Here is a 66080-nt window from a genome sequence, read left to right on the forward strand (position 1 = left end):
CATGACTAAAGCTGGGAATCGTGAGTCGGAGATTAAATAAATTATGAAGCTCTGGCAAGCAGCTGATGTCACACTCTGCTGGCTGCAGATTGGTCCACAGGCAGCAGGTGATTAGCAGGTGTGCTGACACCTGAAACCTTCATCCATCAGCAGCTTCACTTTGTGTCTTCAGCAGCAGATGCTTGGGTTTCAACTGGGACAGAGTGAACGGAGGTGAGTCTGTGTCTACTTAGACTCTACTGTCTCTGTCTGTGTCTTTGTTTCTATGGTTCTCACTGACAAACTCTCTTCCTCCTCCTCCTCCTCCTCATGGACGAGACAAGAGTCCACCACAGTCCAGAGTATCTGTGCTGATCCAGGAGCAGGGTTAGCCTAGAAAACAAAGAACGCTAAAGTCTGACTCAGTTACCATGGTCACTGACCTGCTTCCTGTCTACTCCTCCTGCTGAGCCCAAAGTCTGATCCTCGGTTTATTCTGGTGCTGAAATCATGAGAGGATTTCAGATCTGCGCTCGTTCCTTGATGAGTTCCTGACCGAGAGTCACTGTTTTTGTTTCATAATCTATAACTAATGTGAGCATCACTATGACCTCACATCTCCATAAACACCACGACACAGCAGAGCAGCGTGAACTCTGTGCTTTCTATTCACAGCGTGTGCAGTACAGTTTGGTAGTATTAGCAGCATGTGCAGTACAGTTTTGCAGTATTAGCAGCGTGTGCAGTACAGTTTTGCAGTATTAGCAGCGTGTGCAGTACAGTTTTGCAGTATTAGCAGCGTGTGCAGTACAGTTTGGTAGTATTAGCAGCGTGTGCAGTACAGTTTGGTAGTATTAGCAGCGTGTGCAGTACAGTTTGGCAGTATTAGCAGCGTGTGCAGTACAGTTTGGCAGTATTAGCAGCGTGTGCAGTACAGTTTGGTAGTATTAGCAGCGTGTGCAGTACAGTTTGGTAGTATTAGCAGCGTGTGCAGTACAGTTTGGTAGTATTAGCAGCGTGTGCAGTACAGTTTGGTAGTATTAGCAGCGTGTGCAGTACAGTTTGGTAGTATTAGCAGCGTGTGCAGTACAGTTTGGTAGTATTAGCAGCGTGTGCAGTACAGTTTGGTAGTATTAGCAGCGTGTGCAGTAGTTTTGCAGTAATCCAGTGAAGATGATCAGAGAGGAAACGTGGAAGACAGCAGTGTTAGAACTCATCTGTTTAAGTATTGTGATGATATTTGAATGATCAAAACTTTAGTAGTTTGAGTTCTGCAGAGTTTCCTTGCCTGCTCGGTGCCACTGATGATTCTCACATCTCCACCCATCTGAAACACAAGTTTGTTTGCTCTGTTTTTATTTATTTATTTCTATCCCCAGTGCGCAAATATAACTGAACCTCTGTAACACGGTAACCACATGCCTGTAATCTGATTACTGATGGATGTAATGTGAATACTTTGGAACAGCCTTTTAGTTAGAGGTTAGTAAGTCTGAGTCTCTGTGAACTTCATAAAACATAAATTCATACATGAATGACTTAAAGTATTATTCATGAAACTAAACAAACAGTCAGCACTTTGAAACAAACTGAAGTTACTAAAGTTTCTTTTCTCTGTTGAATTAAACTGTAACTTTAATCGTGATCAATCATTAATCATGTTCTGAATGAAACACTGAGCAACAACAGCAGCAACAATGAGCTTATTCTGTGTTTCAGACTCATCATGGATCCAGACTCCATCGGTAAGATCGCCTCACTGTTCAGTGAAACCTGAAACCCGCTGAGCTCAGGTTCAACTACATGTTTAAAAAACAAAAGCCTGTGTGTGAGGAGGTGACAGCAAACAGAAAGCAAATAGAGACAGAATAGAAATATGTCTGTTCTTTGTTCTGTTCGTTAAGATGTCTGTGAAGGTTCTCAGTCATCCAGGTCATCGTAGTCAAAGGAGCTTGCAAAGAAAAGCGTCTGGACTTCTTTAAGTTGCTTGAAGATGTTTCACCTTCATCCGAGAGGCTTCTTCAGTTCTAAGGTCAAATGGTGGAGAGTCCCAGATATAACCCTAGTGGGAGTGTCCCCCCACAGAGGGACAAAAGGACCCCCTGATGATCCTCTAATCGCCTGAGTCAAGGTGTGGAACTGGGTGTGGGTCACAATCAGCCAGAGTTTCGGGTGAGTTCATTGTGAAACCTGGCCCCACCTTATCATGCGAATTCCTGAGGTCAGATGGCCCAGGGTGTGAGTGGGCGTTAAGGCATCTGGGGAGGGATCTCAAAACTGGATTATAGATGGCAGAGAGTTGGTGTCGTAAACCACCGCCTCTGTTCAAAGATGGTCGCTCACAGTGGACATAGATGCTTCTTTCACTCCTCTTTCAAACCATCTGTCCTCTCTGTCCAAAATGTGAACATTGCGCTTTTAAATGTGAACATTTACAAGCGCATGGCAAAACATAGAAGAGCCACCTCCACAGGACAAGATTCAGCAGTCCATCTGCATCTAAAGGTCAAAGGTCACTCTTTCGAGGATGCCAATGTTCACATTTTGGACAGAGAGGACAGATGGTTTGAAAGAGGAGTGAAAGAAGCTGCTATGTCCACTGTGAGCGACCATCTTTGAACAGAGGCGGTGGTTTACGACACCAACTCTCTGCCATCTATAATCCAGTTTTGAGTTCCCTCCCCAGACGCCTTAAGGCCCACTCACACCCTGGGCCATCTGACCTCAGGAATTCGCATGATAAGGTGGGGCCAGGTTTCACAATGAACTCACCCGAAACTCTGGCTGATTGGGACCCACACCCAGTTCCACACCTTGACTCAGGCGATTAGAGGATCATCAGGGGGTCCTTTTGTCCCTCTGTGGGGGGACACTCCCACCAGGGTTATATCTGGGACTCTCCACCATTTGACCTTAGAACTGAAGAAGCCTCTCGGATGAAGGTGAAACGTCTTCAAGCAACTTAAAGAAGTCCAGACGCTTTTCTTTGCAAGCTCCTTTGACTGTTCGTTAAGATCAACATCCTGAAAGTAAAGTGTCCCACTGTCTTCAATTACATATTCAGAGCAGGGTGTTTGTGTAAGATGATCGCTGAGTGCTGCCTGACAGGTGAGTTTGAGCCTGAGTTCAGTGAGGATGGAGGAGCTCTGAGAGCAGTCTGAATGACAGTGCTGATGGTCATCATAAGACTCAAACATCTTCACTACAAACAGCTTACTTTCATGTATTTGTACACACAAACAATACATATGTGTACAAAGAGTAAGAACAAAATGAAGCCTGATGTACATGAACCTGAGCACTGACACAGAGGCGATGAAGTTCACACAAATGTTTATGCTCACCAGTGTCTCCAGATGTTTATGCTCACCAGTGTCTCCAGATGTTTATGCTCACCAGTGTCTCCAGATGTTTATGCTCACCAGGGTTTCCAGATGTTTATGCTCACCAGGGTTTCCAGATGTTTATGCTCACCAGTGTCTCCAGATGTTTATGCTCACCAGTGTCTCCAGATGTTTATGCTCACCAGTGTCTCCAGATGTTTATGCTCACCAGTGTCTCCAGATGTTTATGCTCACCAGGGTTTCCAGATGTTTATGCTCACCAGTGTTTACAGATGTTTGCTTCCTGTTCATCAGAGAGTTTCAATCAAATCTGTCCATCGGGCTACAGAACTGCCATGAAGCTCCAGGCTCTGCAGAGACGCTGTTGCCGTGGGTAACAGTACACTGAGTGTATTCTCTTTACCACATGTACTGCAGTACACTTAATGTACTCTGTGTAGTAAATGTACTGCAGTACACTTAATGTACTCTCTGTAGTAAATGTACTGCAGTACACTTAATGTACTCTGTGTAGCACATGTACTGCAGTACTTGTACTATACTCTGTGTAGCACATGTACTGCACTACATACACTGTACTCTGTGTAGTAAATGTACTGCAGTACATTTGGTACACAGAGTATAGTACATGTACTACAGTACACTGAATGTAGTCTGTGTAGCACTGCGTGTACTCTTGTACAGTCAGATGTTCAGCTCTACACTGACCCTGAGACATACTTGCCAACCTTGAGACCTGAGAATTAGGGAGACATTCAATAAGGGGGGAGGTTAGGTATACATATACAGAAAACTTGAATTTCACAGTGCTTATTTATTTAAAATTATATTTAAAGTAAGTTACTACTGTCCCCCAGCCGGGGCTGTCCAAATTCAGAGGCTGCATCCACCTGAGAACCCGGCCTTCGTGGTCTAAGTGGGCCGGGTCCTCTGAAAGCCGGGTAGGCCAGAAGTGAGCGACTGTGACGGTCTAGCCCTCAAAATGATGTCACGAGCTTCCTCAGTGGAGTGAAACTCTGCCTTCTGCTCCTTGCTATCTAAATATAACCGGACGCTGACATAACTTCTCGACCATCTCACGCTTCTTTTCATCAGTTTTCTGTTTGACGTTTATTCAGCTGTGTGAAAACCCTGAGAGAAACCCTCCCGAGGGATTAATAAAGTTTTATTTAATCTAATCTAATAACTTTAATCTCAGCCAAACCGATTTACTCAGGAACAAATAAAACACTGAAAAAAGTCAAACAATAACATTTTTAGGTTATCTGTGTGCCTTATATATCACGTTTAACCTGAGTAGCGAAAGACCGCTGGGGTTTGAAAACGATCTGCCGGGAGTTTGCTGTTCTCGCCGGCTTAGATATTTGAAATTTACACAGCTACATTCTCGCCTGAAAATATGCTAAAAGTTTATTTTGCAACCCAGAAAGAATAATAAGAGTACTGTTAAAACCAAGTAGCTGCCGCCATTGACGGGGTGGCTGTAGCTGAGGTGGTGGAGCAGGTCATCCACTGATCAGAAGGTTGGTGGTTCGATTCCTGGCTTCCCCCAGTCTGCATGCCAAATATCCTTGGGCAAGATACTAACCCCAAATAGCTCTCCGATGCATCCATCGGAGTATGAATGTGTGTGAATGTTAGCTATGAAGCACTTAGAAAGATGTGCTGGTGTGAATGGGTGAATGCACTAGTTGTGTAAAGCGCTTTGAGTGCTCAGAAGAGTAGAAAAGCGCTGCATAAGAACCATTTACCATTTTACCATTGTTGGAAACTGGAATTGGCTGGGCCGCGCTATGAATTCAGGGATGTGGGTTTTCATTTTGTTTTGGTGGAAAATCAGGAGAAATTTGGGAGACTGGTGGCTCCGGGAGATTTTCGGGAGGGGCACTGAAATTCGGGATTCTCCCAGTAAAATCGGGAGGGTTGGCACGTATGCCCTGAGAGTCAGCTGACCTCTGACCTGTACATGTTCAGATGTTACGGTGACATCGCTGTCTGTTTCTAGTGGACACCGTGTTGGTGCAACACGTCACAGCGGCTCTCCACTCGGGGGGTGGAGCTCAGCGTGACGTCGCAATGAGCAGACAGGAAGTGACCTGCGCTCTGAACAGGATGTTCCACAGCGCATCACAGGACGTGCCAGTTCATGTGACTGCAGCAGCTACTGAGGAGACATGCAGTCTGATGTTCAGGTTGTTTGACCGGTCAGTGTACTCACAGTATCACATTACTTGTAGTGCTCATAGTACTAACAGGACTGCACCCAGTCAGAGTAACAGTGTGTGTGTGTGTGTGTGTGTGTGTGTGTGTGCGTGCGTGCGCGTGTGTGTGTGTGTGTGTGTGTGTGTGCGCGCTGCAGCAGTCAGTCCGATGAAGTTTCAGCTCGCTCTCTTCAAACCGCTCTGATCGCTCTGTCCTCAGATAACCTGCTGCTAAAGTACAGAGGTGAGGACAATACACTGCTCTATAGCAGCCCTTCACAATAAAATGCACAGCCCTTCACAATAAAATGCCCTGTAGAATAAAGCTCGGGTGTTTTCAGGTCTGCTGCAGGTCTCGACAACCCCTTCAGGATCCATCAGCAAGCCTGGACTCAGGTGTTTGCTGACGGACCTCATCCAGGTAAAAAGCTCACACTACATTTCCCAACATGCCTCTGCTGCTGCTCTCTGTAACGTGTGTTTTCAGGTTCCTGCGGCAGTTCAGGAGGAAGTCGTGTTGGACGATTTGGAGGCGGCGGTTCAGTCGTGTTTTAAAGGGGTGAGAACACAAACGCACACCTGGCTGTGATTGGCCATCGTCATGGTTAACATGTTATGTGTGTTTATAGGTGTTGACCCCAACGGTGAGCAAGCATCATCTGTTGTCATGGCTGCAGAGTGAGCCATGCCTGTTGCTATGGTTATCCACTCTGTACCGGCTGTCAGCCAGTCAGAGCGTCCAGCACAACGTTCGCTGTCACATCTGTAAGACCCGCCCCTTCACTGGGCTCAGGTGATGTACATTTTAAACTGGAAACTGGGTAAACACGGTCCAGATGTGTGACGAAGATTTACCTGTGTATTCAGGTATCGATGTATGAAGTGTGTGAACGTCCATGTGTGTCAGAGCTGCTTCCTGACTGACCGCCAGACCAGGAAACACAAAACCCACCATCCAGTGCTCGAGTTCTGCAAGCAGGTAAGAACACACGTGACTGGAAGCACAGGGAACAGAACAGGTATCAGGGGTAAGAACTCATTTAACAGTACAGGTAAGAGGAACAGGTGACAGGAAACAAAGGTAACAGGAGTAATAGGTGAAAGCCTGACAGGTAAGAGGACGCAGAGAGGAAGCGAGGGGTAAATCCCCACAGGTGCACATGGAAGTAATAACCTGTTCAGTTGTCATTCTACACCAGCCCACCTGGAGAGAGTCTCTAACCTCGTTGGTGCGCAGTGCTCATCACACCTTGCTGCCACGGCGACACACTCAGAGAGAAGCTAATTGGAAGAGGGTCCTAATGTGGGAGGAGCCAAGCGAGACGGAGAACAGGTGTGAAAATAACCCTTTCATAATACGACCCCCCTCGTTAGGTATCTTATTATAATTACATTTCTTTTCCCCTCAGAGCACCACCTGTTTCTGATGCCTCAACACGATTGGCTGGCTCGTCTCACAGCCCCTCCTCTGAGAGGGGTGTTTCACACGGCGCCTCAGAGGCTCCTCCTCCTCACTGCTCTTCTTCGTGTAAATCTCTGCAGACGAATGAGGACACGTCCAGTCAGCAGGTGACGTGATGAACTCACTGTGTACTGTGAGGTCATAAAAATGATGTAATAGCAACAGTCATGTGACTGTGTGTGTTTGGCGTTGAAGACAGTGGCGTTGCTGACAGACGTGAAGAACCTACAGAGGGACCGATGGTGAGAACAAAGAAAAACAGCCAGATGGTTTATCAGCCTCGTGTTTATGTTTGTTTGTTTTAGTTTGCTACCTTATGTTGTTTGTTTCCCCATCAGGCTGTTGGAGCAGGAGCTCCGAACGTTTCGGCTCACTGTCCAATCCGAGCAGGGCATCCTGGAGGAAAGGTGCTCTGAGATGGAAGTTACCGTGGAAACATTGACGCGGTACAATGCCCAACTGCAGGGCATGCTCACACAGGTGAGTGGATGTGGGCGGAGTGATTGGCTGATGACTGCTGAGGTGCCTCCTAGGAGTTGTAGCTGAAAATGTTGTTCTTCAGGCTCTGAACAAGATGGAGGCTCAACAACACGCCAGCAACATGCCAAACAGTGCCAACACGGAGAACACAGAAAGAGGAGCCATCACGCCAACTTCTGACACTCTGAAAAGCACAGAAGAAGAAACAGAGGAGGAAGAGGAGATAGAGGATGAGTGGAGCCAGGAAGAACTTCAAACTCAAACATCTCCCACAATCCACCAGGGCTCACCTCCCTCACCTGATGGAGACTGTGAGGAGGAGTCTGCAGGTCGCATGTCTCCACATCATCCAGTAGAGCTACAGCATGGCCCTGAGGAGGCGGAGCTACAAGGAGAACGAAACAGTCTGTCTGAAGAAGAGGAGGAACATGGGCCACGTGGTTCAGAGACGCTGCTGCAGGGGACTGTAGAACGACTGAAGGCTGCGCTGGAGACACACAGGTGGACTCAGACAGGTGAGGCACAGACAGGTGAGGCACAGACAGGTGAGGCACAGACAGGTGAGGCACAGACAGGTGGACTCAGACAGGTGACTGAGACTGCAGAAGGAAACGGAAATGACTGCCTGAGGTCAGACTCACCTGTCAGGTGAGCACACACCTGACAGTCAGTACCTGTAACAGTCAGTGCATCATTTACAGCTGCTGCAGATCCTTTCCAGCTCAGTCTCTTTGTCCTTTCTTCTTCATCTCTTTGATAACTTTGTCCTTCAAACACTAAAATTAATGTTACATCATGTTTCTAACTCTGTGTCCAGGTGAGAGGACGAGGGCGGAGCTTCTGCAGGCTGCAGAGCAGGTGGGAGACTCGATGCTCCACCTGGTCGACGCTATGGAAACAAACTCACCAGCTGATTCGTCCAGCTTAGAAAACTTTATTTAAACATTAAATAAATGCACAGATACAAAAAGTATCAAAGTTCACCTGTAGAAAAGTTACCAAAACATAACGTGTTTCTATGGAGACGTGAAGCTGCCAGGATCATCATCAAGTCGTCATGTTTCATGTGATGTTTTACAAACATGAATTTAAATAAAACATGAAATTTCTTTTGTCATATTTTTTAACAATTCATCCGAATTTTGTTGACACACAATAAATAAAATCCATTCATAATTTTTACTCAAATGCTTCCCAAATAAAACTTTAAAATAATTAAATTAAAACAATAAAAGCTCTTCAAAATGGACAGATTAAACTTTATATTTAGATTTTTAACTTTAAAAATTAACATTTTAAAACAATCAGATTTGAAAACATCATTATGGCCAAAACAAACCTGGCATTTAAAACACACCTGGACAGGTGAGTGACAGGCAAGTCGTACTACAAACACAGTAAAAATGATAAATGGATTCAGTTTCCATTTTAAAATTGGCACCAGCAGGCTTCCATACACTAACAGCCTAATTAAAGGCTACATTATCCCAGAATAACTGATCAATAACCCATCAATAACCAGCACCATCAGGTTTCATGAAAAATAAGACTTTCATTTTGAAAATCAGCTATCGCCGCGACCTGCGGCCCCTCCTCCGGCGTGATGACAGTAAGGGGGCGGGGCCTGCAGAGATTGGGGGTTTCCTGCCGGGTCCAGCCCGACGCAGCCCCTCCCTCCTTGGGTGAAGGGGTGTGGCCTGACCCCTGGTTTGTATCTGGGAGGGTGGGGGGAGTGCCCTCTCCCTTCTAGCCCCTCTTCTGCTCTCTGACAGCCTGTTGAGGGGCGGAGCCTGAGTTATGTCGGACTGAGCAGAGTCCCTGCTTAGCGTGCTTAGCAAAAGGCTGCTGCTGTGACCTTTGACCTCTGTGGGCGTTCTATCGGTGTTCAGGTCCGGGCTCAGACTCCTGAACAGCTGACGAACACAGGGAGGCGGCGGCCCAGAGGGGGTGGAGCCTCTGCGCCACAGGAGGCCTCTGGGTGGGTTCTTGAGGATACGGTTGGAGGCGGGGTCGTAGAACCTGACAGGAAGTCGTTTGTATTTGACCTTTAACCCCTGCTGCTCCAGCGGGCGGCGTTTCTTTCTGCAGCGTTTGTGGGTGGAGCCTAACGCAGACACGCGGGTGGGGGCGGAGGCTGATGGGGAGGAGAGTAGGTAGACCAGCGAAGTGCGTGGCTGTACAGGTGTGATGATGCTGGAGTACGACGAAGGGAGAGACCGCCACGTCGGCACAGGTGTCCTCTCAGCTGCCTCTGGATTGGCTTGTGGGTAGTCGATGGGTGTGGCCTCAGGGGATAGCTGATGCACGGCGGGAACGACCAATCGGACTGTCTGAGTGCTGTGACTGACCTTCACCACCTGCAGGAACAGTGCAGGTGAGACCTTGTTCTTTTGCAGGGACTGACAGCGCTCTAAGTCACACGACTCACCTGACACCTTGATGCCAGTCTGAAGCTCCGCCTCCTTCCCCTCCTTTTCCTCATATACACATAGTCCCCCTCGTCTGGGTCCAGCAGGGGTAGCATACCTGCATCTGGCTCCACCTCCTCGGGTTCAGCATCCCCCTTCATTTTCTGGCTCCGCCTACCATACCTGAGTTTGATGACATCAGCAGAGAGAGTCATGGGTGTGATTTACGACCTGAACATGGATTACCCGCAGAGTAAAACCTCGTTTTAGTGGAAAGGTTGCGTGACAGCGACCACTTCAGTTCTTATACCTGAAGTATCTTAATCCAGGATATCTTTAACCAGGATGTTATTGATGTTATTGATATTATTATTTACCATTTACTTTTACTACCTCAGACTGCAAACGTAAGGAGACTCGGGTCTCTAGACTAACGTTTTGCCATGGCTGCACTGGTGCACCTAACAACAAAAGTAACAAAAGTTACGTGCACACAAATTTTTCAACCACATCGCTTAACGCCGCAGCTTTACATGTTCACTTTGTTTTTAATACTGTCCATACAGACAACATTGATTTATAAGTGATTAACTAACAATCTTGTTCTTTATTTGGAGCACATTTCTACAAGAAAGATAAGTTACCGTATTTTTCAGACCATAAGGTGCACGGGTTTATAAGAAACCAAACAGACAGATAAGTCTTTAATAAACTCAACTCATTCGTCTTGCTTCCTCTACTTCTGTATCATTGATTCATTAATGTTAAATCCTCTCTCAGCTGCTCTATTCCTGCGTGACTGATAAGAGTTTGAAATCCACGTCGTAAGCATGGATAACAGGAGCCATTTTGGGGTCCTTATACACACACAATACGGTAATATTATGCTGAAGCACAGTACGTATTACTACACGAGGCTGCTGACTGTGGTAGCAGCTGTGCTCCAACAATCTATCAAGCGGTGCGGCTTCATAGCTTACCAAAGATACTGAACCATTTTGACAGATTTTTGAGCGCCGTGCACATAAAATCGTTTTGTGGTCAGTAAGCACAACCAGAGTTCATACATGGCACACTTTTGAGGAAATTAAAGGATTTTAAGTGTGCTTTAGTGCTTTGGTGTAGAAACGTTCTTGTGCTTAAAGTGCTTCACTGAGCTGAAATTTAAACTTAAAATATCTTAAGATATATAAAATTAAAAGAAAGTCAAAATTAAGTGCCTCAAAGGTTTTGAACTGAACATCTCAATATCTGAACATCTGACCTTGTGCATGGGCACCTGAGAGGTCCCGACCTTGACTATCTCTGGTTTAGACCATGATATGGGCATAATGCTGTCTGTTGTTGGCCACACAGAGACTTTTTTTTTTTACTAGAACCTAGGATTTTTTTTTGTCGCTCCATTGAGAAATTAGGTCGTATTTGCAACCAAACTGGTCGCACTCTAGAGCCTTATCAGGTCAGCTCAACTAGCTTTAAGTGAGCTCAGCTGATTCTTGTTTCCTCTGGATTGTAATATTGGCAGGTTCTGGCTCACCTGGCGAGGGACTCTGTGTCGAAGTAGCAGATGAAGCGCCCGCGCCTGAACTGTCTCACCAGCCTCTCCACCTTCTGCTCGTCCTCCTGCTGGATCTGGGTCCAGGTCTTGCCCCTGAAGGATTCTGGGATACGCTCCGTGGTGGGCCTCACCTCCTCGATGGGTAGGGTCCAGAACCCCTCCTCCGTCCTGTCACCAGGACCGTGGAGGGCAAAGTGCAGCTGCTGTGAGTACACTCTATCTTCCACGTCCACCTGCGCGTCCATCAGATGGCAGAGGTCCCGCCCCTCCGCCTGACTCACCTGCGCAGGTGTGTCACTGAGAGTTTGCGCTCGTTGCAAAACCACCTGCAAGGTGACATCAGTGATCAGTGTCTGCGCTTGTCAGGACACGCCCAATTCTTCCCTGGACCCACAGGTACCTGCACAGGCGAGTCCCAGTCTTCACTCTGTGTTTCCATGGAAACAGGGAGGCTTAGCTGGAAGCTGTCTGTATCATCTTGGCAGGAAATGGCGCCATAACAGCACCTTTGAATCACCTGCGGGTGGAACAGAGACACTGGTTGACAGGAAGTCCACCTGGGAACCATCAGAGTACTGGAACAGGAACTAACCTCCTCGATGGTCTGGTCCAGAGGGTCCGTGTGGCCTGAGGAGAAGGCATCCTCTCTGTGGGCCTCCCTCCTCTCCCTCTGCCAGGTGAGCCAGGGCCTCTCACCTGGACCAGGCCTGTGGTCTGTGGGGGCCAGGTGGGGTCGAGGGCCATGGCCTGGACCTCCAGGGCGCTGCGAGGAGGACGAGGACTCACTGGTTTTCCTCCTGTTCGTCTTCCTATGGGCTTTCCTATGGACAGGGGGCGGAGTCTCCAACTGAGAGGCCGGCGCTCTGCGGTAAGGAGAGTGGGTGTGATCAATGACGCCTTCGTCCTGCTCTCTTATAGGTACAGACAGCCTCTCCTGGCCCACTCTGTCGCCTGACTGGCTGCAGGCATCATCTTCTTCCATCGGACGGGCTGGGTGACAGGAAGCGTCATCAGAGCTGGGCAGGCATTCCCGGGTACCTTGAGACCGGCTGTCATCGGACAAACGGACTTCATCGAGCTCCGCTTTTGGCAATGGGGGGGTGGAAACTGATGGGAGGTCAGTGTGAGACGGCCTGAGGGGGGCAAACAATTGGACAGGTAAATAAACAGGTTTGTTTGAGTTGTCAGAGGTCTATGAAACCCTGAAGCTACCTGTCCTATCCAGGTAACTTCAGGGGTAACTGTGGATTTACTATGAAGGTAGTTCACTTATTACTGGGGTGTCTACCTCCTGAGTCTTGCGTCATTAGCTGTCTCTGGATGCAGACTGTTGTAAACTTCCAGGGATCCATAAGAAACAGGATTTATGAAGTTTCATGTAGCTAGAGGTTAGCAGGGAGTTAAAGGAAGTCCCGTGAATGAAGACAGAAAACTAAACAGCAGTGACGTTTGTAGGGTGACTGAAGGTGGACCACCTTCAGTCACCCTAGGTCAGGGGCCCCCAACTCCCGGCCTCGAGGGCCGGTGTCCTCCAGTTTTTAGATGTGTCCGTGATCCAACACAGCTGATTCAAATGGCTGAATGACCTCCCCAACATGTCAGCAGTTCTCCAGAGGCCTGGTAATGAACTAATCATGTGATTCAGCTGTGTAGACCCAGGGTGGGATCTAAAACCTGCAGGACACTGGCCCTCGAGGTATAATGGTGTTCTACCTACAGAGCTATAGTAATATAAACACATTAGCACAGCGAAGCTGGACGACACAGCTAACTTTGCCCCCTCAATAAAAGTTTATGTGAGAGTTCCTGATGGGCAAATGCAAATGAAAAGATACTGAGAACAGCCCCAACTTCATCTGAGATCATCCATCAGCAACATGAGGTTAGTGTGGTCTGTCCCGATCCTCAGCTTCATGTACACGTTCAAATCTTTGTTAGCCTCAGAGTGACTCGAACAGGGGTCGGCAACCCTAGGCACGAAGGGTTAACTGATGGCACGGCCATAGCTGGACTGGCCATCGGTGGCCCGATGTTCGGCCGCCGGTGTTCCAGATCAACTGTCGTTTAGATCAACTGGCGTTTAGATCAACTGGCGTTTAGATCAACTGGCGTTTAGATTAACTGGCGTTGGTCGAACAGATGTGTGGCAGACTTGAGTTTCAGGAGCTGCAACCGAAAAACCAGCAAAAAAAACGCCAAATGTGTGATCTGTGACACCTGTGAGGTTATCTCAAACACACTCCGTCAGTCTTGATGCTGTTGAACAACAAAATGTTTAAAAATGTGGCGAGTTTACCTGGTGATATCCTCATGTGCGACCCGATCGCGAAAACAGCAAACAATTAACACCACGCCGATGTTGTTCACAGGACAGCAAGAGTAAACGATCAGGAGACTCTTGTTGTCGTTATCGTTCCCCTCGCACGTTTTATTTCTCCGGTTTCAGCGTTTTTGCTGCTCAACTAAAGCGAGCAGTTTACTGTGTGCACTAACATGGACTCGAGTCAACCAGCGCCACCTCTGGCCACGTGCCACAGCCTACAGCCAGATCAACCTGTGACACACATCTGCAGCACGTTTGAATTCATTTCATGCACATTTGTACCTTTCAATTGTGTCTGTTTGTGCGTCATGCAAATAAACCTTTGAAATGACTGAAATGATATCATGTTTGTACTATCAGCATACATTTGTACAAAATGCCAAATTATATACACAAAGTCATAAGAATCACCACCCTTGTTCATCATGATATCAATACTTTTGCCCATAAGAAAAATGTCGTGAACAAATACATGACACACTAATATTTCACCAGCGTCAGGTGAACTGAACTTCAGGTAAGAAGTTATGACCTGCAGTCTATAAACCAGATATAAACCAAGTTCAGGTGGAGTTTATTTTGTTTATTCGTGTTGAGCTGAGAGGGGACGCAGTTTGTCCCGGACTTCAGCTAGAATGAAAAAAGACACAAAGGTGGAGTTATTCTGTCTTTGCTGCACAGCTGCCTCTTCGGCTGTGTCCCAGTTCAGGGTCTGCAGCCTTAAAGGCCGCATTTTAAGGCCGATTACGTCACCGCGACGCGACGAAGGCTGTCCCAATTCAAAGGCTGCTCGAAATGCGGCCCTCAAATGTGTCCTTCATGTCCCTGAATTTTAAGGACGTGGCGGTGTAGACCTCGTGGCCCAACATATCCCAGAATGCATAGCGCGGCGGTGGGTGTGGATAATTTTGCCGAAAAAAAAACGGCGGATGAGGGGCGCCCGAAGAGTAAACTTTAAGTACTGAATATCATTTCACTTATTTATGTGCAAATGTTTAATAACGAAGAACATTAAAACATTACTGTTGGCCACATGTCGGCACAGTCATGTGACATTAGTGACGTTTGTACTAACTTGGTTTTAAAGCCTTTACTTTAAAATATACGCCGTTCAATAGCTGAGCTTAATCAGAAAATGATCAAAGCTCATGTAGAAACAAACAAACAAAAGATTTTCTCCTTCATTTCTGTCAAACAAAGCTGTATGAAACGTTTCCAGCTGTTAGTATCATGGTTGCTAGGCAACCTGGGCAGCGCGACGGAGGCTAGACGTCCCATTTCACAAGCCTCGCACTTCCGGCCTTAGCGGTCTTTGAGTACGCGGCCCTTGTGGACCGTTAAGGCTGCAAACCCTGAATTGGGATACAGCCTTCTTCTCTCATTCTCTCCCCTCCCTCTCCTGTTTCTACTTCAATCATGAAACTGATCAATGATCAGCTGATCGGCTTTTCTCTCTTCTTTGTTTTTCGCCCACTTTGCGCCAGAAAGAAGAAACCAGTGGATGTCGCGCTAAACAACAGCAGCACGTTTAAGCTTGATCAGCTGTTGTTAGAATTTATCTAATATTACTTTCTAGTATCAGCTGATGTTTGCTGGAGCCACAGCTGTAAAGCTGCTAGTCATGATGGTTTGGATATGTGGTGAGAGGGAAACATGAAGATGAAACCAGGAGACGTCCTTACTGAATCATCAGAGCTGAACAGGTGATGGAGAAACAGGTTTACCTTTTAGGTGACATGGATGAGTTGAAGTTATGAACTGTTTCTGAGAGACAAATAACACCAGGATCCTTTTCTACGCAGCTGACAGCTGGTAACTGTGCAGGGGCGGGTCTAGCACAGTGTTGCCAGGGGGGCAGGTAGGGCATTAACAGGGAAAGGGGGGCACAAAGACATACTTTTCTTTCTTATTCTCATTTAAAATGTCTCACTTTTAATAAATAATTATCTGAATCTTACAACCAAAGTTTTTATCTGATGTAAAATGTATAGAAATCCTACATATACCAACAAGACACATCACTGTCACAACAGCGTCTGTTTTCATTCAAAGGCTTTATGGCTTTAATACCTGGGGGGCCGGTCTTTAGTCAAAATACCCGGGCTGCTTAAAATAACTTAGCCTGCTGGTGAGAGGGACGTTGTTAGCTTTCCACATCCCGACACTTCAAAAGCTTCAGGAGCTTTCTGCTCAGCACAGCATCAGCACCACGGAGATACACGGATACATCCGTAGACTCGAGACACAATGCATTTTTGGGACTTTCAGGTGTTTGGACCAATGTTTTCTTTTCTGATCAAACCAGAAATCTTTAATGAGCAGCTGGTTTGTCTCGCATTAACTGGCTGAGTTAATGCCAGTTAATGCAACATCGAAGCAGCTGGAATCCACAGCTGTGCATGTTCATGGAGCTGCATGTTCACCTGCTGGACATCACTACCTGACAAGTTTAACTGTCTTCAGAACATTGCAGAGGCCTTATTGACAGTATTTGGCTCTACATATCTGTGTGAGCAGATTTTCTCTCACATGAGTCCTCAGGTAGCCTCTGAATGCTGGACACTGGGAGACCTGTGTCTGGGAGACCAGAGATCACACTAACATGTGTGTCTCTGTATTAACAGACATGTCATATTGGCTTTTCTTATCATTCTTGTGAGGAGACCATATATAGCATTTGTATTTTCTGTTGTACAGTCCATTTGCTGTTATGGAGTTCTTGTTATGGATAAAAAGTCTTTTTTTGTTTCAAAATAGCTGATAACTATTCGCTGATAGCTGCCAACATCTGGAACAAATATGATTCTATAAAGTGGTTCTACAGGGTGGGCCATTTATACGGATACACCGTAATAACATGGGAATGGTTGGTGATATTAAAGTCCTGTTTGTGGCACATTAGTATATGTGAGGGGGCAAACTCCTCAAGATGGGTGGTGACCATGGTGGCCATTTAGAAGTCGGCCATCTTGGATACAACCTTTGTTTTTTTTCAATAGGAAGAGGGTCATGTGACACATCAAACTTGTTGGTAATGTCACTAGAGAAACAATGGCATGCTTGGATGGCATGCAGGACTTTAATATCACCAACCATTCCCATGTTATTACAGTGTATCCATATAAATGGCCCACCCTGTATATAGTGTGTAACTGTTAATATAGAGTGTTATTAAATTGATTGCTAATGCAATCATATGGCACAGTGACCTCTGAGGAAATTTTAAATGGCACTCGCCATCAGAAAGGTTGCCTACCCCTGCGCTAGAATATTTGGTGTCTGGCAAACCAGTCACAAAGCTCTGGCCACCGTTACCAGGGTAACAGCGGACAGATGATAAAAGGAGAGCAGAGGGAAGGTGGTGAGACTGAAAATACAGAAAAACAAACATATTTCAGTCATCCATTTCCTATTTATGTACTTTATCTTTTAGCTATATCTGTTCTTAGTAACTTTGTTCTTATATTCCCTTTTATTGCTGTATAATTAGTGCCCTTAACCTGATGACATATGTGGTACTTTGTTAATAGTCTTTTAGTTATTGTCTTAATTTTCCTGTTTTTATTGTAAAGCACTTTGGTGTACCACTGGTCTTTTAAATGTGCTATACAAATAAAGTTGTATTGTATCCAAGAGAGATCCCATATACCCCATAATAGCCACAGTGAGTTTCTACTACTGGAGCCACTGTGGAGTTTTCCCTCCGTTTACCTCAGCTATCTATGTGAGAAGCCCCCACCTTTATTTACTCTGGAAGAGGCTGAAAACGATGTGAGTCAGAGAAGCTCACTGCTGACAGCAATACTGAGGCTATCCTGAAATTTTCCGTGGGTAGGTGTTCTGCTCACTTAATCCTGTTAGCTGTTTTTAGTTTGCATTAATGAATTTGTCTTTGAAGTAGATCTAAGTTTGTTGGACATGTAGTGAAGTTGTAGGATGTGAGGAAGTAATCAAACTGAGGGAAAGCGTAATTTTTAGGACACTCGAGCCTAACAGGAGCTGGCCTAATGTTAGCTTATAACAGCTGTTTTTGTTTAGCCGGCTCGCTGTCACGGAGACAGGTTGGTCACATGTCTAACATAGTACAGCTGACAGCGACAGTACTGGTGTGCAATCACAGACATTAATTCTCAGAATATTTCACTGGTAGGGTTTTAATCCTCTGATAGTGTCATGTTTGTAGCAGGTGACACTCGCGGGGATTGTGTTCTGTCACATGAGCTGTGAAATGTCCCTTTCAGATTGGTCACATGGTGCCAGCTCCGCCCCTTTCATGTGAACACACAGGTTGAGACTGTCACAGGTGCATCTATGTGGGTTACCTGGGGTCGTCGTAGCGATGTGGGTGGTGCTGCAGAACGTCCTGGAGGAAGCGCTCCAGCAGCGTCAGTCTGTTTCTGCCGCTTGCTGAGGAGGTGGACCCTGAGCCTCTGGAGGACGCCCGGACTGAATCCAGGTGTCTGAGACTGGACAGGTGCTGGAAAAGACACACGACGTGATCAGAGAGTCACATGACCTAAGGGCACGTTCAGGTTCTCCTGTGACGTGTGTGCATACCTGGTCCAGGTTCCTGTACAGGACTCTGCAGTAACCACAGTAACCCTGTCTGCTGGGCTGACACCTGGACGGGCCAGGCTGAGGCTCCGCCCACATCCTGTCACACAAACAACACATGTGACCACAGAGCTCACCTATCTCTGAAACAGAAGCTGAACGCTCCTGCACAGGTACACTCACCTGCTGGTAGGCTCAGCCTTCCTCTGGTCATCTGAAAGAAACACACAGTGTGAGACAGATATCACCTGTGTGTGTGTGTGTGTGTGTGTGTGTGTGTGTGTGTGTGTGTGTGTGTTCTACCTTCATCAGAGGAGTCGGACATCCTGACTGGAGATCTGAAAACAAACAGGTGAGAGTCAGCACACACGCAGGTAGATAGATAGATGGCGGCGTGTACGGGCGCCGCGGCGTCAGAGTGGAAGTTGTGTGTGTTTGTGAGGGACTATGTGATACGTCTGGTGTCAGTACTCACCTGGAGGACGTGCAGTCAGTGACCTCTCTCTCCAGTCACAGTGCTCCATGCTGTAACCAGTGGTAAGGTGAGTGTGTCCATGAGCCTGGAGCTACAAACGGGAAGTGATTGATTATGGGTCAGAAGTCAGCGAAACACACTGGCCTGTCTGATCATGAGACAGGAAGCCTCTGATTGGTCCAGGTAAACCTGCAGCACAGACAGTCCATTATGCAGCCAGGTTGGAAACACCTGAGGGTGCTTATTTATCACATCATACACACTCACAGCTCAGTAATGTGACTGGCTGTGTGAGGACGGGGCTTGTACAGCCCTAGTGAGGGTTTGTGATGTCACAGCTCACAGGTAATAGGCTGTTGAGTTGGAATTATTAAGTTAAAGGTCACAGAGCCTGAAACAGGCGTTTCTTAACTGTGAACACTTCTAACAGCTGCCAACAGGACAGCCCACCTGAGCTTCAGGGGCCAATTAGAACACTTTTAAACCCGCCCCCTTGCAGAATGAGGTACTCCCATTGGCTGTTATTCTCACTTTGGTCAGTCTGGCGTGGGCGGGACCAGCAGCTGTTTGAGTTAAAGTTAAAGAAGCAGACCGTTGGCACGGGAACCATCTGACTGCACATATACAGTCAGACACACACACCAACACAGCATCAGCACCAGGGACTTACCTGGCTGCGTCACCACGGTAAATGATCAGAACACCTGGTTGGGATCAGGTGATGTTCAGATTACGATCGCCTGCTGAGTCACAGCTGATCCCTGATAACTGATCATTAACGTTTACAGACGTCTTTCAGTAGAACGTCGGAGGCTCTTCACGAAGCTCTATTCATCTGCTCAGAGACGTACCTGAGGAGGCCTTTGACTCCTGCCTCGTGGTCACATGACCTGTTACACACCATGTCAGCGGGGAGGAGTCCCATACATGAGCGTATATGAGTGCAGTACAGGCGATGCTGTGCTGTGATTGGTGTTTGAGTGCAGGTGTATCTGCTACTAAAATGATTCATATGTAAATTAAACAGCCTCCTGTGTGACCTCCACGTACACAGAGCTGCTTTACTGACTGAAGGACCGCTGCTTCAGGTTAACCCAGTGTTGAACCTGCATGCTTACATTCAATTCAATTTTATTTATATAGCGCCAAATCACAACCAAAGTCGCCTCAAGGCGCTTCATAGAGAAAGGGGCGGGGCTACATCTTCTGACCAATCTAATTGTGATGTTCAGAGTTTCAGGTCAGCTGACCTTGTCACTGATTCTTTGATTTCCAGATGTTTTCAATAAGACTTACTGATTTCATATGAACCACTGACTGAAGCTTAGACTGAGCGTCTCACTGTCACACCGCTGTGTTACTGAAACCGTTTATTATGTTGTGTGTAGATCTTTATCACCATCTGATGAAATCTCTGGTGTCTCTCATCTGTGGAAGGTTCACATGACCCATGAAACACCTGTGATTGGTTCAACACTGCCAGCTCCACTGCTATTATGTGACCGGCGGTTAACGCAGTGTGTTTATAATCAGCTCCCGTTTCCATGGTAACTCTGAATAAACAAGCAATTATGTCAGTTATTTGTGTGTAAACAAAAACCCTTTCTGTTGTTTACACGGCGCCTTCGACTAACCAGTCACAGCCCTGCTCTCCCTGCGCTCTGATTGGCTACTGTCGCCTGAACCGAGCTCTAATTGGTTGATTCTGACTGAAACTAACTAGCCGCGTGCTAACCTCCCCTCTTAAGCCTGACTGGTTAAACTCACGCTGACCCCGACTTAAACCGGACTCGCGGTAACCATGGCGACGCCGCTCGTCATGCTGCCGGTGACGTGGCTTTACCCTCACGGCAGCTGTTAGCATTAGCACCTGGCTATGAGGTAGCATGGTTAGCCCGCTAGGTCAGGCCGAAAGAGCAGCTGAGTGGCTGTCTGCGGGCTCGGTGCATTCACATCAGGGCGGACAGAAACCGTTTACCTTCCGCTGTTTGTTCTTCTTCTTGCTTTTGTTCAGTTTCCACAGATTTAAAAGTCCTCCGCCGTCGCGCGTTGCTACCCCCCTCTGTTTAAGTTCCGGTCCGACTCTTCTTCCACGGCTCCATTCGCTGCAACACAACGGGGGCGTGCCGCCGCCAGCAGGCCGCACGGAGAAGTGCAGCCTCTACAGCCCGGGTTCCAGGGTTTTAAAAAAAAAAAAAAAAAAAAAAAAAAAAGTTGTTTCTGTCCTCCAATCACAGCCCAAGTTTCACATTACATCATGAGCTTGGGATGAACATTATCACTCTGCACAGACTAATACAATGATTAATGAACTAGCTCAGGTGATGAAGCGACTTTAATTTGAATCCACTGAAGAGGATGCGTCAACTGAGTGTGCCCTAAATAAAGTTTGAGCTGACTTAGTGGTTTAATCTTAGGCTTACTTGCACCTGAGTTTAGGATCACCTCTGAGTTTACCTGAAAGCACCCCTGAGCTCCACCTGCTCAGTGCTACAGGTCCCTTAACCACAGGTGTGAGTGTGTGTACAGGTGAGACAGACACAGTGTATGGTGCAGAGTTTTTTTTATTTCAGATTTTATTGAATGCAGCGACGTCCATCGACTGTACGAAGTCCTCGAACTCAGTGATCTTCTCCTCCAGGATGTCAGTGCCCACCTGAGACAGGTGACATCACACAGGTGAGCTTACACACAGGTAACAGCATTTACTGCTGCATGTGTGTCACAGGTGATCTAATCAACCTGACAGGCACCTGATCAACAAGCAGTAACAGGCCACTCACCTTGTCATCCTCCACCACACAGTTGATCTGCAACTTCTTGATGCCGTAACCCACGGGAACCAGTTTGGCTGCAGGACAGATTAATCACAGTTATTGATCAGTGACTCCAAGCTGCAGCCATCGGGTTATTGGTCAGTGATCAGAAGCTCTCAGATCAATATGAGTCCATCAGTGATCAGTCGAAAGATGGCGAGTTAGATCATCAGTGAGCCTGATCAATATTCTACACACAACTCGATAATCATGTGTCTACAGGAATCACACCCACTCTGATCAATAACCTATTATCAATAAACAGTTCAGAACATCAAAATGAGCCTGTACTCGACCAAAAATATTTATCACGATATACATATACATTCGAAAATTTGCGATAACAATATAACTGACGATATAATTGACACAAAATACTTTACAACTCTACAACTTTATTAGTGCAAAACAAATAAAAATAAAAAATTTAAAAAAGTATTTTCACTTAAACAAGCAGCCGGTTTTTATGTGCATCAAAGTTATATAAACATTTAACAGTGGAAATGCAAACTCCTCACTGACAGTTTAACCAAAAGGCATTTCTAGTGGAAACTGGCCGACATATCCTCAGCATAACCATGTATAACATCCACAAAACTTAAGAGGTTAAACACACACAATACGGTAATATTATGTTGAAGCACAGTACGTATCACTCCGCGAGGCTCCGCCTACAATAGCCGTAATGCTCCAACAATCCATCAAGCGGTGCGGCTTCGTAGCTTAGCAAAGTCGTACTGAAACATTTAACCGATTTTGGAGCTCCGTGTACATAAAATCGTTTCGAGGTCAGTAAACACAACCAGAGTTCATACATAAGGCACACGGGATTATAAGGGGCTCTGTCGATTTCCAGAAAAATCAAAGGATTGATTTTAAGTGCGCCGTATTTTCCAAACAACACGGTAATAACGACGGCCCGCTAGCATGCTCTACCAAAAATAGTGCTTTGTTGTGTATCTGACGGACGAAAGCTAAACCAGTTCCACCACTGAAGCTGCAGCATTTTTACAAACCAACTTTCGCCCTTCTTATTCTCCGTCATGCTTTTTCCGCCATGTGCGTATGAAAACAAAGGCGCTGTGCATGCGCGTTTTACCCATATTCTATCGCAAAATTTCATTTTCTTTTTGTTGCCCAACATTATAACGGCATTACTGTGAACGCCTGTAATGATATATAATCATTACTTCAGGTGTCACATATTATTTATTGGGTGATCCACCCAATAACTGATCAGCTCCATTGATCCATCAGTACTCATCTATAGTCAATGATCACAGCGTTATCAATAACTGAACTGACAGAGTACTGATCAGTACCTCAGTACTACTGCGAGTGTTAGACACTACTACTACCACATCATCTGGTACAATGATTACTGTAATGCTACCAGTAGTATTACTCTGTGCAGTACCCACACCAGCCCATCTATCCAAATACTGACTCCAACCCTGTGTGTAATACTTTGACCCCACAGTGGTGGGTGTAGTAGTGTATGCAGTATTTGCAGTAGTACTCACACTGGCCCCACACCAGCCCGTCCATCTGGATACTGCGTACGCACTCCTCGAGCTTCGCCATGTCAGTCTCATCGTCCCACGGCTTCACGTCCAATAGAATCGAAGACTTGGCAATGACTGCGGGCTCTGCAGGACAAGGGAGGGGTTAGTTACTGTGGAAACTGAGCGAGCCACGAGCCGTGCGAGGGCGGGACTCGTCAGGCAGAAAAGGCGTCCATCAGGCGTCAGCCGAAAGATGGTGATTGGTTGATCATCACAGAGTCTGTATGATGCATTGGCTGCGAGGGGGGCGGACCTACTTTTAGACTTCTTGGCAGCGTAGGCGGCGAGACGTTCCTCCTTCAGCCGGGTCGCCTCAGCATCTTCCTGTCAAACAAAACTCAGGTTAGAGTGACCATGACACTGTAGCGTCATGGTGACATCACCACCTCCTCACCTCCTCATCTGAACCAAACAGGTCGATGTCATCATCGTCCTCGTCTTTGGCTGTGGTGGGGGCGGAGCCTGAGGTGGTGTCGGCCACTCCGACGGGGCCGTACTGACCCAGGGGCTTCTTCACACCTGGAAGACTAAAACAGGAGGCGGGGCTTAGTTGCTGCTGCCAGCACACCGGTATTCACCCCGTGATGTCAGCAGCGCTCACCTGCTCTTCTCGCTCTGGTAGGACCGGATGTGGTTGTACCAGCGGACTGCGTGGTACAGGTCAGCAGGGGGCGGAGCCGAAATAGCTTCGAAGACCGCCACGTCAGCCTGGGAGGGTACGTACCTGAGGAGAGAACACGTGACCATGGTTAGGGGTACTCCAAGAGCAGGTGCAGGACTTCACTCCGTCCACGTGAGTCAGCGCGCAGACTCGCGGCGCGCAGCCGTTAGCAGCATGCGGCTAACGGACTAACAAGCTAACAGCTTGTCACGTCAAACGGAAGTGAATAAAAACGGCATCGGCACGGATCCTACCCCTCCTTCCAAAACCGGTGCACCTCTCGCGCCAGATTACCGTCCCGTTTCCGGTTTCCCTTCTTTAGCGCTTTAATCAACGCAGCTAACTGTTAGCTCAGCATGGACCCAACATGGCGGCTATGTTGGGTCGCAGTTTCTCCCGCTTTACGGCGGTTCCCGGCACTCACCCTTCGATGTAGCTGCGGTCGGACAGGAAGTCATTGAGCACTTTGAGGCCGGAGGCTGACTTCAGGTCACCGAAACCCATGATGAAGAGGAACCACGAGGACGCGCGAAGATCCACCGGAGGAGGAAGAAGAGGTAGGAGGAGGAGCGGAGATCCTCTTTATAGGAGGAGACAGACTCCTCCTCAGAGTGCTGCCGCTCCGCCCCGAGGAGGAGGGGGAGGAGGAGGAGGAGGAAAGTGTTCCCAGTCCAACTTTATTTAAAAACATCTGCTGACAAGAGCCGGAGAGCGCGGGTTCGAGTCCAGCTCAGGACACGTGACAAACGTTAAAGAGCGACCAATGAGGAGGCAGCACGCTCTGTAGCCTTATTTAGTGAATCATTATAGCGGACCGAGGAGACCGTGGCTTTGGAGCTGTGTAAATAAAGTAATTATTACCTGTATGTATCTACGGTTACTTCATCAGCAGCAGCAGCAACGATCCAGCTCAGCTCCTCCTGAATAATCGATGGTCCGTTTCATGATGGCTGTGTCTCAGTCCTCCTCAGTAACCTGATAAAGTAACTCCTCCTGCAGGTGTTGGGGTGCTTCAGTGTTTCTGCATCTCACCGTGTACCTGAGCTCAGCTAGTCCTGGATCAGCATCAGTATCACATCACCCACAGCTCCCCCACAACAGTCAGACCTTCATCTTACATAAACTTCATCCTGCTGTCTGATGTCACAGATAATGTCACTGATGTTGTATATCATCATCTCCATCATCTCCAGCCTGATCTCCACAGAGAGTAAGATGGACGCTGCTGTCACTGACCATCACATCATCTTCACCAGCAGCAGCGGCATTCACTCAGAGTATTGTTATAAAGTCATGAAGATCAGTCTTCACTGTCGCACTTTGATGACATCACACAGCCTGAGACAGGCTATGATAGGAAGGTGAGAGGGGGCAGGTGGTCAGAGTCAGTGACAGGTATGAAGCTGAGGTATCGAAATCAGCAGGTCATCAGACTGATGTGACCTCAGTAGAGTGCAGACCATCAACTGGCCAGTCAGGGCTAGAAGAACTGCAGGTCTGTTTTGCTCAGACCTGCAGTTCTTCTAGTTCTTCTTCTGAAGAACAGCAAACACTAGCCTTGCTGCAGTCACGCAATAAGAGCACACTCAGTGAAGATCATCAGAGTTTTATCCTGCTCAGACATCACACTCCTCTGTAACCGCAGCCATTTTTATTTCAGTTCTACTTGAACTGATCGTAGTACAGTATTTAACCACTGTAAAGTACTACACAATACAATTCTGGTAACAGTAACCCGTTCTCCGCTCACTTCCTGTTTCTGAGCCTCTAGTCAGACTCACCTGAAGCGCGGCTCAGGACACAACAGGAAATGGTCGCTGCTACACTTTGTACCTGAACAGATGTGCGCACAGCTGGTTTAAACCTCTGATCAGATCACACCTTCTGTTGCTCTAAATGATGAGCTCTTTATAATGACATCACTGACACTAACAAACAACTACAGCGTTTATGTAAAAGCACTGCATTAGTTTCCTGTCTCTAAGATAGCTGTGAGTCCTCAAACCGACATATGAAAGCAGATGTTTCTGTCACCTGTCCCAGGGTTACCCACAGGTGTGACTCACACCTGTCCAGCTTCACTTTCGTTGGCTGTCTGTGTGGTTCAAACTCAGTGTTTCCATTCAAAGTAAGATCAGCAGCTGCTCGCAGTTTGTTCACAGGTCCAGGAGAGGGCACTCTCATTCCACTCTACATATTGACCAACCTGCTAAAACAAACTTCTATTTATTTCATTAATTTAATTCTGACTGACTCTCTTTCCCATGATGCACCACTACTACCAGTTCTGTGGTTCTTCCATCTGCCAAACCCCGCGGTACACTCTCGTTTACCTGTCCAAGTGTGGAGGCAGCAGTAAATACAGATGCTCAGTCAGACCCTCAGTTTAAATAAAGTTTGTGTTACCCTATTCTGATATGAGTATCACCTGAAACGTACAGCTACTGGTTTTGTACTCTAAGTACTTTTGCCCCTTTACTCAAGTAAAGTTGTACTTGTCCCTTAAATACCGTAGTGTGTACCTGTGCCACCTCAGGCTGTAACACAGACATGATGTATTTAACTGGTTTGTGTTTGATGTGTGTGACGTTCACGGGTTGACTCACAGCAAATAAACAAGGACGACTGTGCCACAGGGAAATTTATATTGAAAACTTTATAAAGCAGTGCTGTCACCGAGGAAGCGTCCTTTTATGGATCACAGAGGAAGTCTGGCTTTGATCACATCACGCATACATACTGCCACATCGCTACTGCGGTTTATGGGGAAAATCTTCATGAGAAAAATCACATTAGGAAGTTCTCTACATGGACAATCATCAGCCTTCAGTTCACTCTCCTGATTTTGTGTTCTCCACAGGAAATCAAAGTGTTCTTGGTGGATTAGTGACTAGATTAGACCTCAGGGTGAAGTCAGAGTTACTCTTTTCCAAAGATACAATAAAAACTACTCAAATCTTCAACGAAGAACACATTCCTCTGACAATTCTTTTGGCAGATTAGATTTATAGTTCGTATTTTTACGTTAGTTTTAGTCGGTTTCTAGGACAGGCTTCTGTTTACCAATCACGCCGTGTTTCGATGTGTGAAATAATAACACAGCCATGTCTGAATCTTTGAAGAGCGACCCAGAAGTACCCGGAGGATCATTTGTCTGAGATACCTGCAGGAAGGTGATTCCACTGATGGGGTGGTATAGGACACACTGAGGCTACGTCCACACTAATGCATTTTTGTTTGAAAACGCATTGTTTTCTCTCCGTTTTGGCCTCTTGAGACCCCAAGGGAAAACGCTCTCGAAAATGCATACATTTCAAAACGGAGCCGTCCCGTCGCAGTGTGGACACTCGAAAACACAGACTTTCTAAAACGATGACGCATTTTAGTCATGCTATAAACCAGTGGTTCCCAAACTTTTTTTGCTGGGCCCCCCTTGTTTTACAAGAAAAATTTTCGCGCCTCCCCTCACGCGTGCGTGCGCGCGCACATCCTCCAACCACACACACCCATATTTTGCTCCATTGCGGTTTATTTCACACCTCAAACATTTAGTAAACAATTAAGCAAATAATTACAAGTAATCTGCAATAAATTACAGGTAGTAAGAAAATAAACTACTAACTCTTTTACGCTATGTCCACACCTACACGGGTATTTTTGAAAACGCAGCTGTTTCGTCCACACGTAAACGGCGTTTCGAATCACCGAGAATGGAGATTTTTTAAAACTCCTTTTTTGCGTTTACTGGACGAGGAATACAGAGTTCGTCATGCAACGTCAAAGGTATGCGCCTTTTTTCACGTCACGCTATGTGCACGTTATTGTTTACATGAGATGAATTGCAGAATGGCAGGTAGAGACGAAATACTGTTAATCTGACTATCTGCAGGTTTTACACACTTACATATACATGCAGTTACTGTCCCTCCATTTACAAAGGCAGAGGCGTCACGGTGTAATTATTTTACATGTAGTTGTTTTTTTCTGTGTAATAATATTCAACATTGCTATCAATACATTTTTCAAAAAATCCCTCTGCAAAATGGGTTCAAAAACATAAACAACTGTTGGACGCTGTTTGTCCGTGATTTGAACCGGGGAACAAATTGTGGCAGGATCAGCCTGATGTTATTTGTATCCCACTGTAACTTTACTGTATAAAGAGCTAACATCTCCAAAATGTCAGGAGTAGTTAGTCATTACAACAAGTGTTTGTGAACTAAAAATCAAGAATGTGGGATACTGTTTGTCCGTGATTTAAACAGCCCAGCGCTGCTCCCAACAAAGGGAAAACCAATCCTGCAAGGAGACCTACCTCGGCACTTGTGCAGGTGAAACCAAAGGGAAGATTTGCTTCACCATATTTTCTAGTCTTTGGCTTAGAATGAAGTTGGTTTGGAAACATATTCAGCTATGCTTCATCTCCTGCTTTGCCTTTGTGTGGGCGCCCGTGCTAGCAGTGTCCAAGCGTTGTTTTTTTTTTTTTTTCCCTTTTCATGCCGCGCCCCCCCCCTGCAATGGCTCTGCGCCCCCCCTAGGGGGCGGGCCCCACACTTTGGGAACGTCTGCTATAAACAAAGATAGCGGAGTGCATTATACAGCAGTTGTTTTGATTGCTCTCAATTTTGACAGCCCTAAAAAAGATTAATATCAGTTTAACATGCTCCAGATAGCTTTTCTTCAAATTCTTTAATTCTCACTCGCTTTTGCGCATGCACAGGACTGGAACGTAAGCGTTTTCGGCCGTTTCAATGTGGACGCACAACTCTGTGAAAACGACTGAAAATGCTAGTGTGGACATAGCCTGAGGCTCATCGAAAGCACCATCTCACCTGAAAACAGTCTATCAGAGGGTCAGCACATCTGATGGACTGGTACAGGAAACCCACAGCACTGGGACCACCATGGAACCAGCATGAGTGCTTTGGGTTTACTGGGCATTCTGGGTTCTGGAAAAAGCTTTGAGTGGTCAAAAAACCCACACACAAAAACAGGATTCAATTAATTACATTTTACCTATGTAGCACCAAATCACAACAACAGTCCCTTTACATTGTAAGGTAGAGGCCCTGCAATAATACAGAGGAATCCCACAAGCCTGTTAAAAGGGAGCTTTTCCTTCCCACTGTCATAGGGGTCCTGTGGAAGAAAGGGGGGGTCATTTGCTCCTGATGGAGGGAGCCTCTGTTTACTACACAATAATAAAATATAGGGCTAGTGTTACATCAGGCTTTTCTGGGTTAAACATTTCCATCTTTTTTCCTGTGAAGTTTGTTAAACTACACGACTGATCGATGAGAAAAAGTTGGGCTGATGACAGTAGGAGGTGTGTAAGTGTGCATTACAGCAACACTTCAGAAGAAGTGAGCGTGCTCCACACTGGTTGTGTGTGAACCTATGGGAATCTGTAAATCTGCTCGTTAGGGGCTAACGACGTGATTAGTTGTGGCTATCTTCCCGAGGTACATATTAGATATTTGTTGTTTCGTCCTGGTTAGTGACACTCACTAGTCCTTGGCCTCCTTCCTTCTTATAACCCACCACAAGGTTCAGTACTTAGTCCTTTACTTTTTATACTGTATTTAAACTAATTAGAATGTCTTGATTTAAATTTATAGTTTCCTGCTGATACCACTGTGTTTGTCAGTGAGGAAATCCTGGATCAGCTCCTGGATACTGTAAAGGTATAAAAACTGTGTCTTATAAATGGGTTATTATAAAATTTAACAACATCCACGATCCATTTGGAAATCAACTAATAAATCATAATAGTAAATTCAGCATAAACAATGTTGAAACTGATGATGGATCCAAAACTAAAGTTCATAGGTGTATTGTTAGATTGTAAATGAAGTTGCCCCCCACCCCACCCCACCCCACCCCGGTGAAACACATCTTAACAGTTTTTTTTTTCCTAAGAAAAAAACTTTATTACACAAAGAGGACTTGTAAACATGGATTGTCTTTACAAACTGTACTGTAATGTATGTAGCTCCATACTTGCTTTACGGGGTCAACGGGGGGGAGATTAACATAAAACAATGACAAACTCAGTATGTTTAAAAGAAAGCAGTAAGAATAGTGTACAAAGCAAGGAGTGGCGATCCCATCACCCCACTGTTCATTCTTTAATAACATTTTATGAATCAAAAGATTTTAAAATGATACAATGATGTCATTACCATCGAGGGATTTGAGGGTCTCTCTGGTTACAGTGTTACTTCAGAACTCCAATGATTTGGATAAAAGGCAGACGATGGATGGAACTAAGAACAGAAAACGGTCTGCTTTAGTCACAGTGACGTTGTACACTGTGGAGTGTCCTTGCTTTGGTTTTAGGCTGCTTCTCCACAGACGTCACACGTTTACTGCTTATGTCCTGAGTGGGTTTGCAGATGGTTTATTAAGTATCTTTTATGAGTAAAGCCCTTTCCACACTGACTACAGCTGAACCGTTTAACCCCACTGTGGGTGAGCTGATGTCTCCGTAGGTTAGTAATCAGCGTAAAGGCCTTTCCACACTGACCACAGCTGAATGGTTTAATTCCACTGTGGAGGAGCTGGTGATTTTTTAAATCACCTTTCTGACTAAAACACTTTCCACACTGATCGCAGCTGAATGGTTTAACCCCACTGTGGGTAAACTGGTGTCTTTTCAATGCACCCATCTCAGTAAAGGCCTTTCCACACTCCCCACAGATGAATGCTTTAACCCCACTGTGGATGAGCTGATGTCTTTTTAAGCTACTGTGGCTAACAAAACCTTTTCCACACTCCTCACAGCTGAAAGGCTTAACGTCACTGTGGGTGAACTGATGTGTTTTTAAATCACCCCTGCGAGTGAAACACTTTCCACACTGATCACACTTGAATGGTTTAACCCCACTGTGGATCAGCTGGTGTTCCTTTAAGATCCCACGGAAAGCAAAACCCTTTCCACACTGCTCACAGGTGAATGGTTTAACCCCACTGTGGATCAGCTGGTGTTCCTTGAAGATCCCACGGAAAGCAAAACCCTTTCCACACTGCTCACAGGTGAATGGTTTAACCCCACTGTGGACAAACTGGTGTTTTTTTAAATCACCCTTCCCCGTAAAAGCCTTTCCACACTCGCCGCAGACAAATGCTTTAATTCCACTGTGGGTGACCTGGTGTTGTTTTAATTTACTAATGCAAGTGAACGCCTTTCCACACTGATCACAGATGTATGGTTTAACTCCACTGTGAGTGAGCTGATGACTGTTTAAATCACTCATCTCATTAAAACTCCTTCCACACTGCCCACAGCAGAATGGTTTAACCCCACTGTGGATGAGCTGGTGTCTCTGTAAGTTACTAACGCAGGTAAAACCCCTTCCACAGTGGTCACAGCTGAATGGCTTAACCCCACTGTGGACGAAGTGATGCTTTTTTAAATCACTCTTCCGAATAAAACACCTCCCACACTGCTCACAGCTGAATGGTTTAACCCCACTGTGGATGAGCTGGTGCTTTTTTAAATCACTCGACTCAGTAAAAGCCTTTCCACACTGATCACAGCTGAATGGTTTAATTCCACTGTGGATGCGTTGGTGTCTTCTGAGGTGGTCCATCTTGGCGAAAGCCTTTCCACAGACGACACAACGATGCACTCTGTTTCCCTTTGCGGCTGGTGGGTGAGCTTTGTCAGGCCCACTGCAGTGCTGAGGTCTCTGCCCATTCTTGCCTCTTTGTTCCTGTAGTGACAGAAACTAATGTGTGAGCCTGCAGTCCTGAGACAATGTCACTGAATTCATGTTAGCATGTGTATGAACCTGTCTCCTCACCGCTTGTGGAGAATCAATTTCTAAACTCTTCCTTTGCTCCTCCATCTCCTCCTGTTGGGATAGAAAAGATCATCATTGATAATCAAACACAATTCAAACACTTGCTGGCAATTACCTTTAGACCATAAAGATATTGAACTCTATAGCTGCATATTTAGATTTAACATGGATGCATTACTCATGGGTATTGATCAATTGTCAATTTGCATATCAGCAAGCCTGATGTTTGGCAGTGGTGTGTCGATCTCCAGGGCCAGCAGCAAGTCTGGTTCAGTCGTTTGGCAGGTGTTGATAAACTGTGTGGGAGGAAAGACCCAAATGCAGGACTCACGGGAAACCAAGGCTACGTCTACACTAATCCGGATAAATTTGAAAACTGAAAACGTCCACACTATTGTTTTCAATCGTTTTTGAACAGTTGTTCATCCAAACTAAAACGACTAAAAACAATTACTTTGCTGCGTGAAACGTAAGATGATTCGACCTGCGTTATTTCTGTCTGCCGTTTATTTACTTTCCGGCTCTTTGAAATGTTTAGAAAAAGCGTCAAGTTTTTTAAATGGACTAATAATGAGGTGGAGTTGCTGCAAGTAGCACAAAAGTACAAAGTTGCAAAAGTGAGTGAGAATTAAAGAATTTGAAGAAAAGCTATTTGGAGCATGTCCGAGCTGATATTAATCTTTAATATGGCTGTCAAAATTGAGAGCAAACAAAATGACTGCTGTACAATGCCGTCCGCCATCTTGGTTGAATTAGTCACATGAATGCATCACATGACTAAAATTCGTCATCGTTTTCAAAAAGCCTGCGTTTTCGCAGGGCACACTGCGATGCAGAAACAGCGTTTTTAAATGTATCCACTTTGGAGAGCGTTTTCAAAAAGGTCAGTTTTCCTTGACCAAAAACACCGTCTCCGTGTAGACGGAAGGCCAAAATGGAGAGAAAAGATGCGTTTTTAAACGAAAAGGCATTAGTGTGCACATGGCCCGAGGAGTAACTAAGGGAGGCAGCTTTAGTGGCTGTACGAAACCCGAACATTAACACGAGAAAACTGACCGAAAACTAGAAACAATGAACTACACCAGAAACTGGGAAACTCGAACTGGGAATCACAAGATGCACGGAGGAAACACACAGCACTGTGAGGGAACATGATGGTGCGACAGACAGACAGATGAAAACACAGGAACGGAGCCAGAAGAAAAAACAAATAGTCCAGGAGGCCGCGGCAGTGCAGATACAGTTCAGGGGCCGACCGTGTGCAAAGTGGTAGGGGCGAAGGCGAAGTGGGTCTGGAGGCCAACCATGCGGAAAGCAGCGGTGGCGTACTGGAAGCAGCTCCGGAGGTCGACCGCGTGGGAAGAGACGACAACGCCACAGTTCAGGAGGCCGGTGGCCAATAGATGGCTAATAGATCCTTGGCCAATAGATGCTGAGTACGACGATGGCAAAGGAGGGCCTTTTCTGGAACCCAACGAAGAAGATGACGGAGACGAAGAGCTTCAGGTGGCTTGGATGGCGGCCATCGTTGGTGTGGTTTGGTGGATTGTGGGCATCAATGTAGTTTGGTGGATCGCCAAAATCGGTGTGATTTGGCGGATGGACGAGGATGTGCTGGCCTAATCGGACGTGGACGTATCCAGAGAACAACACTAAACACTGGTCACCAACCCAGGACCATGACAGGTACAGCAAAATCAAAATGAACCGACCCAAAATGCCTCGAGGAGCTCCAATGTATGCTCTGTCGAGTGCCCACTCATCTCCACTCCTCCACGGCTATCCAGTCTAGCGTTGCAGCTACCGATTATTTTAGTAATAGATTATTCCATCGAGTAAGAAATACTTTTGTGTTGTTGATGAGCAATAATAAACAAATAATATTAAAAGAGAAAAAACACAGGTCTTTCAAAATTAACTGCTCATTGTGTTCCAGTTTAGAAACTGCAGTGTTTTCTGTTTCAGCCTTCATGTGTTTCTTTTTTTTAAAAAAACCCTTTGAACTGAGATTTACTGCAGATTATTCTCTGTGCAAAACAAACAGCGGAGCAGCTGCAGAGTTCACTTTTCTTCACCTCAGTTTGTTGATCAGGTGCCTTGATGACGGACTCCCGCTCGGTTTGTCCCAGTAAAGGTTTTAATGGTCGTTACAGGAACAGCTGCTTCTGTGCCTGTGTCATCATCACTGCTGCTGTTGTGTTTTCATTGTTTTTGTTTAAAACTGCGGGCTGCGTGGGCCTTATGTGGTTACACTTTATATTCACACGCTACTCCTAAATGCATTTCTATTGCAGGTCTGTTTGTAGTCGCACATGTGGGTGAAACACGTTTACATCCAGAGGGCATCCCAGAACAGAGCTGGCCCTGATCAGCCTGTTCAGTCTCTTCCTGTCCCCAGCAGAGATGCTGCCGCCCCAGCAGACCACACCGTAAAAGATGGCTGAGGCCACCACAGAGTCATAGAAGGTCTTCAGCAGTGGGCCCTCCACTCCAAACGACCTGAGTCTCCGCAGCAGGTACAGCCTGCTCTGCCCTTTCCTGTAGAGGGCGTCTGAGTTATGAGTCCAGTTTGTTAAATGAAGCATCAAAGAATTTCTGTGGAGAGTTTTTGTACTCCACTTATTCGAAGTACTCAATGAATCGTTGCAGCCCTAATCCAATATCTCTGTTCACATGAGATCCAGCGATATCTAGCTACACCGTATCATCCACTCCATCTCGCTTTGAGTGCTCAGAGTAGAAAAGCACTATATAAGAACCAATCCATTTACCATTTACCATCTCCAACCTTTCACCCCGGTTGAACTAAGGCAAAGGTTATTTCATTTCATGTCTTCATGTCATTTTAGCACAATCCGCTTTAAACCAGTTACAGGAACACTTTCTCAGTAATTTACTCAGTACAACTGTTTTATGAAATCATACATTTTTAAAGTCAGACATCAGCGTGACCTGTGTGTCCGAAATGTTTCTCCCACTGAAAATATCCAGATGAACAGAATCGACTCTCTGAGGTCAGCTGAGATGAAGGTGGCTCACATTATATCACAGACTGTTTCCCTCCCCAGGACTGCTTTGAGACAACTGACTGGCAGATATTTGAGAATGCCGCTCATAGCAACATCAATGAACTCACAGACTCTGTCGTTGGATATATTGATAAATCTATAGACGATATCATCACCAAAACCACCGTCTGCAAATATCCAAATCAGAAAGTCTAGGTAATTAAAGACAATCATACTAAGGTCAAGCCGTGACCCTCTGCCTTTACCTCAGGGAATCCTGATGCATATAAAGACAACAAGGAGCAGATCCTCTGCCCCCAGGAGGACAGTGAGGCTATAACTGCATCCCAGGCTGGGTTCTCGGAGCGTGCGCCGACCAGCTGGCAGGGGTGTTCACCAACATCTTCAACCTCTCCCTGAGACAGTCAGTGGTCCTCACATCCCTCAAAACATCCACTGTCATTCTTGTCCCAAAGAAGTCAGCGGTCTCCTGTCTGAATGACTACCGCCCTGTTGCACTGACATCGTCATTATGAATTCCCTCGAGCGGCTGGTCAAAGGTCACATTTGCTTTTCCCTCCCTGACAGGCTGGACCCTCTTCAGTTCGCCTAACAAACAGAGCTACAGACGATGCCATCGCCCTGACAACGCACACCACCCTCACTCACCTGGAAAAAAATAATACATATGCAAGGATGCTCTTCATTGACTACAGCTTGGCTTTTAACACCATCATCCCCTCAAAACTTGCCTCGAAGCTCGTCGACCTTGGGCTGGGAACACGCATCTGCAGATGGATTCTGAACTTCCTCACAAACAGGCCCCAGGTGGTGAGAGCAGGTCGGCACACCTCCTCATCACATCCTAAACACAGGAATGCCACAGGGATGTGTGCTTAGCTCCCTCCTTTATTCCCTGTTCACACACGACTGTGTTGCTAAACATAAGTCCAACATCATCATCAAGTTTGCGGATGACACAACCAGGCCTCATCACAGGCAATGATGAGACGGCCTATAGAGAGGAGGTGATGGCACTGTACGAGTGGTGTCTGGAAAATAACCTGACTCTCAACATCAGCAAAACATGGGAAATGATACTGGACTACCGGAAACGACCAGTCAGGGAACACCAGCCCATCAACAGTGTCGAGGTCGAAAGTGTCACCAACTTTAAATTCCTTGGAGTCAACATCACTGAGGATCTCTCCTGGACCCCTCACACAGACACTGCTATCAGGAAAGCTCACAAGCGACTCTACTTTCTGAGGAAGCTGAGGAAGTTTGGCATGAACGCCAAAATCACCTCAAATGCAGGTGTGAGATCGAGAGCTTGCTGAGGAGCTGCATTACAGTTTCTTACAGAGGCTTCTCTGGCAGCAGCTGAGAATCACTACAGAGGGTGGTGAAGGCAGCAGAGCACATCACTGGCACGAGGCTTCCTGCCATTCAGGACATTTATCTCCAGCGGTGCCACCATAAAGCACACAGCATCATCAAGGACCACAGCCACCCAGCACATCAGCTGTTCTCCTTGTTACCATCTGGCAGATGTTACAGGAGTCTGTCTGCTCGGACTACAAGACTTAAAAACTGTTTTTACCACCAAGCCATTACAGGTGGGAATCACCATACAACTCACGATACGATATTATTGCAATTTTTTAAAATACTTTGCGATATTCAGATTCTGTACATAAAGGTAAACTTTATCAATATTCATTTTCTCTAATATCAAAGTCTCACACTCAGTCTTTCTCTCATTTCAGTTTGATTGTTGACAAACTGAACGGTTTGTATTACAGTCTAGTCCAACTTAACTGAATCAACCATCTGGTACAATTATAGCTATTCTGAACTATGCAGTTTATGAAAACTATGCAGCCCCTTCAGCAACTGAAGAATTTGAAAGTAAATTAAAACAAAATATAATTTTACATTAAATAAAAAAGTTTTAAACTTAATTAAAATAAAACATGTCTTAAATTAAAATATGTAAACTGTCATGTTTATTGCTGCCAAAAACAAGTTAAACACATTTGGACAGTGAAGGAATGTCAGGATTCTTGCTCAGAAAAAGGATCAACATGCTCTGAAGTCAGAGCACAAAAACCTTTTTGTAACAAAATATCGATTTCTGCTGTCCCTGTATCCATACATTATTAGCAAACAAAATATCACCATGCTACACAGTATCGATTTTTCCCCCACCCCTACAAGCCATACGACACCTGAACCACATCTCACACACTACACACCACAGGATGCACACAGAAGCTGTCCTAAAGCTGCTCAAGTACATTCTACATTCTGCACTGGTCACTCACTTTATCAGTAATCACAACAAAAACAAAACCTCATACTCCGTACTGTACTAACTGCCACTTTTAATCTTGTACTGCTCAAATCTGTACTGCTGCTCACTCCTGACACTTTATCTTATGTGCAATTATATTGTTTCCACACTTGAAGAGGGAATGCCAGGAATCGTGAACCTTGTAAACAGATTCTATTTACATAAATTGCAGCTCTGCAGCAAATCTAAAAACAAACAAAAACACACCAAAATGGAAACTATAAGTCATCCCAACATCCTCAGACACACAAACATAATCAGATAAATCACATTATGTAACAAATGCCTATTATTAAAATATAATTAAAAGTTATAATTGCCTATTTCAAATATCCCAGCTCGTCCAACATCAACATGGTTTAATTCTCTGGGTTGATTAATAAAAATTACGTTTTCCTGCCAAAAATGAAACTGAAAACACTACAAAAATCCCACAAAGTCTTAAAGGAGGACGTGAAACACCGGACCTTAGAGCTACTTCCTGACCAACCTATCGGCCCCACAGAGCAAACTCAGCCCTGGACAGACCGCCGCAATAAAACTCCATGTTTCACCAACATTACACATCCTCGGGTCTAACAGCTTGGACCAACGACTCAGTGTTACAGCGCCTCAGGAGAACAGCACCAACACCGACACTGGTTGAGTACTTACTGAACCTCGTAATAATCAGGACAGAAACACAGATCAAACAATAACCTTTCCAGAATTATTAGAAACCACAGAGCTCGGATGAATCTTTAATGAATCAGTACAAAGTAAGTCGACAGTGAGACAGCTACAACACCAACATGTGTGTTTTACAAAGTAAGAGGCAAACACAAACATGTGACTGAGGTCATGTAAAAGAAGAGTGTGTGCGCCATGTGGGTGAACATGTGGTCACTAGTAGTGATGTGCGGATCAATCCTGAAATATTGATTCCTCCGATACCAATCATTTATGTTCTAGAATCGATTCTCACATTAAAATATCGATATTTTAGTAATTTAGAGTAAATTTGTAGTTTATCATTAACAGGAACACAGTGGAAAGAAACTATAACATTCGGATTGTCTACATTCAAAGGAACCACTTCCTCTTCCGCCTTTCACTGTCATGTGCGAAATACGGCTGTATAAATGTCTCGCAGCCCCACTCACAGCAATGGCTGAGCGTAACTGGAGTCATGTGCGGACTTATTTTACCTCCACAAACAGCTGAGACATGGTTTGCGGTACATGTGGCAAAAAAGTGCTCCAAGAGTGAGGTGTTGTGGCCATACTAGGGAGACATTCAAAAAGGCTGTTGGAGGGGGGGAGATAAATACATTTTACAGGTTTATTTATTGGATAAAATACGTTAAATGTCACCGTTATTATTGGCCGGCCCGGAAACAGCGGGGGTGTCCAAATTCGGAGGCTGCTTCCACCTGAGGACCCGGTCTCGGGAGGGTTGGCATGTATGGTTGTGGCAACATCACTAACCTTATCAAACACCTCAGAGTAAATCATATCACAGAATATGACGAGCGTATGTTGAGACGAACTGAAGAGGAGGAGAGGGACAGGTGACGTCTCTCACGGAGTCCTTTAGTGCTGCAGGCAGGCAAGGTGTTCAAATAGCGCACAACTTCAGTTTCTTTTATTTCTATATGATGAACCCTACATTATTAAGTGATAAGAACAAGTAATCTGATGTCCTGTAATCATTGTGACGCTAGAATTTGAGATGCAATAAATAAAATACGTTTTTGTACAAAGTATCGGTATCGGATCAGTATTGTCGATACCACCCTGAATATTACTTGGTATCGGATCGGAAAGAAAATCAGTGGTATCGCACATCACTAGTCACTAGGAACAAAGAGCATGTTCAGTGGGAGCCTTCAGTCACGCTGAGGGTGAATTAACAAACGCTGTTCAGCTTCCAGGAAGGTTATCAGTTAGCATGCAGGACCAAACGTTAGCCACTGACTGTGAAATACACCAACCCGCACACTGCGGTCATCAGGGTTAAAGGTCACATTCACACCGAGTCGTGCGTGCATATATTAGACCTGTGCTATTTATGCTGCGGTGATGTGTTACCATCTGTCTGCAGAGCTGGATTCTGTCAGTTGGTACAGGAAGCCTCACAGTCCTTTGTTAGCAGAGGGAGCACCGTGTGCTAACGGGTGGTGCTGCTGGTGTTCACTGCTGTGCAGCAGAGAGCAGACTCCATCAGCTCTGCAGGCTGAAGCTGCAGGAGCCACAGCAGTGCTGTCACCTCAGAGACTGGACAGTAGTGATTAGTGATGCGCGAATCATGAACGAATCGTTCAATACTCGAGAATGACTTTACTGACTCATGAATCATGATTCACAAGCCCAACTGACTCATCCCTGTTGCTGTTAGCAGCAATGTATCTAGCTTATAATTAAAATTGTGGAGAAAAACACAACATCCAGTATCTTAACAAAAAAAAATCTGCTCTGAACTGGAAGAAAAAACCCTCACATCAAGAAAATAGCTCCTCGGTTCACAGTAGCATCGCTCTGCTAACATGCTAACAGCACATTTCAGCTACTCACCCCCTCCCTCCTGGCTCACAGCTTCTTCTTCTTCTTGGTTGGCAACCAATGTTAAGGCGCATTACCGCCCCCTGGCTCACATTTCAGTGGACATTTAGATGAGAAAATATATATTTGACACATTTAAGGAAAATACTAATAAAATAAAAATAAACAAAATAAATGTTTATTAAGCAATTTTAATAGGAAATTGCTTAATTTTAGAAATGTTTTTGCTCTTTTTTGCTCTATAAAATAGTTGTTGTTGTTTTTTTAGAATCATTCATCTTAGCAGTAGGATTTATATGAAAAGAGAAACAAATTAAGTTTGAGTGAAAATGTAAATTTTTTGCACTCTCTGGTCAACTGACTCAGTGAATCAAATGACTCAAAAATCCGATTCACTTTGGTGAGTGACTCATTAAAACCCGATTCAGTAAAAAAAAATCAAATTTACCATCACTAGCAGTGATGTGTCGGTCGCAAACGAAATGGCTCGTGAATGACGCAAGCCGGCTCCTTATCGCGAGCCGTGTTTTTTTTTTTTTTTTCCTTTCTCTCACCCTCTCTCTCCACTTTTTTTCGCTTCACTCCGCATGCGAGCCTTGTGCTTTGCGCTGGGAAGAGGGGGGAGGGGCAGTAGTTACACAGTCAGTAGCACAGGAACAGAGCAGGAGGGAGAGAAAGAGAACCAGGGACAACAGCGTCACATTAGAAAGGTATCCGGGCATTAAGTCTGACCTCACTAGCCATGTCTGGGCAGTGTTGCCAACTTAGCGACTTTGTCGCTATATTTAGCGAGTTTTCAGACCCCCTTAGCGACTTTTTTTTCTAAAAAGCGACTAGCGACAAATCTGGCGACTTTCTCTGCTATTATTGGAGACTTATTTATAACGACTTTTTGACGTGAAAACGCGTATTGCTCTTACTCTCAAGAAGCAGCGGTGCTGCCTTGAGCACCTCACCCGTGCCAAAGCACTCACAGGCAGAGGATAGTCCTCTCCCAGCTGCTATCAGGGCAGGAGACGTTCACACCTGTGCGTCCAAACTGCAAATGAATCGTGCATGAGCGAAGCTGCTGCTCCCGCACTGACTGTAACACAGTCAGTTCTTCTTTTACTCTTATGCTGTTTTGTGGATCACAAGGTTTAAAACTACTTATAAACACACACTCTCACACACAAAGTAACTCCACCAGAGTGCCAATTTCGGGTCACTTTTGCTGGTCCAGGCCTGGATAAAGGAGCAGGGTTGGAATTGTGACATTAAAAAACAATAATAGCTAAAAGAAATTTAATTTGTAGTTCTAATTAAATTCTAACTGCATTTAGGACGTTTTTTTACTCACTTTATGTCTCTTCCACGATGTTATTTCTCTCTCCAACAGCGTAGGTTACAATTACATTAGCATGACCAATTATGCAAATTAGGCGATGACGTCATTTGGCGACTTCTAGCGACTTTTAGGACAGCCAATAGCGATTTTCCTTACTGAGGAGTTGGCAACACTGTGTCTGGGCCTAAACTCCGCTGCAGGTCCATATACCAAACGATCACTATGGCATTACTGAGAGTTGAAAAACTGTCTAAAGTCTTTCATCTTTAATAAAATGATCAGCGTTCTGCTCTACCAGGTGTAACAATTGAGTTTAACATCCAGGCATCCATGAAAACGGAAGTTATGACATTTAACGGAGTTAGAAGTTAGCAGGAAGTTAGCTCGCTAGCTTCTATCTAAATACAATATAGCATGTCCTGACTGCGGGGTTTTGGAAACAAATTAAAACGTACAGCTCTGTTATCACTTCCAACATAAATGAAGACAGAAAACTAAACAGCAGTGGCGTTTGCAGGGTTACTGAAGTTGGGCTATATAATGTTGTGCTACGTTATTGCTAGCGACACAGCTATGTTAGCATAACATTAGCCCAGTGAAGCTGGAGGATGAATGCCAACTTTTTTTCCACTCGATAAAAGTTAACGTGAGGGATTCTGGTGGTCAGGGACAAATGCAATTGCAAAGCAGGATGCTATACACGGGCCAAACTTCAGTCAGGAGAACAACTGAGATTATTCATCCACAATACGAGGTTAGTTATTAATAATATACTGCAACAACATGGGAATAGAACAGCTGCGAGAGAATTCAACATTAAGGAATCAATGTTACGGAAGTGGAGGAAGCACAGTTTTTGGCTTTCCCCATATTTCAACAGTGCTTCATCTCCTTGCTATGACTGTCGCCCAGCATTATTTGCAGATGATAATGGTTGTAGCCGCTCCGATGCTTTCGACCAATGACTGTATAAAAGATGGACGACGCGACCCTGCCTCCTCCCATTGTGCAAAACTGAAGCCAAAATATCCCGCTTGTGGAGGCTGCCATCTTGCAAATTTGGAGCCAGAGTCTGCGCAGTAGTGACTTGAGGTGGAGCGACTGTGTAACGCTCCCGCCCACACACCCACTGGACGTGACCGCAATCACGCCCCCCTACACTTTTTATGTAGCCCGAGTTTTTTGCTGGTTTACCGCGACTGACGACTCATTTAATTAAGGTAAATACAACCATGTCACTGTTATAAAAAAAAGAAACACAGCTTATCATCTTCTAGTTCTAAAATCACTCTGTTGTTAATTCGTTCGCTACATTAGCCGCTAGCATATGCACTGTGTTGGAGGCTTGTTACTAGCTAGTTAGCGATGCTACACACCTGCTACTCTAATAGTCTGTGTTATTGAAGGATTTAGCACTTGTTTTTGTTAAATCCATTTTTAGACAGCGACGAGATCAGCTGCACACTCTACAGAGGCCCAGAGTTACTGTTAATGTCAAAAATATAATGCTGTCCTTTGAGATTTTAACATAAGACTGTTAGTGTAATGGATCTAAATCTGTTTAAATCTTCAGAGCCCTCTACAGCCTGGTAACATGGAGACTTTAAAAACATCAGCAGAACGTTTCAGTAGTGTAGTCTAATTTGTTCTTTTCATTTAATAATAGAGTCCATATTATATCAACAGCTACAGTCACCCTGGAGAGAAACTAGTGAGGGAGACCATCAGGACCAAGCTGGGTTTCTGGGTCCAGAGGTTTGGAGAAACTTCTTCCCTTTCTTTCATCACAGCTGTCCTGTGCCAGAAGTTCTGTTGACCCGCTGAGAAAGGCATCATTTAAGAAACACCAGGAACACTGAAGCTCATCGCATTGATCAAGCAGGACTCATGATCTTCGCCAGCAGCTCCCTCACAGGGAAATCTTCAGCAGGAAATGAATAAACCAAGCATTTCATGAACACTGTGATGGAGACCTTTGGTTTGTGTAATGTTATAAATACTCGGATACTCCCCAGAGGCTCCAGGCTTTTACATAAAGATATTATATTCAGTCCTGTAGAAAGTTATAGTCACTGACAGACTATGGGAGATTCAGGCCTGCAGCACCTTGAAGGGACTCGGCCTCCAGCAGGCCTTCACCTCCGTCAACAAGATGATCCAAAGGAGCTGAGGGAGGGAGGGAGGAGGTGAATGGTGGTGCAAAGAAGACAGGGGAGATGTGGTTAGATGTTCCAAAGCAATAATTTAAGGCACTGAAACTGTATCTATAATAAAATGTTTATTTTTCAAACGATTGATCGTGGTGATTGATTCTGACATCAGATGAATATTTAAATGATCCTCGGACTCAGCCATCGATCAGTTTAAACCATATCAGTGACATCACTGTCTTTTAGCTGCTTTGCTTTGGTCCACTCTGAGCACGTGCAGACTCCTTAGGCTGAACCAGGACTGGAGCAGCAGCAGGACTGGGACCAGGACCCAGACTCCATTAAATAAGACCAGGTAGACCCACAGGTAGAGCACGGAGGATGTGTTCAGGTGAGGGCTGCCCAGCAGCCAATCGGGACAGAAGGTCATCCAGCCGCCGTATAGCTCGCACACACTCAGAGCGATCTGCAGGAAGTGTCTGACAGATTGGTTACACCATTAACATCAGTACCAAGCAGTACCAGCAGCACAGTAACTGCAGTACAGGAAGTGTTACCTGTAGTACTTGTCCTTCAGTACTGCGTGTATAAGCAGGAGAGCCAGCAGCGAGTCGAGGACGACGGTCAGGATCTCGATGGAGACGATCGTCGGATCAGAAACCAGCCAGCGACTGTCGGCTTTCCCGTACTCCTTCCCTACAGGCAAGACAGGTGAGAAGAAGTCAAACATCCCAAATGACGTACCAAATAGTGTGTTTTTACAGTATCTGTGAGTAAAAGTACTTCACTACTTTGTTCTCATACTGGACTTCAGATCAAACTAACACTGCCTGGAAATACTGAAGTGTATTTACAAAATACTCACAGAGCTCAGCCAGTGGCCCGTCAGAAGCCTCCACTGTCCCAACCAGAGACATGTAAACAAACGGACCCTCCTAAAAAAACAAAAATCAGAGACATGTAAACAAACAGACCTTCCTAAAAAATAAAAAATAAACAAGAATAAACAAAAACAAAGTGTTTATGAAATGAGTCTAATTTTGAAGATGAGCTGAAACTTGAATAACGTTTTTTGTCATCATGATGAAGACGGGAATAACTAAGAATAAAGCACCGCATACCAGCGTCAGGTGGACAATGACATCATAAAAGAGCCACAGCAAGATCCACCAGTTCTGTGTAGAGCTCCGCCCACAATACCTGCGTGTTAGCAGGACAGCTGCCAACAGCTGGCCACTGCATGCTAACAGAGACAAGATGGAGACCAGAGAGAGGCCAGGAGGCGCCGATGAGTCCATCTGCAACCACAGAAGAAAGAGGAAGAGAAGAACAGCATATAGAAGAGGTACCAGTACTACAGACTGTACTTCAAATATGCCACAGTAAAATTATTTTAGGATTAGTGCAGTAATACTGCAGAAATGCTGTATACAGTAGTTCTGTGTAGGCTCACCACTGCTCTGTGTGAAAATGGACGTCTCAGGCTCTGCCCCCTGGCATTCCCTATTGAACTGCTGTTTCTAAATCCCGCCCCACACTCTCCCATTCACTGGTGAGGAGAACACTCCACTCCCTGTTCCCGCCTCCTCCCTCACAAACGGCTGAGGTCAAAGGTCAGCAGCAGATGAACATCATGTTTATCTGAAGCTAAACGTTAACATTCATTCTGACCACAGAAGAAGAAAATGAGGAGCTCAGTGTTTAAAACAAGCAAACAAACAAACAGGGGAATAAAACCCAAAACTCATTAAAAAACTACGAACAGTACTTCAGCAGTACTTTGGTACATTCAATTAAATTTTATTTATATAGCGCCAAATCACAACAACAGTCGCCTCAAGGCGCTTTATATTGTACAGTAGATAAAAGCCCAACAATCATATGACCCCCTATGCGCAGCGGTGTTTTTTTTTTCTGTTCTCAAACTGATCTCCCTGTTGGAGCTCAGTCTGGGGGGAGTTCTTTTTTTCCTCATTGTCTTTCCTGATGTTTTGTATTTTCAATTGTTCGGTTCTGGGTCGCTGCTCATGCGGCTGACCGGCCAGCTACCTACCCTGACCTGTCTCCCCAATATGATGTTTGTGTATTGTATGTACGGTCGGCAAGGTCAGTCTCTCAATTGCCCCTCGGGGATAAATAAAGTCTTCTGAATCTGAATGAGCAAGCACTTTGGCAACAGTGGGAAGGAAAAACTCCCTTTTAACAGGAAGAAACCTCAGACAGAACCAGGCTCAGGGAGGGGCGGGGCCATCTGCTGCGACAGGTTGGGTTGAGAGAAGGAAAACAGAATAAAGACATGCTGTGGAAGAGAGAAAGAGATTAATAACAAATATGATTCAATGCAGAGAGGTCTATTTTTTTATTTTTTTTTTTTGCCTGTCCCATTTGGTTCTTTAGCCGTCAGAATTGTTGTCTGAAGACCAACAAGGATACCCAATGGATTTATTTTTCCAAATGGATCATCATGGCATTGCCGTATTGGTCCATTTGATCGACCTTTGTTTTTATTATTTATTTTATTTTATTTTCAGTTGTTACAGACGGGACAGACATGAGTGAGGGATAGGAAAGGGAGAAAGAAAGAGGAAGGAAAAGAAAAACAGAAGGGGAGAGGGACAGTGAGAAAGGGGGGGAAAAAAATATCTCCGGGATCACCTGTTGAGAGAAAAAGAATAGAAAACAAGCAAAAAAAACAAAAAAACAAAACAAAGCAACATACTATACACACAGAGAGGTCTATTAACAGACCTTCCCAAAGTGTGGGGCCCGCCCCCTAGGGGGGGCACAGAGCCATTGCAGGGGGGGCGAATGAAAAGGGAAAAAAACCCAAAAAGCGCTTGGACACTGCTAGCACAGGGCGCCCACACAAACGCAAAGCAGGAGATGAAGCATAGCTGAATATGTTTCCAAACCAACTTCATTCTAAGCCAAAGACTAGAAAATATGGTGAAGCACATCTTCCCTTTGGTGCCGGGGTAGGTCTCTGTGACAGAATTAGTTTCCCCTGCGTTGGGAGCAGCACTGGGCTCTCCAAATCACAGACAAACAGGATCCCACATTCTTGATTTTTAGTTCACAAACACTTGTTGCAATGACTAACTACTCCTGACATTTTGGAGATGTTAGCTCTTTATACAATAAAGTTACAGTGGGATACAAATAATATCAGGCTGATCCTGCCACAATTTGCCTGGTTCAAATCACGGACAAACAGGTTCCCACCGTTGATTATGTTTTTAAACCCATTTTGCACAGAGAGGCATTTTTTTTGAAAAATGTAAAGTAATAATGTAAACAGAATTGGTCCTAGCACTGAACCCTGTGGAACTCCATAATTAACCTCAGTGTGTGAAGAGGACTCTCTATTTACATGTACAAACTGGAGTCTATTAGATAGATATGATACAAACCACTGCAGCATAGTACCTGTAATACCTACAGCATGTTCTAATCGCTCTAATAGGATATTATGGTCGACAGTATCGAATGCTGCACTGAGGTCTAGCAGGACAAGCACAGAGATGAGTCCACTGTCAGAGGCCATAAGAAGATCATTTGTAACCTTCACTAAAGCTGTTTCTGTGCTGTGATGAACTCTGAAACCTGACTGAAACTCTTCAAATAAACCATTCCTCTGCAGATGATCTGTTAGCTGTTTGACAACTACTCTTTCAAGGATGTTTGATATAAAGGAAGGTTGGAGATTGGCCTATAATTAGCTAAGACTGCTGGGTCTAGAGATGCTTTTTGAGTAAAGGTTTAACTACAGCCAGCTTGAAGGCCTGTGGTACATAGCCGATTATTAGAGATAGGTTGATCATATTTAAGATCGAAGCATTAATTAATGGCAGGACTTCTTTGAGCAGTTTTGTAGGAATGGGGTCTAAAAGATATGACATCCATGGAGGACTTTTACCTGTGAGCAGGTAGTTCTCTCTGTTTGTGTCTGTGCTGGCGGAAATCAATCAATTAATAGTCAATTGATTTTCTTTATAATAACTAAAGCTTCATAACCTGAAATCTGTGTCTATGTTCATCCGATCAGAAATCAGTCATTAAATCAGAAGCAGAGGCAGTTGTGTGGTTTCACAGGTTTTATTGATTATATGGAGGATTAGATAATTGAAAAAGGAAATCAGTTCTTTGGCAGCACAAAGTTTGTGGTAAAATAAAAACAAGCAAAACAGAAATGCTACACCTGAAAGCAACAAACTGATTTGGTCTGCTGAGGAGGTTAACACTCTGGTCACAAATACTTCTGCATGGTTAATAAGCAGGAAATGGCAGGTTACTGAAAAGCTGAGTCCCTCAGAGAGGACAAAAAATATTGATCGAATAAGAAAACATTAGATAAAAATTCATGTTTAGTAAATCAACACAGCAACTGGAACAGGCAGGAACATCAGGAGAACCTCAGCAGAATGTAAAGAAAACAACAGGGGAACATTAGGAGAACATATCAGTGGAATGTAGAGTCATGTCAGGGCAACCTTTCAGGGAATATTTGGAATATCTTTGGGAGATCTTAAGAAGACACTGGGGAATGTTTAACTTCAAGTGAAGCAAGTTCCAAATGTAAAACTCTTGTAGAAAAGCTTCAGTGTAACCAACAGTTGATCTTTGGAAACCTTTAAAAAAAACTTAGTGGAACATCAGAGCAGTCAAAGATGAGAATTTTCTGGAGAACCAGACTGAATCTTTTGGGACAAAAAGAGTCTAAGAGAATCAAAACCAACCAGTTTAACCAAACAACAACTCAACATAAACACCAGAGGAACATTTTAGACAACACGTGGTTAGAATTGGGATTGTTACCGGAATACTACAGAAACCCTGGAGATCATGCTGGGAATGTCAGTAGAACCTTGACAGAATGCTTTGGGGATCCTCAAGGGGTCATTAGGGTACTGCCAGGTTAACAATATCTAGGGATCTCCTGGGAACCTTAGTGGAACACTGGTATAATGTTCTAATAACCTGAAGGATCAGATTAGGTGAATGCTTTTAGAACATTTTGTAAACCTTCTAGGGGTCTGTTTAGCACCATGTTAACCTTGTGTTCCCTGAGATCTGGATGATTGACAGGTGAGGGTTTAGAACATCACTGGGTTCAACTGGGTGAATGTTTTATGTTTCGGATCAGGCCGATCATCACAGTTACATCAGTCAGCTGCTTAAAAAGAACGCATATCAGCAATAAAAGAAGGGACGTAAAAATTATCCCATTCCTGTAGAAACCCCATATCTCCAGGTTCTAGCTTTAGGTTTCAGATCAGTGGAGGAACTAAAGTTCTTGACGTCATGCATACTTCAACCTAAAACACTAAGGAGTGTAACATAAACGTGGTTTACAGGATCACATGTAACACTGAACTGGACTGTTTGTGGGGGTTTATCAATACTCAGAAATATATATAAAACAAACCTGAGCTCCGAACTTTAAAGGAACATTTCAACATTTTTGGGTCTGTAAATATGAAACTACAGCAAACAGCTACTTAGACTAGCTTAGCATAAAGACCAGGAACATGGAGACGCCCCAGATGGCTCGTAGAGGAACTTCAGCAAGCCTTTTATTGAGTGAACTTTGGAAATGTTGGAGGATGCCTGGGGTTCTTAATATGACCTTTGGGAATCTTTAAGGAATTAACTGGGGAATTGAAGGAGAACCTAGGAAGAACCTCTGTGGAAGGAAAGCCTAAAAAGAACCCAGGCACACTAAAATGTTAATTTAAGAAGATGAGGACTTTCTGATTGATCGTAGCTCAGGTTTGTTTTGTCACTAATGAAACTCCATTACCAGAGGAGTGTTTAGGATTCATCCACCTTCTCCTCCTCTCCTTTCTCCTCCTTAGGGAGGGTGGAGGATAGAGCATACTCCTCTCCAACTCCCTCCGAAACCACCGACACATCAGCCTCCACCACAACTGACGTCTGCTGCTCTTTCACCACCTCTGTCTCCTCTTCCTTCTCCTCTTGTTTCTCCTCTTCCTTCTCCTCCTCCTGCTGCTGCTCGGTTGGGGCCAGCTGGGCATGAACTTCTGTGAAGGAGACCTCCTGCTCAGTGCTGCCCAGTGGGGAGAGCTGGATGTTAGCCTCAGTAGTAAGTGTCTCCCCAGTTGGAGCAGAGGCCTCTGGAAGCTGAGATTCAGAGTTGCTGCGAGGCTGTAAACACAAAATCAAAGATTTGAAATCCAGAGAAACCCAAGGGGAACCTCAGTGGAACACTTGGACATTGTTCAGAAGACTTTGGTGGAACATTCCACGTGGACTGGGTAACTTTAGGGTAACTTTACGGTAACGTTGTGAGGGGAACAAACTGGGACCTAATGGGTACATTGGTGGTATCTCTGGAAAATAGTAAGAGGAATAACTCTGTACCTTCCTCATGTGGAAGCTCAAAGGTGAAACCTTCAGGCTGGCAGTCTTTTGCTTGATCTTCTCTCTTTGTTCGGCAGAAACGATCTTCGTTCCGATCTTCGTCATCTTCTTCTCGATGTTCTGCCTGGAGAACGCCTTCTTTAGACTGTCCACCTGTAGACAAGGACATGATTACCTGTCTGTGTGACTACTCTCACCTGTCTCACTGTCTTTATTTCTCACCTTCTTCAGGCTGGATCGTTTCAGTTTCTCAGCTCTGGACTTCTCCATGTTCTCCAAATCTTGAGGCCATGCCTCTTCGTCTTCTACCTCTGCCTCCAGCCCAACGTCCTCATCAGATGATAGGTCGATAGTCTGGAGCCCGCCCTCCTGGGAACGGTTGCCATCCACGCTGCCCGGCTCCACTTCCTCACCTTCCTCCAAAATCTCATCCCGAGGGTATGGAGGAGGATCCTTCACAAAAACACTGGAGGGGATCTCGTTCTCCTCCTAAAGTGGAACACAGGAGAGCATGAGGAGGCTGTCCGGTGATATGTGGAGGAACCAGAGACCTCTCCTCTGACTCCAGGGGGATCTTGGTGGAACAAAAGGAGAACTTCAAGGTTTTGATAAACCAGGAAAAAAGCAACTGTGCCCAGTGAGGAGAACTCTTTTTTTGTTTCACCTCTAGTGGAACCACAGAGACCAGAACCAGAACCAACAAGAACCTGAAGAACCCCAGTAATGAGTGTGCGCAGTGCTGTCCACATAAACACAACAGGGGAGGGCTTACAGAAGAACCACACACAGTAACACACTCTGACTCACACACATGTTAAAACTCATGAGGAATGCTGGGTATTTAGGGAGGATGGGAGTGTTTACTGTCAGTGAGAGAAGACAGTGCTGACTTTAAGTATACTGACTGTAGTACTAACTGTAGTATTGACTACAGCTGAGTCCTTCTTATAGGTACACACTGATACTGCAGTACTACAGCTTTACTGCACACCGCGTCAGCTGATATCAGCCCCGAGGACAAGCTATGGAAATAAAAACTGACCTCATGACTCTGCTGACTGTCACTATGGTAACCAGATCACATGATCACTGTCCATTTTTCCAGTTCAGTTCCCGTAGCAGCTGGTGGCCAAATAAGGCGACCGGCTGAGAGCCAGCTGGACCCTAACAGACCTCCTTTGTTCATAACTACAACTCCCAGCATGCCTCAGAGCTTCTGGTCCAGGTGTGACTCACAAATGACGTTGGGGTGGGAGGATCTTTGTAGCAGGTTGAACTCACCTGCATTCATGCAAAAAAGCACAGCAGAAAACAGGAAATCCTGGATATTCCCGAAGAGGCTCAGAGCAGCTGATGGAGTGCCTGACCTCTGACCTTTGACCCACCTGTACAGGGGTATCACTAACCTGGAAGATGAGGACTTTGAAGTTGTTCCTGTTGATCAGGTGGGCGTGGTTGGCCTCCAGCTTCTTCACCTGCATGCCCTGACGCTCCATCTTATCACGAATCTGCATCAATGCACAAGTGAGAGGATTAGGGACCCCGAGAACCAGCAGGAGGACCCGGGAGGATTAGGGACAGGTGTGCTGTAAATCACTGCTGTGTACTGACACGTGTCCTGCATACCTGTGCTGGGTTCACTGACCTCTTTCATAGTGACGGACAGCTTGCGGCTTTTGTCCAGCAGTTTGCTGACTGTGTTCGATGTGAAACTTTGACTTTTGGACAGTTTGGTCATGTCAGCCTGGATCCCCTTGACCACGCCCTCCATCTCCACCTGGTGCACCTGAGACACAACCAGCCAATAACCTTGGTTCAATAGTTCATCGGTAACAAAATCTGAGAGGATCCCAGAGATTAGACATTTGAATTCTGGACATTATGGACCATACACATGGTGTGCTTTATTTGCTGTATATTACTTGCTGCTTAGCACTGCTATAACTGATTTGAACTTTTTTATTTCATCCTTGTTCTTTTCTGTTTCCCTGTATATGCCGCTCTCTGCACTCTGAATCCCCCTGTAGGGATAAATAAAGTGACTGAAAATCAGGAAACATGTCCCAAGCATTGTTACTGATCCGGAAAAACAAACCCAGGCTGTAGTGCGAGCCTGCGACCTAATCTGCAGTCTGTAGAAAACGTCTGTCAGTGACAAACATGACAGGAATCCACAATTACACCAGAGCTCAACATGTGGCAGCTGCCTCACGTTGGTGTGAGAGCCAGAAAGCGAGCGGTCACAGAGAGAGGAGGATAAGGGTTTTACAGTTAGAGTTTTTGACTGGAGTTTGGTCTGGACTATGACTGAACATAGCTGTCTTTGATCCTGGAAACACCAGCACGCCTTCCTGTTTCTATTCCAGGATAAACTGGACTAATGTTGAACTTTGACTTAAATCTGCAGTTTTTTGACTGGAGTTTGGTGAGAGCTTCAGGACCCTGTGTCAGAGCTGGAGCCCCCAGGTGTGGCCCTGCAACCTCACCTCCATCTTGTGCTGGTTCTCCTGCACGGCATCCAGCATGTTGACCAGCTTATCCAGCAGTGTGAGGACTGTGATGGCGTTGACGGGACCCTGACTCATCTTCTCCGGGTCCAGTCCCGCCATGAGAGAAGAGGGCGAGGCCGGGTCCTCCTGCTGGTTCTCGGGGTCTACCTGGTCCTGGTCCTGGTCCTGAGAGGGGACCAGCAGGTCCTGACACTGGTGGGTTTCCGTGGTTACCATGATGGCAGCGTCAAAGCAGAAACTCCAAAATGTCCGAAATGTCCCTGCTGCAGGAAAAGTGCGGAGCTGCTTCCTGAATGCTTGCTCTCAGTGTGTGTGTGTGTGTGTGTGTGTGTGTCCTGGGCTCTGATTGGCTGTCTCTGAGGAAAACTTTCCGTCTAACTTTCCAACAGTGGAAGCGTCCACACCTTTAACTGCTTCACTGCCACAGCCTGACACAGACTCAGGAAACCTTCACACAGAGACGGGCTTTTAATGTGGAAGGTTCACGTTAGTGTGTCACTTCTTGTCAGGTGTTGTCAGGTGTCTGCTCCTGTCAGAAAGCATTCAGTCATTCACAAACTGACCTGAGCGACACGCTCGTGGAGCTGAAGGGTTAACTCTGCAGCCTTGGGGTCTGCCACGCCCACAGCGGAGGGGGCTGTTGCCGTGACAACAGGGCAAGAAGGGCTGTTTGTGTTTGGAGACAGAGAGAGAGGGAGGGAGGGAGTCGTGTCTCTCACTCGTGTTTTTAAGGTGAAGTCATCTGGAAGGAAACACTCCCTCTCTCTCCGTGTCAGTCTGTGTGAAGCTCTCTCGCCCACCGCTCACGTCAGACAGGTTCTGTTTGTCGCTCTAACGTTGTTTTCATAAAGTTTAATTCAACTTTATTTATACTCTGCAGACTCACAACAACAGTCAATTCAATGATACTGTGAGGAAAGCCCCTGCAGTATCAGAGAGGAAACCCTGACAGTCAGACAGCACCTGGCAATGGTGGACAGGAAGAACTCCCTTTTAACAGGAAGTAACCATCTGCCATGTGCTGTGGTCACAGCAGTCTCATGCTCTGTCCCAATTCAGGGTCTGCACGCTTGAAGTACACATTTTAAGTGCGATTACGTCACCGCCACGCGACGACGGCTGTCCCAATTCGAAGTGTACTTCAAATGCATACTCCAAATGCACCGTCGATTTCCCCAAATATCAAGCGTGGTCCGGTGCACGCTTCGTGGTCCCATATATCCCACGATTCATAGCGCAGCGGTGGGTGTGGATAATTTTGCCGCAAAATACGGCAGAAGGGAGCGGCCGAACTGTCAAACGTAAGTACTGAATATGACGTCACTTATTTATGTGCGAATGTTTAATAACAAAGAACATTAAAACATTGCTGTTGGACACATGTTGGCAAAGTTGTGTGACATTAGTGATGTTTGTACTTTCAGCATTAACTTGGTTTTAAAGCCTATATATATATATATATATATATATATGTATATATATATATATATATATATGTATATATATATATATATATATATATATATATATATATATATATACATATATATATATACATATACATATATATATTATAATAATCTGACAATAATATAATATTGGTCATATTATATTTACATTACCACAGTGAGATGATTTTAGTCTCATGAACAACATCAGCTAACTGTTATTTACTAACTAATCTTAAATGACTGTTCAGCACAGAAATGAAGCCCAACAATCATGTTTTACAGTCCTGTGGTCTCAGCCTCAGATACTCAACTAATCAAAGTGATGTCATGACAAAACATTTTTCTCCTTCATTTCTGTCAAACAAAGCTGTATGTAACGTTTCTCGCGGTTAGTATCATGGTTGCTGAACCTGTTGCAACCTGAACAGCGCAACGAAGGGCTAGACCGTCCCATTTCACAAGCCTCTCACTTCCGCACTTCTCGTACTTATAGTATGCGCCGTACGTAGTACGCGTAGTGCGCGTACTTCAAGCGTGCAGACCCTAAATTGGGACACAGCCTCAGATCATCACAGGTGTACCCTCAGAGCCCTCCTCAGTCCACAGATGGTCTTTACTTCCTGTCCAGGATCTGCAGAGTTCTCACCTGACCAGTTAGGCCTGCTGTCATGTGACTGCTCAGGTAATATGGAGGAAAAATGTGTCCTAAAGAAACACAGATATCCGAACTAAACATGATGGAGGCGTCCAAATGAATATAATGAATGTAACGTTGTTTGTATTTGTAACTAGCGCCACCTGAAGGAGGAACTTTGGAAAAGTTGTGGGTGCTTGAGGTCAGCGCTCTCCTGTGACGATGATTATTTTAAACGGTTTAATGAAATGTTTTTATGGTGTAAGGTTTTCACTGATAATCTTGCCTCTGTTGTCCTTTTTTGTTCTTTTGATTCAAACATCATTTTGTCTTGGTGAGTCCGTCCTGCCGTGAAGGACGAAGGGTGAAGTACAAATGATTGGGAGGGAGTCTTGTAGGGCGGACTCACCTCTTTGTTGTTTCCTTTGTTTGTTTGAGCCACTTCCCTTTACAAACCCTGGTTACAGGTCACACACGGCGCTGATTCTCAGACCCAAACTGTTTGTGGCCCACAGGTGACGATTTGCAGTGCAGGGCCATGTGCCTGCACCTGTGGTTTGATATGTGCAGCTGAGACGTTAGTAAAATGTGAACGATGGAATAAATAAATTAATCTCTTCTGGGCATTTTGTTCTACGTCTCAGTGCTCAGTCACATATGTGACGTTGTGATGTTCATTCTATGTCATTGTGGTTCTGTAGCTGATCTAATCGATTATTTCTGTTCTAAACTCAGTTTTAATTTCACTAAAAACCAGTTTGTCTCTAATCGAAGACATAACTGAGCTACAGTAACGATGTTCACACGTACGGAGATTCACTCAGACTGTCTTTAATATTCACATAAACCAACCTCAAACCCCCTGTTGGTACTGGTGCTGTAATCACTTGATGATGATGATGATGATTATGTGTGTTGTGGTCACAACCACACGGCGCTGGGCAGTTTCTGCCCATTGCCGTCATCACAGGTGACCTGAAGCCTGGTCAGAGCTGGAGAACCACAGAGGAAGAACTTGGAGTTCAGCTCACAAACACAGGAAACAGGAAGACGCTGAGTGTGTTAGAGAGAGGAAACATCTGAATATCTGACGTCAGCTCATTAAAACACATTCACTGTGTCACCATGGTAACACAGGGAGGAGTGTCAGCTTTTATTAGAGTCAGTGTTTGTAGTCCATCAGTGAGGAAGAGGAGGGTGAAAGAGGAAGGAGAGAGCACAGCTTCCTCGGACCTGCAGGCTAGTGATGTATCGGTCGCGAACAAAACAGCTCTTAGAGCCGTCTCTTTGAAGTGAACGACGCGAGCCGACTCCTTATTGGGAGCCGTGGAGTTTTTTTGTCTTTCTCTCACCCTCTCTCGCACTTTTTTTCTGCTTCACTCCGCACGTGAGCCTTATGCTTTGCGCTGGGAAGAGGGGGGAGGGGCGGTAGTTACACTCGCAGTAGCACAGGAACAGAGTCGGAGGGAAAGAGAGAGAAAGACAGCCAGGGACAACAACGTCACATTAGAAAGGTATAGTAATCATCCACAACTATTTTCAGTTGGGATGATAAATGATTCAGAAAGTTTATTCATGCAGTCCCATATGACAGAGAATGTGCATCTTCTTTTTGTTTTCATATTTTAATTTATATTTAATTGTGTTGTGGTTTGCAGTGTTTTGTGTTGTTTCACTTTAAATTTGTTTAAAAGGAAAAAGCTGAAAATTTAAATAGTTAAAAGTTGAAATGTGAATAGTTGTTTTTTGTATTATATGCAGAGATGGGCAGTAGGAGGACACAGTTACTTGTAACGCGTTACTGTAATCTGATTACTTTTTTAAAGTAACGAGTAAAGTAAGGGATTACTATTGCAAAAACGGTAATTAGATTACCGTTACTTTCCCGTAGGAACGCTGCGTTACTGCGTTACTAAATCCGTGATTTTTTTGCGAGAATGTCTCATGACAGTGACGTAAGCGAGTGCGACGTTCGTGGCAACAGCTGTGTGCAGATCAACAATGGATCATATATTGAGTGCAGGAGAGAGTATGAGCGTGCAGCGTTTAAAGCGTGGAAGTACTGACCTTACTTTGAGTTTGATTCCATAAAAAGTGACAAAAACATTAGTGTCCGTTGTGCGTGGGAAGAAAACTTCTTTTTACAGCGAAAAAACCCCTAAACTTCCGAGCAAGCACCGAGTAGCTACGACGTAATGGGAAACTCACAGAGAAACTGCCGTATCCTTCCACTGACCGCTGCACACCTGCACCAGGGTAACCCTCCGCCTACCCCACTCCTGCTTTACAGGTGAAAATAGAGCAACAGGACCGCTAGTCTTTGACTTTATTTATTTTCTGCTGTGTTTTACTTGCATCTATTTGAAAGACTGAGTGTAAACACAAAAAATATTTTATTTTATGTGCTGGAATGTGCAGAAAATAGGATTAAATGTTAAACTAATTTCTTCCAGTCAGAGAATGTTGCAGATAATTAAATTTTTACTTGATGCATAAAGTTAAAAGATTAAAACTGATAAAACAAGTAAAAAAAAGAGACTTTTCCATTTGATTACATTTTGTATGATGGATTATGCAGAAAAAGTAGAATTGGGCTGAAAGATCTATCGCTTTATAGGGCGACCGTGGCTCAGGGGGGTTGGGAAGCGTATCTGTAACCGGAAGGTCACCGGTTCAATCCCCGGGCTCTCTGTCCTGGTCGTTGTGTCCTTGGGCAAGACACTTCACCCTACCGCCTACTGGTGTTGGCCAGAGGGGCCGATGGCGCAATATGGCAGCCTCGCTTCTGTCAGTCTGCCCCAGGGCAGCTGTGGCTACAACCGTAGCTTGCCTCCACCAGTGTGTGAATGTGAGAGTGAATGAATAGTGGCATTGTAAAGCGCTTTGGGTGCCTTGAAAAGCGCTATATAAATCCAATCCATTATTATTATTTATCACCTATTCAGGTTGTAAATCGTGTTTTTAAAAAGTAACTAAGTAACTAAGTAATTAATTACTTTTGAAAATAAGTAATCAGTAAAGTAACGGGATTACTTTTTGGGGGAAGTAATCAGTAATTAGTTACTGATTACTTTTTTCAAGTAACTTGACCAACACTGATTATATGATTTATTTATTACATTTTATGTGAATAAATAAAAGTATATTTACGGTGGCCCCTAGAGACAAAGCACGTACAAACTCCAAAATACGTACGAACTCCAAAACACGCACAAACTCCGAAGCATGTACAAACCGCGAAGCACATACAAACTCCAAAACACGTGAAAACTCCATAGCACGCACAAATTCCGAAGCATGTACAAACCGCGAAGCACATACAAACTCCAAAACACGTAAAAACTCCAAAACACGTAAAAACTCCATAGCACGTACAAACTCAGAAGCACGTACAAACCCCGAAGCACGTAAAACCTCCAAAACACATAAAAACTCCGAAGCATGTACAAACTCCAAAACATGTACAAAACACAACAGAAGTGCTCCAGGATGCTAGGGGCAGTGTTGAGCTTTTGTTACCTAGTGGCTACACAAGCCAGGAAGTACCAGCGACCGGATTTGGTGTGTGGTAGTAACAGGTAAATGAACATTTTTTAAAATGATTTGAATATATATGAGTGCTTGTGTATAAATACACAAACCATACACATATGCTTTCAATTGTGTAATTGATCTAGGTAGCTCTGTTTTGGAAGTTCACTTAACGCTAGAAATGTGTTTTGGAGTTTGTACGTGCTTTGGAGTTTGTTTTATACATAAGCCTATATAAATATAACCAAGTTTCTTTTTACATTAGTAATTCCTTTTGTGCATAACTGTATATTGTTGTTAGTAATAAATTAATTAAAGCAACAAAACAACCTGAAGAGTCGGTTTGGAGCCGAAAGAGCCTGCTGTTTTTAGTGAGCCGAGCCGAAAGAGCCGGTTCTCTAAAAAGAGCCGGAAAATCCCATCACTACTGCAGGCTCAGCTGTAAACACAGAAGTGCCGTAGAGGGCAGCAGAGCGCCCGCGGCGTCTGCTTGAATAACTACCGAAGAAGAAGAGCTAGGCTGCAGTCAGCTGACCGGGCAGAGCGAGGGCTAAAGCTAACGCTACGTCTGGCCGGTCGGTGCACCGGGACTTCCTCCGGTTTGTTCCCCGGGGTACCCCCCCCCCCCCCTCCCCCGAGAAGCGGATCATGGCGTTCATCACAGCCAGCTGGAACCCGCTGGGAGACGCCTTTTACCGGTCAGTGAGCGCCCACTGTGTCGGTCTTTCAGCTGCTAGCAGCGAGGCTAATGTTAGCTGACAGTCAGCTGACCGCAGCTCCATCCGTGTTATATACACCTGTGTGATTCAGCTGTTTAAACAGAGAAATCAGCCTGTAACCTGCGCCTCTGCCTGTCATGTGACCCTGCTAAAGCTGGCTTCAGAAGCTTTTTCCCTTTAATGACGTTTCCTGAACACACACGTCACGTGAGAGGACTGACGTCCATGACGAAGTGAGCAGGAGGTTGTAGCCCATCAGAGTCAGGGTTTACTCAGGTCGGCAGGTGACGTTTGTGTGAGCAGAAAGTGACCGGAGGCTGGAATAGTATTAGGCAGATAGGGGGAGGAGCCTGCGGGGGACTGTGGGGAGGGGTTTGTTTACATTAATGTGTACTTTCCTGTGTACTACTGCAGTAAGACGGATCTGTATGAGATGAGCTGGAGTCTGCGTGATGGACTCAGAGACAGTCTGGTGGCTGCAGCTCCATATGGCGGCCCCATCGGTACAAACTAAATAAAACTTTATTTAAACACTGCAGTGAGATGGTTTTTTATAGTCAGATTTAAGACTTTGACCCCTGACCTCTGTCTGACCCCTCAGCCCTGCTCAGAGAACCTCAGCGGCGTTCTCCGAGTTCTCGTCCTCAGCTGGAGATCTACTCTGCGTCAGGAGGCCCTGTCGCCAGCTTCCCCGTGAGTAGCACCTGACCACACCTGGAGACAGGTTGGGTCTCTCTCTGACCCGTCTCTCTCTCTCCGTCTCAGTGGAAAAGTGGTCCAGTGGTCCAGCTCGGGTGGACGGTCTCTGACGAGCTACTGTGTATCCAGGAGGACGGCACGGTCCTGATCTATGACCTGTTTGGATCCTTTAAGAGACACTTCAGTATGGGACAGGTCAGCACACCTGAGTTTGTTCCTCTGAATAAATGAAGCTGCTCAAACGATGTCACTGATCAGGTGACCTCTATCTTTAAACAGGAAGTGGTCCAGAGTCAGGTGTTGGAGGCCAAGGTGTTCCACTCCCCTTATGGAACAGGTATTGCCATAGTAACAAGCTCCTCCCGTTTCACCTTGGCCACCAACATCGATGACCTGAAGCTCCGGAGGTTACCTGAAGTCCCAGGTAACAACTGACTCACCTGAGATTGTGTTTTCACTGCCACGGTTAAGCCTTTCCACCCTTACCTGTCTGTCCACCTGTCTGTCCCTCAGGTCTGCAGGGAAAGCCATCCTGCTGGGTCGTCCTCACTCAGGACAGACAGACTAAAGTCCTGCTGTCCAACGGACCAGAACTCTTCATCCTGGACAACACGTCCTGCACTGTGGTGGTGAGACATGTAGAGACAGGTGAAGTCAGTAATGCTCAGTTTAAGATCGTTCTAACCAAAACCAGTCTGAGACGACGTTTGTCTGACAGTCTTCGATGGCGATGCTAATCCACAGCCAGTAATCTTCACGCAGGTGATCAGATTTGTCCTTGTCTTTCTTTTACCTGTCTCACTGCCTACCTGTGTGTCTCTCTTCAGTGTCCTCCAGGCCTCAGTCCTCAGGACGGCAGCATTGTCCACATGTCTGTGTCTTTCAGCTATAAATACCTGGCTCTCCTCACTGACAGTGGACACCTGTGGACAGGCTTGTCCACCCTACAGGTGAGCAGCTGTTCTGGCCAATCAGCTTTTCAGATATCTGTGAATCATCACCTGTGGAATGACTCACAGGTGATGCTTCTGTATGCAGGAGAAACTGAGTGAAGTCGACACCAAGAAGACCATGGCGCCCAAGCAGATGTTGTGGTATGTGTGACCTCTCGTTTACCTGTGCTCCTATTTATTCAGCTGCTCACCTGTCTAAGCTCTTCTTTTACACCCGTTTAACCTGGAGTTTACCTGTTTGCCCAGGTGTCGCAGACCAAAGAGCCAACAGCCATCTGTGGTGTTGATGTGGGACAGACTGCTCCTGGTGGTCGGGGTGTGTAATGAGACCATCCAGTATCCTTCAAACTTCACATCTGAACATGTTCAAACACTTCAGGTGTGTTAAGGTTCTCCTTGGAGTTGTGCAAAGCAGCCGGTATTTGTATCTGTTAAGGGGGGAAAAGTATTTGTGTTTGTATTTGAGTAAAATTCAAAATAGGTGTAAAAATAATGCAAGAAATTTTTTTTTCTTGCATTATGCTTCTGATTTACGTTACAGTGTAAGTATTCTTTAATTATATCCATTATAATAAATATGGATATGCAATATTGGTTGGTATTTTTCCATAAATCCAGCAATGAACATTTAACAAGAAACGTCATTGAAAAGAAAATAACAGCCATTACCTCATCCATGGTTAAACCAACAATTAATAAAATATCATTGTGAACATTATGAACAGACAGAATAAAAACAAATAATACTTCAAAGAACTGTTCTTCTTCTGAGAGAACTTCTTTCTAATGCACACAACTAAACTTTATCAACCCCTGACTGGGAGATGTGGCAGAACAAAAGTTGTATTCTATATAATACTGTTAAACTAAAAGATGCAGCCCTGCTGTTGTCAACTGTCTGCCTAAAAACAGACACAAAGGTTTTTTTGTGTTTTATGTTGACCATAACTCAACCATATTTCACTTTGAAGAAGATGTCTTCTGCCAACATACTCTCAGTTAAGTTTCTCCATGTAGTATTTTGTGATCACAAGCTTGTCCACATTTATGAGGGCAGCAGTCTGGAGCGTTGTGGGGACAAGATACCTCTGCTTGTTGGGGCAGGTGCGATATTTCATTGCCACATGAGCCAGGGCTGCAGGGTCTGAGGTCAGTGATTCAGTGCTGTCCTCAGCTAAGTAGCTCTCAGCTATCTTGAGGAGGTCATCGCACCAGATGAGGCAGATTTGGCTTTTTTGCCCACTGGTCTCACTCTCAACTGAGGATGAGCTGGGTGCTTCAGGTACCCCAGAAATAGGGCTGTCCGATATAACGATATATATCGGATGGCGATATAAAAACGTCTATCGTTTCCTATTACACTATCGTTTGTTCCGTGTTGTCGTAAAATAAACTGTTTACGGCAATATTTTTTCATGGTTTTGATGGTCACTGTAGTGGCTATATGTAGTGGTCACTTGACTCCAGCTACATGAAGCGCAGCTGGAAACACTTCACGCAAGTCGAGCTGCCCGAGATTCACAGAATTAATAGAAAACGTTAAATGTTTGTGATTTATATCGTTATCGGACGATAGATGTCTTATATCGGGATATGAGATTTTGGTCATATCACACAGCCCTACCCAGAAACATCATCCGCTTGGAGTTCTGCATCCACCTCTGCAGCCACATCTGCCTTGAGCCTGTCAAACTCGGATGACATGGGCAAGCTCTTAAATAGGGGATCCAGTAGGTTGGCTTTAAAGTAATGACCCAAGGAGTCATCAAAGACAGGCTGGAAGCGCTGAGCCAACTCAGACTGCAATATGGTCACCATTTTAAGTGCCTCGGTACATCCACATCCACCTTTAGGTTTTGAGAGCCTGCGCACAAGGGATGACAGAGACGGAGAACCCACATCCTCACACACAGTACCTCCCAGATCCATCTCTGCACTCATGGTAGTCAGTGGTCGTCTCTGCTCCAACAGTCACTGGAGCATGTGAAAGGAGGAATTCCACCTGGTTGACACATCATGCACCAATGTGTTCTTGGGAAGGCCAAGCTCTTTCTGGAATGCCAACGAGCTTGGTAGTTGGTATGGAGGTGGTAGTTGGTATGGAGATGCAACCACTTCGCAAAGCTTGCAAAAAACCTTTATTCTCCACTACTGAGTTGGGCATCAGGTCAAGGCAAATGATTTCTCCCACTGTGTTTGTTATTTGTAGTGGGTGGATGGGTGGATAAGCCTGTTTTGCATTAAATGCAGCTAATATAGGTGATTGAAACTGACTTGCAGGGGCAGAACGTGGCTGTGATGATGATTTGGTGCTGGTGGAGAGGTTGGCAGACAGTACCAGAAGAGGATGCTTTAAGTGCATGTGATTATGCATAACAGATGTTGACAGATGTTTGATATCTCTGCCTTTGATGTGACTTTTGCACACATTACTTGTAACTTTGGTTTTATCTGCAGCACTGACTGTAAAATGCTGACTGTAAAAGTTTTCAGCTACTGGAGGACACTGTGTGTCACTCACCTCTTTACACGTTACTCACTCGCTCGTGCCCTGCGTTCTCATGAGGAAACGCAGCTTTTTGATATAAAGTTTTTCTCGTTCCCAAATACAAATATTTTTAAGTATTTGTTCAAAATAAGTATTCGCAAAAAACATGTTATTTGTGCCTTTCTGAAGACCGTATTTGGGTTCGGCTCCACCCCTAGTTCTCCTGGGTTCTCTTAGAGCTTGTTAAGGTTCCGCTGGAGCTCGTTAAGGATCTTATAGAGCTAGTTAAGGTTCTCTTAGAGCTCATTTAGGTTCCGCTGGAGCTCGTTAAGGATCTTATAGAGCTCGTTAAGGTTCTCTTAGAGCTCGTTTAGGTTCCGCTGGAGCTCGTTAAGGATCTTATAGAGCTAGTTAAGGTTCTCTTAAAGCTCGTTAAGGTTCCGCTGGAACTCATTAAGGTTCTCTTAGCACTCAATAAGGTTCTGCTGGAGCTCCTTCTGGGTTTCTTGTTATAGCTGGTCATTTATAAACAAAGAATCATGTTCCGTGTTCGAGGATGTCCTCGTGAGTCATTCTCTGGTGGTTTGACCCTTGACCCCGGTCTTCAGGTATCCCATTGAGGATCCGTGTGTTTTGGTGGGAGAGATGGATGGAGTTCGGATAATCAGCTCGTCCAATCAGGAGCTGCTGCAGGAGGTTCCTCTGGTCTGTCAGGACATCTTCAAGATCGCCTCCATGGCGCCTGGAGCTCTGCTGTTGGAGGCCCACCGGGAGTACGAGGTACATCATTCAGTACCACATTAGTACTGCAATATTGTCCCATTAACACTGTAATACTGCCACAGTACAACATCAGTACTTGTAAGTCCACTCCATTACATCACCTTAATACTGTCATTCACTGATGTCCATGTACACATGTAGTACGGGTACACATGTAGTACAGGTACACATGTAGTACAGGTACACATGTAGTACAGGTACACATGTAGTACAGGTACACATGTAGTACGGGTACAAGTCTGTCAGGCCTGACGAGTGCTTTTCTGTCTTTGCAGAAATCGAGTCAGAAGGCGGACGAGTACCTGCGGGAGATCAAGGAGCAGAGCATGCTGGGAGAAGCAGTCAGACAGTGCGTGGAGGCGGCAGGTCACGAGTATGACACCAACACCCAGAAATCCTTGATGAGGGTGAGAGCGTCCGTATGATCTGTTTTATTGTGTCAGGGTAATGCGACCTGTCCCTGTAATGTGGCGTGTCTCCCTCCAGGCGGCGTCCTTTGGGAAGTGCTTCCTCACAGACTTCAGTCCGGATCAGTTCGTGACGACCTGCAGGGAGCTGCGAGTGCTGAACGCCGTCAGAGACAGCAGCATAGGGCTGCCACTCACGCACACTCAGTATCCTCTCAGTCTGCACAGGTGCATCATGGGAGATGCAGTGTGTGGTAAGGTCTCACTTTGTTCAGAGTCAGGGGCTGCATCCCTCGTCACGCCGCTGTGACCCATGATTAGCTTTAGGATTCAGCTCAGACGGGTGTGTTACTATGGTGATGAATTCCTTGACCTCTGACCTCAGATTCAAACAGCTGACTCTACAGGTGCTGATTGACAGGTGAGTGAACTCATCGAAATGTCTCTGAGATCTCGTGTTACCCCTCCACCTCTCACTCACCTGTCTCTCTCTCTTAGGTTGGTGTATCGGCAGTTTTACCCATTAGCTATCGAAGTCTGTCGTTACCTGAAGATCCCTGATTATCAGGGAGTCAGCCGAGTCCTCAAACACTGGGCGTCATGCAAGGTAACTGTCTCACACCTCGCCCACCTGAGACTGTTTTCACATGACTGATTGGTGTGACGTGTTTGCGTACGTGTCCAGGTGCAGCAGAAGGACCTAACAGACGATGCCATAGCACGAGCAGTGTGTATGAAAGTGGGAGACTCACCTGGGGTTTCGTACTCGGACATCGCAGCTAAAGCTTATGAATGTGGACGAGCAGAGCTCGCCATCAAGGTAAATTCTACAGAGGTTTGGAGGGTTAATTTCCATAGTATGGTTCAGTGGTTCAGGCCGGGGTCTTTCTGTGTGGAGTTTGTATGTTCTTCCCGTGTTTGCGTGGGTTCCCTCCGGGTACTCCGACTTCCTCCCACCGTCCAAAGACATGCAGTTTGTGGGGATAGGTTAATTGGATAATCCAAATTGCCACTAGGTGTGAATGTGTGAATGAATGTGAGTGTGAATGGTTGTCTGTCCCTGTGTGTTGGCCCTGCGACAGACTGGCGACCTGTCCAGGGTGGACCCCGCCTCTCGCCCTATGACAGCTGGGATAGGCTCCAGCGCCCCACGCGACCCTGAAAAGGATAAGCGGATGGATGGTTCAGTGGTTTTTGGACAGATTTGGAGCCAGGTTTCAGTTGGATGGTCACTGCCCATCTGCTATATTCAGCAGGGTCTTTCAGGATTTTCTCTGACGCTTTTGATATTGAGTGTGGTCGAGCATTTTTCAGTATTTGTCCCTGTGTGTCTCTATCAGCTCCTGGACTTCGAGGCTCGGTCTGGAGAGCAGGTTCCTCTGCTGCTAAAGATGAAGAGGAGTCAGCTGGCTCTCAGTAAAGCTGTAGAGAGCGGAGATACCGACTTGGGTGAGTGTTTCAGCCCCACACCTTATGTGTTTGCCAGATGGATGATGTCACACTGACAGTTGGCTGTGTGTGTTGTCAGTGTACACAGTGGTGTCGTACCTGAAGAACGAGATGAACAGAGGAGATTTCTTCATGACTCTGAGGAACCAGCCGGTCGCTCTCAGCCTTTACAGACAGGTGCACCCAACTTCACCACTACCGCTCTCCTCCTCCTGGTTTACATTTGGTAATGTGTGTCTTTGTTTACATTTGTTTGCTGTCAGTTCTGTAAGCTGCAGGAGCAGGAAACTCTGAAGGACCTGTATAACCAGGACGATGACCACCAGGAACTGGCCAACTATTACGTCACTGCAAGCTACAGGGAAAAGGTGAGGACTGCTAACCGTCACGCCCAGCAGAGATTAGACTCGTCCATCTTCACTGTAATCACCTGTCTGCTGTTCACCTGTCCATCTGCAGAGGTTGGAGGGCCGGCTGTCTCTCCTGCAGAGCGCTGTCGATGAGTACAACAAGGCCAAGAATGAGTTTGCAGTAAAGGTAACAAACGAACAATAAGACGTGTTTGCAGGTGTGTGTTTGTACCTGATGCTCAGGTGTGTTTCACTGATTTGTCTGCAGACCACAGAGGACGAGATGCGTCTGCTCCGTTTTCAGCGCAAACTGGACGATGAGAAAGGGGCGGGGCTTCTTGGACTTTCCCTACAGGTAGATACAAGGGGCGGGGCTCCCTGGCCAGCTGACGTTTCCCTCTACCAGTTACCTCCACCTGCATGCTCTGTGTTCTCAGTCTCCATCACCTGGCAGTACTCCAGGTTACTTTAAAGAGGCCAGTGTGGTCGCTCCGCTTTAAAGCGCTCCTCCTCAGATCATTACAGACCCAGACTTCCTCCATGTAGCTTCTAAGTTCTGGGACAGCCAATCAGATTGGACGAATCTGCGGTTTGATTTAAGCAACTGATGAAAACTTGTTTCTGCTGATTGTGACCATAGTTACATCTACTGTGTGTGTGTGTGTGCTGTCATGTCACTTGCTGTTTGCAGGTGACCATGGAGACGCTGTTGT

General features: G+C 45.4%; 7 protein-coding genes across 12 annotated transcripts in view; 2 read left to right on the plus strand and 5 right to left on the minus strand.

Moving 5' to 3' along the window:
• The first annotated feature begins 1705 nt into the window (after positions 1–1705).
• Positions 1706–8545, plus strand: dytn (dystrotelin). 3 transcript variants are annotated; one of them, XM_087851809.1, is made up of 14 exons: positions 1706–1724; positions 3618–3692; positions 5329–5527; positions 5683–5768; positions 5866–5945; positions 6012–6083; positions 6154–6317; positions 6392–6503; positions 6724–6857; positions 6934–7093; positions 7182–7228; positions 7325–7466; positions 7549–7981; positions 8284–8545. In XM_087851809.1, the coding sequence occupies exons 1-14, from the start codon at positions 1706–1708 to the stop codon at positions 8406–8408; spliced, it is 1848 nt and encodes a 615-aa protein (XP_087707935.1). In that variant the 3' UTR covers positions 8409–8545. The 3 variants fall into 3 exon arrangements, with proteins under 3 accessions (XP_087707935.1, XP_087707933.1, XP_087707934.1); XM_087851807.1 differs by lacking the exon at positions 1706–1724 and adding an exon at positions 3218–3431 and having other exon boundaries at positions 3535–3692; XM_087851808.1 differs by lacking the exon at positions 1706–1724 and adding an exon at positions 3262–3311 and having other exon boundaries at positions 3544–3692; positions 5866–6083.
• On the minus strand, positions 8337–20933 carry zdbf2 (zinc finger, DBF-type containing 2). 4 transcript variants are annotated; one of them, XM_006791897.3, is made up of 11 exons: positions 20763–20933; positions 18785–18875; positions 18613–18647; positions 18493–18523; positions 18313–18409; positions 18078–18232; positions 12025–12565; positions 11833–11949; positions 11412–11758; positions 9895–10057; positions 8337–9823 (listed from the first exon to the last, which is right to left on the minus strand). In XM_006791897.3, the coding sequence occupies exons 3-11, from the start codon at positions 18632–18634 to the stop codon at positions 9035–9037; spliced, it is 2262 nt and encodes a 753-aa protein (XP_006791960.1). In that variant the 5' UTR covers positions 18635–18647; positions 18785–18875; positions 20763–20933; the 3' UTR covers positions 8337–9034. The 4 variants fall into 4 exon arrangements, with proteins under 4 accessions (XP_006791960.1, XP_006791958.1, XP_006791959.1 ...); XM_006791895.3 differs by having other exon boundaries at positions 18785–18973; XM_006791896.3 differs by lacking the exon at positions 20763–20933 and adding an exon at positions 20184–20735 and having other exon boundaries at positions 18785–18973.
• Positions 20934–21330: 397 nt separating this feature from the next.
• eef1b2 (eukaryotic translation elongation factor 1 beta 2) lies at positions 21331–24435 on the minus strand. Its single transcript, XM_006791893.3, has 7 exons — positions 24251–24435; positions 23767–23889; positions 23560–23692; positions 23423–23489; positions 23124–23249; positions 21568–21635; positions 21331–21440 (listed from the first exon to the last, which is right to left on the minus strand). The coding sequence occupies exons 1-7, from the start codon at positions 24328–24330 to the stop codon at positions 21354–21356; spliced, it is 684 nt and encodes a 227-aa protein (XP_006791956.1). The 5' UTR covers positions 24331–24435; the 3' UTR covers positions 21331–21353.
• A 5337-nt stretch (positions 24436–29772) lies between these two features.
• On the minus strand, positions 29773–39014 carry LOC102792270 (uncharacterized). Its single transcript, XM_087851811.1, has 3 exons — positions 38348–39014; positions 31632–31682; positions 29773–31541 (listed from the first exon to the last, which is right to left on the minus strand). The coding sequence occupies exons 1-3, from the start codon at positions 38486–38488 to the stop codon at positions 30192–30194; spliced, it is 1542 nt and encodes a 513-aa protein (XP_087707937.1). The 5' UTR covers positions 38489–39014; the 3' UTR covers positions 29773–30191.
• Positions 39015–42886: 3872 nt separating this feature from the next.
• ebpl (EBP like) lies at positions 42887–44558 on the minus strand. Its single transcript, XM_006791891.3, has 5 exons — positions 44466–44558; positions 44134–44310; positions 43878–43947; positions 43570–43708; positions 42887–43491 (listed from the first exon to the last, which is right to left on the minus strand). The coding sequence occupies exons 1-5, from the start codon at positions 44556–44558 to the stop codon at positions 43245–43247; spliced, it is 726 nt and encodes a 241-aa protein (XP_006791954.2). The 3' UTR covers positions 42887–43244.
• Positions 44559–47088: 2530 nt separating this feature from the next.
• Positions 47089–52240, minus strand: cavin2b (caveolae associated protein 2b). The gene is made up of 6 exons (XM_006791890.3): positions 51880–52240; positions 51039–51179; positions 50800–50901; positions 49616–49882; positions 49394–49546; positions 47089–49177 (listed from the first exon to the last, which is right to left on the minus strand). The coding sequence occupies exons 1-6, from the start codon at positions 52117–52119 to the stop codon at positions 48824–48826; spliced, it is 1257 nt and encodes a 418-aa protein (XP_006791953.1). The 5' UTR covers positions 52120–52240; the 3' UTR covers positions 47089–48823.
• A 5796-nt stretch (positions 52241–58036) lies between these two features.
• vps16 (VPS16 core subunit of CORVET and HOPS complexes) overlaps positions 58037–66080 on the plus strand; it is a 13574-nt gene continuing 5530 nt past the window's right edge. The window contains exons 1-21 of the mRNA XM_087851812.1: positions 58037–58217; positions 58653–58741; positions 58840–58931; positions 59004–59132; positions 59217–59361; positions 59451–59566; positions 59765–59887; positions 59976–60031; positions 60137–60226; positions 62987–63158; positions 63437–63568; positions 63648–63775; positions 63954–63989; positions 64067–64175; positions 64254–64388; positions 64909–65017; positions 65097–65194; positions 65281–65385; positions 65477–65554; positions 65636–65722; positions 66059–66080. The exon at positions 66059–66080 is cut by the window's right edge and continues 61 nt beyond it. Coding sequence (XP_087707938.1) covers positions 58168–58217; positions 58653–58741; positions 58840–58931; positions 59004–59132; positions 59217–59361; positions 59451–59566; positions 59765–59887; positions 59976–60031; positions 60137–60226; positions 62987–63158; positions 63437–63568; positions 63648–63775; positions 63954–63989; positions 64067–64175; positions 64254–64388; positions 64909–65017; positions 65097–65194; positions 65281–65385; positions 65477–65554; positions 65636–65722; positions 66059–66080 — 2101 coding nt within the window. The 5' untranslated portion in view covers positions 58037–58167. The remainder of the gene's footprint in view (positions 58218–58652; positions 58742–58839; positions 58932–59003; positions 59133–59216; positions 59362–59450; positions 59567–59764; positions 59888–59975; positions 60032–60136; positions 60227–62986; positions 63159–63436; positions 63569–63647; positions 63776–63953; positions 63990–64066; positions 64176–64253; positions 64389–64908; positions 65018–65096; positions 65195–65280; positions 65386–65476; positions 65555–65635; positions 65723–66058) is intronic.

The sequence above is a fragment of the Neolamprologus brichardi genome, chromosome 15, assembly GCF_056152115.1.
Source record: "Neolamprologus brichardi isolate AB-2024 chromosome 15, ASM5615211v1, whole genome shotgun sequence".
Lineage (NCBI taxonomy): Eukaryota > Metazoa > Chordata > Actinopteri > Cichliformes > Cichlidae > Neolamprologus > Neolamprologus brichardi.

Excerpts from the sequence above, each read along its gene's own strand:
- eef1b2 (XM_006791893.3), bottom strand. The coding sequence starts at position 24,330 with ATGGGTTTCGGTGACCTGAAGTCAGCCTCCGGCCTCAAAGTGCTCAAT. Across the intron at positions 21,636-23,123 it reads CGGGCTGGTGTGGGGCCAGT|CCAAACTGGTTCCCGTGGGT; the intron begins GTGAGTACTACT and ends TCTGTCCTGCAG. Across the intron at positions 21,441-21,567 it reads GTGTGGTGGAGGATGACAAG|GTGGGCACTGACATCCTGGA; the intron begins GTGAGTGGCCTG and ends CACCTGTCTCAG.
- LOC102792270 (XM_087851811.1), bottom strand. The coding sequence starts at position 38,488 with ATGATTTACTCTGAGGTGTTTGATAAGGTTAGTGATGTTGCCACAACC. Across the intron at positions 31,683-38,347 it reads CGGGCCGGCCAATAATAACG|GAGGAGATGGAGGAGCAAAG; the intron begins GTGACATTTAAC and ends CTATCCCAACAG. Across the intron at positions 31,542-31,631 it reads AAATTGATTCTCCACAAGCG|GAACAAAGAGGCAAGAATGG; the intron begins GTGAGGAGACAG and ends CTGTCACTACAG.
- zdbf2 (XM_006791897.3), bottom strand. The coding sequence starts at position 18,634 with ATGTCCGACTCCTCTGATGAAG. Across the intron at positions 11,950-12,024 it reads TGGACCAGACCATCGAGGAG|GTGATTCAAAGGTGCTGTTA; the intron begins GTTAGTTCCTGT and ends TTCCACCCGCAG. Across the intron at positions 9,824-9,894 it reads GACTGGCATCAAGGTGTCAG|GTGGTGAAGGTCAGTCACAG; the intron begins GTGAGTCGTGTG and ends CTGTTCCTGCAG.
- dytn (XM_087851807.1), top strand. The coding sequence starts at position 3,262 with ATGTACATGAACCTGAGCACTGACACAGAGGCGATGAAGTTCACACAA. Across the intron at positions 3,432-3,534 it reads AGATGTTTATGCTCACCAGG|TGTCTCCAGATGTTTATGCT; the intron begins GTTTCCAGATGT and ends TATGCTCACCAG. Across the intron at positions 6,504-6,723 it reads TGCTCGAGTTCTGCAAGCAG|CCCACCTGGAGAGAGTCTCT; the intron begins GTAAGAACACAC and ends ATTCTACACCAG.
- cavin2b (XM_006791890.3), bottom strand. The coding sequence starts at position 52,119 with ATGGTAACCACGGAAACCCACCAGTGTCAGGACCTGCTGGTCCCCTCT. Across the intron at positions 49,547-49,615 it reads AACGATCCAGCCTGAAGAAG|GTGGACAGTCTAAAGAAGGC; the intron begins GTGAGAAATAAA and ends CCTTGTCTACAG. Across the intron at positions 49,178-49,393 it reads TGAGCTTCCACATGAGGAAG|CCTCGCAGCAACTCTGAATC; the intron begins GTACAGAGTTAT and ends TTGTGTTTACAG.
- ebpl (XM_006791891.3), bottom strand. The coding sequence starts at position 44,558 with ATGGGAGAGTGTGGGGCGGGATTTAGAAACAGCAGTTCAATAGGGAAT. Across the intron at positions 43,948-44,133 it reads TCATTGTCCACCTGACGCTG|GAGGGTCCGTTTGTTTACAT; the intron begins GTATGCGGTGCT and ends TTGTTTTTTTAG. Across the intron at positions 43,709-43,877 it reads CGGGCCACTGGCTGAGCTCT|GGAAGGAGTACGGGAAAGCC; the intron begins GTGAGTATTTTG and ends TCTTGCCTGTAG.